This window comes from Corythoichthys intestinalis, chromosome 2, assembly GCF_030265065.1.
Source record: "Corythoichthys intestinalis isolate RoL2023-P3 chromosome 2, ASM3026506v1, whole genome shotgun sequence".
Taxonomy (NCBI): Eukaryota; Metazoa; Chordata; class Actinopteri; order Syngnathiformes; family Syngnathidae; genus Corythoichthys; species Corythoichthys intestinalis.
Genome location: NC_080396.1, coordinates 50,827,344 through 50,899,432, shown reverse-complemented (window position 1 = coordinate 50,899,432; position 72,089 = coordinate 50,827,344). Strand labels below are relative to the sequence as shown.

General features: G+C 40.4%; 1 protein-coding gene across 1 annotated transcript; it reads left to right on the top strand.

Annotated features, from left to right (window-relative positions):
- Window positions 1-61,819: 61,819 nt before the first annotated feature.
- Window positions 61,820-64,600, top strand: bhlhe23 (basic helix-loop-helix family, member e23). Its single transcript, XM_057829543.1, has one exon. The coding sequence runs from the start codon at window positions 62,150-62,152 to the stop codon at window positions 62,834-62,836; it is 687 nt and encodes a 228-aa protein (XP_057685526.1). The 5' UTR covers window positions 61,820-62,149; the 3' UTR covers window positions 62,837-64,600.
- The last annotated feature ends 7,489 nt before the right edge of the window (window positions 64,601-72,089 follow it).

Below are 72,089 nucleotides of genomic sequence, written 5' to 3'. Positions count from 1 at the left end.
AGGTGCAATGAGGCAATAGGAATGGCAGCACTGCGGACTTAATGAGTCAATGTTTTCAGGCGGCTGAAACACTCAAGCGCTTGCACATAAATATGGGTCAATCTTACTCAGATAGAGAACCCACAGTGGAAACTCTTGTTGAGGGAGGGCAACAATTTTGATGTCATTGAGTCAGTTATTGTTATCCACTTACTGCTGTATGACTGTTTCATAATGCTGACATGATGGTGAGCGTCAGAAAGCGGAGGAGGGACAAAGAGCAGAGCTGCTGTAGAACATGTTGCAAAAACTACGGTAATCAACTGCTCTGGTCTCAGTCAGCAAAAGGCAACAACGGATCCAAATTCATTTTTAGTCAGGTGACGCTGGGAGGAAGTGTGACATGGCGGTAATAGGTTGCTACTCTGTTTGCATGTGTGAACGGGCATGTTTGATGACTTGGTTAATTGAGCTGCTCCTTTTGTTTGGGGACCTCCCTCATGCGACTCGCCTCCCCCTTCCTGGTTGCGTTATTGCTGTGATGTTTTTTGTCTCCTCCATCCCAGAAGTAATTTGGCTTGTGAAATTGCACCTTTTTCCTCAATACCCACCACCCACCAGCCCCCCCCAAAAGTCAACTGCACATACACACACACACCTCTCGGAGTGCTTCTCTTCGATTTCCTGTCTTGGTGGCTGCAATCACTCTCACCATGTCCTTGGTCTCCGACCTTGGGCGGCCGACACCCCCTGCAATCCATCGTCATGGTGATGACCCCCTCATCTATCACCATGGAGACGCCCTTTCCATGGCTGTGTGCCACACCCATCATTCACACATGCATTCATAAACTCCTGAAAACCTATTCTCGGCCTGAGAGAAGAACAGGTCTCCCTGCAAGACAACTGGCTCGTTACCTGACCGAGATTCTTGCCTTCATTGAGATCAGACTGGCTGAAGAAGAAGTATTAGGGGCTCAGCTAAAATGTGGCTTCACCTTCTTCTGGAAAGATAAAGGCAAAATAGAAGAGAGAATCCACTGTGAAAGACTGAGGATCGAAACATTGCCCCTCAAGCGACTTCCTGAATTCACCCGTACTCCCAATAGCAGTGATGAATTGGAGGAAGACTTTTATGAAGAGCTCAGCATCCTTGTGAAGGACAGCCCCCTCCAATGACAAACTCTTTCTGCCTGGTGATTTCAGTGCCATAGTCCTAAAAGAGAGCAAAAACGGGAAAGGCAAGTTTAGCAATGTGATTTTAATGTAAGAGAGCTGATAATATTTTTCCTGAAAATCTTTGAATCCTAGCGTTGTGGTTTTAAGATGTACTTATTCTATTTTTCCTGGAAGAGCAATTCTGTGTAATAGTCTGATATAAACAGAAGAAAGAAATACTGTAACTGCAACAACTACAGTGGTATGAAAAAATATCTGAACCTTTTGGAATTTCTCATATTTCTGCATAAAACCATCAAATGTGATCTGATCTTTGTCAAAATCACACAGATGCAAAAACAGTGTCTGCTTCAACTACAACCGCCCAAACATGTCTAGGTTTTCATATTTTAATGAGGATAGCATGCAAACAAACACAGAAGGGGGAAAAACAAGTAAGTGAACCCTCTGCCTAAGAGACTAAAAGGGCAATTGAAACCAATTTTTACCAAACAATTTAAGTCGGTTGTGTGCCCAATCACTGATGAGTGGTATAAAGCTGCCCTGCCCACTATAAAACACACACCTGGTATGAATTGTCTTGATGTGAAGCATTGTCGGTTGTGCATCATGGCTCGGTTAAAAGAGCTGTCTGAAGACCTGCAATCAAGGATTGTTGATTTGTATAAAACTGGGGAAGGATACAAAACCACCTCTAAAAGTCCGGATGTTCATCAATCGAGAGTCAAGGAAGTTGTCTACAAATGGAGAGAGTTTTGCACTGTTGCTTCTCTCCCAAGGAATGGCCGTCCACCAAAGATTACGACAAGAGTTCAGCGCAGAATACTCAGAGAGTTAAAAAACAACCCTAGGGTATCTGCTAAAGACTTACAGAAATCACTGGCACAGTCCAATATCTCTGTGCACACATCAACTATATCTAAAACTATGGCAAAGAATGGTTTTCATGGGAGGACTCCAAGAAGGAAGCCACTGCTGTCTAAAAAAAACCATTGTTGCTTGTTTAATTTTCGCAAAAAGGCACTTGGACACTCCACGGACATTTTGGCAAAATATTTTGTGGACTGATGAAACCAATTTTGAATTGTTGGAGAGGATGGATGCTGCAACGAGACAATGATCCAAAAAAACAGAACTAAATCAGTTTCAGAAAGGTTTCAGAAGAACAAAATACACATTCTGGAGTGACCGGGTCAAAGTCCAGACTAGAACCCCATTGAGATGCTGTGGCAAGACATAAAGACAGTGATTCATGCCAGACATCCCAGCAACTACTGAACTACAGCTATTTTGTCGAGAAGAATGGGCCAAAATTGGTCCTGATAGATGTGCCAGACTGATCTGCAGCTACAGGAAGTATCTGGTTGGACTTACTGCTGCCAAAAAGGGGGGGCACAAAATATTTAATGTGATGGTTCACTTACTTACTTTCCCCCTTCTGTCATTGTTTGCATATTGTCCTTATTAAAATATCAAAACCTGTAAATGTTTGGGTGGTTTAAGTTATAGCAGACACTGTTTTTTCATCTGTGTGAGTTTGACAAAGATCAGACCACATTTGATGGGGATTTTATGCAGAAAATGTGAGAAATTCCAAAAGGTTCAGATACTTTTTCATACCACCGTAAAATAAACCAAAGCATATATGTGTGTGTGTGTGTGTGTGTTGGGGGGGGGGAGGGCTAACGTTTTTGTCAAGTAAATAATAAGAGCGTGATGCTGCTGGTGTGATTAATTCCCTCTTCCTTCAATGGAAAGATTCATATACTATCAAATACTGTATATTGACTTGGAGTAATTGGAAAACAAGTTTTATTGAAACCTTCATGAAATGCAAGCAAAGTTGAATTTGAAAAGACACACTGCATCTGAAAAGGTAAAGCAAAAACTGGTGGCTATGCTTGAGGAAAGGTTCTGTGAAATTACATGCTCTATAAGTAAGGCTGTTTTTGTTCAACATTATTCTTAATTTTTGATAGGTTTAGCCATTGGGTCGCACAATGTTTACCCATCAACCAAAAAAAAAAAAGAACTCGACATAGCGATGGTGACATCATTGATAGCGTTCACTAACTTCAATTAGAATCTTGCTTTTTACTGGTCCGGCACTCGCATAACACCCGCCATGTTTTCCTCTTAGTGTTCTTGAAGCCCATATTTGGGATTTGGGTGTCATGCATTCTCTGCGACAGATTCCGAGAGATCCTGGAAATGCTAGTGGCGCGCTCTCCCTTTTTAAAAATTTTTAGAGATAGATTACGACTTAACATTTGTGGCACTAATAATACACCCTGCTCGGAATTGGACAATTGTCATGAGCATTTATGTTCCCATAAAGTCCAAATTAAAAGTACCAGGCTTTAAGAAGGTTTATTTTGATGGTGAAATCAGCTAGTTTAGAATGGAGCGTCAATGTAAACTGCTCCTTTCTGAAACCAGAGGAACCAGACCCAGTGGCCAACGTCCAGTACTGCGGGCTTTGTCCAACACTTCCAGGACATTTTGATGGGCTTGCTTTTTCTTCACTGCAGATTAAAAAAAACAAACAAACAAACAAACAAACATTGAAACAACAAACAAATCTATATGTTAAACGTTTTTCATTGTAATTTGCATGTATCCATACATAGATAAACTCCCCTTTATTTTATTCTCAGATAATGCCCATATAAATTATTTTCAAAATTCTCACTTTAACCCACAGTAGACATACACTAGAAACTCTGAAGACATTCATTATATTTCACCCCTTTGGCATTCTATGCATGAGCTCTGGCCCTTAAGTTCATTTTTGACTGCTCCCAGAGAACACTATTGTCTTGCTTGTGTTTCAAACTCCTGCCAAAGACTTCTCCCTTGCTGTTCCTGAATGCCCCACCCGTGTAGTGGCATGTGTGAATCTTTCATTAATCAGGAGAGAAAAGACAAGTTGGCAGTTGGAGGAAGGCAAGAACAGGATGAAAGGCTCCTCCGCTGCCCTCTGACAGAAATCAAGGGAACCATCTCCAGGCCACCCGTCCGTCCCACTCTTGCTCGTGCTGATGCTTATGTTTCTGCATCAACAATGGTTACAGTGCTGCAAGGCCCTCCTGAATGCCACTTTTTTTTTCTTTAAAGCCATCCGCACAAAAGCCAGGGGAGCGAGAGACAAATGATTGGTGAAATATGCTGGTGTGGGACCACTGCAGTAGAATAATGATTGCGGCATTACTGGGTGTGCGCCTGCCAGGGGCTGTGTGGCCATTTCATGCCAGCGCTGAGTGAATGTAAGGGATGTTTATTCATGAGAGCAAGGGGGTAATAAAAGATGTCAGGGAGGTGGGGAGGTAGTGATATTACTCCTTTGCTTGCTGTTGGTGTCGGTGCAGTTTGAGGAGACACACAGCACGTGTACTAGTGCAGTAAATGACTGCTCTGTCACTGGATTTCAAAACAGAGTTTACAGGCACCATACTGGTGAAAAGCACAAGTTTAAATTCTTTGCCAATTGTGAAAGTATAATGTGGGAAAAAGTTTAGGACTTTTTTATTTTTATCATTAGACTTACACACACAGGCCACAACAAAAGGTATACACACCTGCACAAATTATAATGTGACCTTGCTTGTTAAGGACTTGAACATCTTCATTCTAATCAGTGGTTATCCAGCAGAATTGTGAGTGACTTTGAACAACATTTTAACAAGTCTTGTTTTCCGGGTTTTGTCATGTGATGTTTGCATCATTTGGGGCTTGTTTCATTTTGGTTGCTATCAGAGTGTAATGGTGCCTAAAATGGGGACCTCCTGAGACTGAAGTAGATTGATTCATTATTCTTTTCAATTCTTGCTGAATCAAGTACTGCCAACCATCCCAGCTCAAATGGATTTGACGACTATCGACCTTCAGTGGCAGCCACTGAGGTAACCAGAATACTGTGATTTGATTAGAGGTGACATGTACAGTGTATTCTTGCAAACAGAAAAAAACAGTGGATGCACATACAGTGCTCTACATAGGAAGTTAATTTGTTCCAGGACCTTGTTTGTAAGTGGAAATGGTCATATGTCGAGCGGGATTTTCCAATAAGAATACATTATAATTCGATTAATTCGTTCCACAGCCCAAGAACCTACACTAAATCCTTAATAAATACTGCTGTTACTATGTCAAATAGCAATTACAAAGAGCAAAACAAATAAATTATGAGTAAAAATCAGAATAATAGTATTATATAAATAGTAATAATAATAATATGGACCTGGAATAATGTAACGAATCGGGTTCTAATGTGGCGAACTTTTTTTGCTGTACCTGAATGCACCACGGGGCTGACGTGACAGTGAGCAAGAGAGCTGAGTTGTATTTTAGTTTTTGTTTTGATGCCGGCGTCGTGTCAGCAGACACTAGGCGTGTTGTGTTGAACAAGTTGATGGAATAAATGATTAGAAACCTGACGAAGCTTGCGATTTCCTTGGCGATGTTACCACAATAAGAATTGTCACCTTAACTTATAAAGACTGGCGAACGAAGGAAGACTGCCGGCCGAGATCGACATTCTACGGCCTTATTGTCAACCCAGTTCCTGGATGCACACACCATGCTTATATTTTGCTATCATTTACATCTTCATTTCAATGGTAAGCGTCACATTTTTTTTTCTCCACCTGCACTAATCTTTTTGGATGCAGTGTTGATATCTCTCAAAAGAAAATCCGCCGTGCGTCCGTCTTTCGGCAAAACAAAGAAACTGCGGCGCTGTCAAAAATCCTCATATTTCGATCATGTCGTCGGATGTAGAAACAAGTGGGGAGTCAAATTTTATGTCGGATGTCAAAAAGATCGTGTGTCGAAGCGATCGTATGTCGAGGTCCCACTGTATTTCATGGTACAATAGTAGGAACGTAAAGTCATAATACAGAATATATATATTTTCCCACAATTTTTCTTTTCCTTCACGCCAGGGACCAATAACTGACAATAACCCTTTTACCCAACAATTCAAACAATGGGAATAATGACATTTTTTAATCGACAAAAGAGGCCCATATTTTACTTTAAGTCAATTTGTGGGTTAGTCGAGACAAGATTATCTTTATTTCAGTATGTTTTTGGGGACATTTTGTTTTCTAGTGCGCTATGAAATTTGTCCCCCATTAATAATATTGAGAAAGCTCTTACATTGGATTGAATTGCATCCCTAATGTTGTGGTTATGTGTACTACATGGTTATTGTAACCACATGTTTATTGTCTTCATTTGTTCAGAATGCGCTGTCCTCCCGAGGTCATTAAAAATGTCGTCCCGAAACCAGAGGTGCGAGTCAATAGTTGCTTCCGCAGACGGTGGCTTGCTTGTTTTCTCCCCATCTTCTGATCATCACTTGGCTTCACTGCTTGAGCTCTCTTTTCTCACATATTCAGCACCAATCTAATTAGAACACGGAGCAAAGAGTCTCAGTCAGACGATCTGCAGACACAGGGTTGTGTAGGTGTTCGTTTTGGGAAATGTTACCCAGAAAGTAAACACCCACAACATATATGTAGCAGGGCTTAATTAGCGGCCTGTTGTGTCAGGAGAAGCATGCGCAGAAAGCTCAGAAAGATCAGTCAACCTGATGAATGATAAGACACATTTTACACTTCCCTTTTTTGTGTTCTGTCTCTGCTTTTTCCTCCGTCTTTTCTCCACCTCACATTCCCACCTTATTATTAGCCTCACTATTGATAATGTTGCCTGTATATTTTTTGTAAATATTTTTCACCTGCGCCCGCTTGCAAAACCAGGCGCTACTGCGTGACCTCAAGTGTTTGAAACATCGAAAGTGCTGCAAATACAAACAATCATCCACCTGAAATATGCAATTACAGATGTTGGCAGCAGCAACCACACGGCTCCAAATTGTCCCGAAAGTGCTCTATTTGACATACTGCTGTCAGCACGGCAAGGGAGCTATATACTGTATATCAGAATGGCACTGGTCAAAGCACGATGAGAGTGACATAGCATCAAAGCAATATAAAAGCGAGATAAACAAGTAGTGATTTTTGCGACAGGCATACGAAAAAAGATTGCATGCATTTTGTCCCCATTGGAGAGAGCCTCTCTGTAGCTGGATACTTGTAGCTTAGCGTCTTCCTAACATAGTGATTTGTAATTTGCAGATCAATTAAATGGCACTGCTAAATGTTATACTGTTTGGGAATTTAGTACATAAACTTGCTGTTGTATAAGAAACAAGTTCAATATATTATATCATCAAACACTTATGTATACCGAATTTTTCGCAGAGGATAGAAAATGTATCCCTGTGACTACATTTACTTTATTTTCCACCTACATGAGGTCATGGACCATTTGTATTCAAATATTGGTTGCTTAAAGTGGCACCAAACTGTTGTTATTATAATTTGTACATTATTTTTGAAAGCCTTCGATGGCGTTTTAACAGGTTTGCATGACAATTTGCATTGAAAGAGCTCAGAATGTTTTGTGTTTGTTTTGTGGGGGGCTTTCTCTAGCATCCCAACGCTGATCAATAGCCACCTGATTCAATCCAATTTGAAAATTCAGAACAGGTAGTCCCGGGTTACGGCATACTTGATGGTCGCGATTTTGCCGGAGTCTCGTCTGCCATTTTGTGTCCAGTCTTCTTTTTTTTTTTTTTTTCTTAGTCGCACAAACAGTACGTAATTGGACCACACGGTATAGTCACACAAACAGTACGTAATTGTACCTCACAGTATGTTATTTTTTACTTTACTTTATTAACATGAATTGTTCTGTCCTCACTAAATGTGAAGCTGTTCAGCTTGACAGAAAACAATGCAATTGTGCTTTTTAATTTTTTTTTTTACTTTCTTCACTTTTTACAATTTATAAAACTGTAACACACATACAGTATGTACACGTCTGTTCAAAACGACACACATTTTAACAATAAAACACTTGGAACAACACGATATGTGTCCAAACGTCCATCTAGTCTGATCAATATGTACATTTAGTAGATTAAATTAGCCTAATTTGCATCACAAAAATCCGCGAGCTTAAATGGTACGAATGCTAACTTGTTTACAATTCTCATTGCAAATTGCTCACCCTTAACGCCACAAACTGTAGCTTAAAACTTAGTTACAAATGCAAACACAAACATATATTAGCTGAAGCAAGTTACAGCCTTATGCGGGCCAAAACAGAGCACAGCTATCCTTTATCCTTTATATGTGAGTCGTCTGAGTGCTCCTGTATGGAAGCATTATTGAGCGACAATCCAGCCAGACCCAACACTGACACCAGAGGACAGTGTATCCTCCACCATTAAACAAAATACAATACTTCTGGACTTTTTGGATTGTTATTTTGAAATTTACTTAAAGGGTTCATTCTGATTTACGTGGAAATTCGGGTTATGTCGCCAACGTAGGAACAGAACTTGTTCGTAACCCGGGGGCTACCTGTATTTAAATTTCAATTTTTTTTTACAGTGACTGGCTGTTGGTGGAGTGGGTGTGGAACTGGGAAGCTTGTGTGTGTTAGCATATGTTTAGTGACTTTGACACCCCTTGCGGTGACACGGACTACAATCTTTCTAAATTACGCCAAGCTTCGCTATTTCCTGATTATACAAAATTAAAATATTTATTCACTCGACACTCCAGCTTGCCGTGTGCGCATATGTTAGAGAGGCATATTTCAGTCAGGAGGCAAGCTTTCGCTGGGACTCCTGGATCTAAAATACTTAGATATTCCTTTTTTCTACTTAAATAAATCATTCACTCAGTGCCAACATACTCCCGCGGGGGTTTAAGGTTGGAGGTCATCATCACCATATTGCAGACGTCCAGAGGCAGCGCACAGGAGACAGAAAAAACAAAAACGTTGATTGAAAATCAGGCGAGTAGGCCAATTTTTGCCAGTGAGCAAGCTGAGCAAAGTGCCTCTCACTTGACTATAAAGCAAACAGCGACGGGGGGTGGATGTTACGGGAAAAACACGCCGATTGAGAACCAGGTAAGGAGGCGACTTTTGCCAGCGAGCAAAGTACCTCTCAGCCAGCTAGATGCGGACAGCGGCGGGTGATTGCGCTTGTGGAGAAAAAAAGGGACAAAGTAGGAACTGTCTATGCAACAAAAGTAATGTACTAAATCATAGCAAATGTACATGTGCAGTATATATTTAAATACTGCAACATTCATATTCTGTAGTCTGGGTACAGCTTAGTTTAGATACAGGAAGTGGCCGAATTGGGACGAGCTTGTCTGCCTCCACAGCAATGAAAGGGCAAGTACATAATGGCGTAACAAGACACATTGTTTTTCATCTAAAAATACAAGCAAAAAACATCGGCGAAATGACAGCCTGAATCGTGAAAAACGTCAATTCACTCATATCTCATATAAAAAATTGCTTGTTCTTGAAAAAGTTATTAATTTATTGATTAATCCCATTTACAATATATTTGTGTTAATAACGAGAGCCAGAAATATTCAGTTAATTCCGTTTTCCACGGCCCTTTGAATAGGGTTCGTCACTCAGCATTACACAGTACACGTGTACAGCAGTATGTTTGATTTGTGTGTTACTTTGCGTGTTATGTGCTATGCACACTACAAACACATTGGTTACACTCATTGGCAGAGTTGGACTTTTGTGGGTAGGGGGGCAAAACATGTTGATGACCCCGAAATGCTGTGTCAGCAATAAAATTAACTAACAAGATATTTGCTCGGTTAGTCGCCTAACCCATGGTCATAAATACAATGTTCCCTGCTGTGTGTGTGTGTGTGTGTGTTTTTCTGTCTTACGGTAGGCACAAAAATGCATGCACACACAAATTTATTTATATTTATAGATTAAAAATGATCATTTTTTGAGGGGAATTCTAATAAAACAGGCTGCGAAGAACAGTTATGCTTTTGGCCAAGATTGTTGTTGTCCATTGAATATAGTAGGTTATATGCAGGGGTGCACATAATTTTTTTGCCTAGGTTCTCAGAGGAGGACCTGGAGATGTGACTTGGTCCTCATTGAGCTTGAGAGCCGACCCGCCTGATGCGATAAATTTATGACAAGCTTTACTTAGAGCCAATTGACTTAAATTATATTAACAATTAATGCTTGATTAACATCAACTGGCACAACAAAATTGCCATTTCTTTGAAGTGAAATGTAAAGAAATAAAAAGCACCAATTCAAAATAAAGGGCATTATGCGGCTCCCACATTAACTCCAAGCCTTTTTAAAAGTGGGATGTCCTCCTCATAAGACCTCATTGAACGTGCATGTTTAGCTTTGTAAAATGCGAGCAAAAACACGTTTGTAAGTGCATGTCGCTGTTCATTACCTTTATTCCGCCACTTGTCCATAGGGCGAGTGGGGTCCTGTTTGACATCGATAGTTTGCTTAATTGCCACATGCTCTCTGTTTTTTTCGTGCTTTTCAAAGTTTGGATGGCTGAAATTCTTTGATCCTACATAAAATGCACTGCTCTTATCGGCGACATTGGGATTCTCACGGCACATTTTGTACCGCATTTCCGTGCGAGCATCATTTGCTTCTAGCCATGATACCTCCTGTAGCCACTTTTCAGCAAAAGTCCTGTTTTTTCGGTAGCTCCGGTGACGTCTCTGTCGTCTGTCTGTCTTTTGACGGGGGTGGGGGAACACGGAAGTAATTACTCAGTGTGGCCTGCCTCTTCGACATTTTGAGAAGTTATTTTCTCGTGTCCTCCGCAAATACAGTGGTCAGCCATCGGTACGCAAAAGCGTATGGAAACCGTTGAGGGCCAGCGCGTTTGTCTACGTTCAGTACGCATGCGCGCATGCGGACCACTTATGTGCACCCCTGGTTATATGGTTGTTTTATTGTATAGTTAACGTCTTTGGTGGAGCAAAATGAAACTCCGTCACCATCCCGGCACTAATTTCTGGTGTTTCATAGTCCACATTTAGACACTGTTTGTGTTCAGTCCTCATTTTAAGCTCAGTTGTTTTTGAAAGTTTTGAAAGCTTAGGTTTATAGAAATTCTGAATATCCGTCTTGCCTCCTCTTGTGTAGTTTTGGCTAAGCAAAACAAAGGACTGGCTCTATGGTGCTTGTCACATGATCTGTCCTAAAAATAATTTTGACCCATCATGAAAGGCTTTGTAGGATTCTTGATCATTTCATTCATTTTTGTTGTTTGTTTTATTGCTTTACAACTTTTATAGGCAACATTTTACCGGTCAGGCCTTTTATTTAAATTCACATATAGACAAGTTTCCTGAGCGAAATATGGGCGGCACCATCTTTGACATTTTCTGCTACGGACTTCCGGTTTAGGCAGAACACCATGAATTGCGTTTGAAATAGACAAAGTTTGAAACTGCCAAATCAAACCAGAGGAACCCACTGACTCTCCCAAAATTGATTCGGCACGACGTAGATGATACTCCGGGACTTTCTGTTCTGTGCTTGGTTGTGTGAACTCCTGGAAGCACCTATATATATATATATATATATATATATATATATATATATATATGTTTGGAAGTGGAATGTTTTGAATAGTGTCCAGCTTAAAATCACCAATGTGGATATACTACCTCGCCATATGCCCTAAATCGAAACCAGCAGCAGATCAAGGATTTGGCTCTAAAAGATCCACTTAAAAGATTGCATGTTTGTTCTTATCACTTCGTTGATTGTTCGTGGACATAATTCTAACAATCTGTGCAGCCTGTGTTAACATGGGGTGTAGATGAATACGCCGGCCGAAATGAGGCGAAATTATAAATATTACAGTTGCCGAATGCAGAAGGGCTGACATGGATTTTGTTGTTACAAGGAAATACTATAGGGTAATTTGCATCTAGTTAGGTTACAGTTATTGTATTATAAGGTCATTGCACATGTACATATAAACACAAATAGTATTTCATTGTTTTTTATTGCAAAGACTCATCGCAATAAAACTTTTGGACAACATGATTCCTTTTCTTGTTTTATTTAAAAAATATATATAAATGAAATAAAAACGAAACATTAATGAAGGTGGAGAATAAATCGAGCCTTCCATCATCAAGGTGCAACACACGTAGTCTTGATATATGTCCATCAACGTAAGTATTGTTGTGAGGCACATCAAGTTGTCTTCCCTTGCCTAACAGCATTTGCCCCCTGTAAACAAATGAACAAAAAATGTATAAGACTTGAATTTATGCATTTAAAGTAAAAATCCCGTATATGAGTTGTAATAGATGAGTGTTTGTTTTCCATTCCTTGTTGTAAATGCAAAGCTAATGATGTCTCAGCTGTGACGCAACACAGAATTGTAGTCAAATTGAACATAACTGTACCTGTTATTGCTTTGTGGTGGCACTATCTTGGTTCCAAATCTGCCTTCATGAACACAAAATTCCCATATTCATGTATTAGTACACATTCGATTGGATGCTTTGGAGCTTTTCAGGTCCCTGATTGCGTTTCTATCCACTGCCATTAAATCAATTAAATACAAAACTATTTTGGTTGTGGCAACTCTTAGCCATTTCTTCAAGTTGTCCTCCCATGTCGTGATGATGGGAGATGGATGCGGCTAGGGATGGGAATTGAAATCCAATTCCAATTCCGAACCGGTTACTAGTGTTTTGAGGCCTCGACATCAAAATGAAAAAGCCTCAACGATCCCTTTAACGATTCCTCAAGACGCATATTGCGTCGTGACGTGACTTGTTGTCCAGACGCATCAAACTAGCATGGCGCCAAGAACCACTCGCTCCAAAGTTTGGCTACACTTCACCAGGAAAGAGGGTGAAAATGAAAGGTTACGATGGTTTAGCACGAGCATTGCAGCCGTAAACATAACAATGACAGCACGTAGGTTCAAACGCTCGAAAGCGTCTTCACTTCACGAGGAACAATTACAACAAAGCGACTTGCAGTCATTGGAGATAACTGTATGGGGAGGGAATACGACTGCACTGTCCTCACCGAGATGCTAAGGCTCAGTCCTGGCTATACAGCCAGCTAAACTCCCAAATGACGACGCAGAAGACGTTGGTATGATTTTCTGACTTTATTCAACCATCACTTGAAGAGTGAAACTAAAAATAGAAATGAAACAAATCAATTTCGTCCCCAATAACAAACAGGTTTGCATGCGTTCGCTAGCATTAGCACATCTTTCAAACCACTACACAACTGGATTTAAGCGTCCGATTGCGAGTGGAAACACACAACAACAACACAAAAGATGATACATCCGGGCGTTGCCTCTGTAGATATTTTACAAATATTAACAAAGAACGTAGGCTCGTGGCAGTGTTTCCCTCTCTCACTACCTCGCTCACTCGCTTGGATGCGGGACTTCTTCTTCGCGTGTAAGCGCGCTCTTCTTCACGTGAGCACCATAAAAACTAAAAGGCATGCATTTCAATATGATGGTAAATAATACACACGTATTGCCAAAGGCAGAACAACGACCTATATGCCAATATATACCAATATTTTTTATTTCTATTAGAAAAATGTTTCAGTAAAAGGTTACACATTCTTGTGCATTTGCCACTAATTGCCACAGTTAACAGTGAGGCTTTGGGCCTCTTTTGACCTCGTTGTGAGTTTGTAAGGTTGTGACTTCTGATTAAACAAACTTGATGCCAATCAAAACGTTTGTTCTTCTTTTTCCCCAAATTAGAATCGATAACAGAATCGATAAAGAATCGAATCGTTAAGCAATATCGATAATGGAATCGGGATCGTAAAAATCGTATCAATTCTCATCACTAGATGTGGCATTTCAAAATTGTCTTTTTTCTGGGATTTTAATGAGTAATGCCACTCCATCTCCACTGTTGTTTTAGATAGAGAAAGTGTAAAACAGTCCAGAGCAGAAATGCGGAAGTAAAGTGGAAGTACCTCGGAAACTAGGAAAGTCAGTTTCATGCAATGACATTTTTTGGCCGCTAGGCGGGTAGTGCCCCTCCTGCCTCCACTCAATCTCAGCATGTGGTTACACTACGTTACTAAATTATTCTTACAACACAACACAGCTCAAAGTAGCATTGTTAACAAAAATCCTACAAGATTTTAAAACGGGAATGGACTCTAGGCAAACAAACAACGCAAACCACATGGCACAAAAATGCACAGTGAAGTTGGAAAATATTTTATTCACAGTGGCACATTCTGAATGTAAAAAATGATAGTGTAACTATAGGCCGAAATAAATGTGTAAATGTTGAAAAAGACACTGTGCAAAATTGTAACTATAATATGAGAAAAATGCTTTATGGATTGTGATACACCAGTTTCTTTTTATGGGCACTTGGATGAGTTATAATGGTCCTTTATCCCGTCTACGAAGGGTCCTAAAACATCTGCCTGTAAAAGAAGTATTTTTTTGAAGAGCTCAAGATGTGTTTTGCTAGGTTCCGCACTAGAACAACGTAAAACCCACATTGCAGAGGTCACCCCATTGCATGTGTGTGTGGTGCGCCTCCTCGTTGCTGTTCACCCCTCAGCAATCATCTTCAGGCCTGTGTGGCACATTTAACCAGCCAGGTGTGAAACATGCAGAGGGCCAGATGAGGATGAGGAGGGCTGTGTTTAAGTAGAGCAGAAATAATGCTGTGCTTCCTCTTCTGTGAAGCCAACCAGCGTCATCCTTCCCTCACAACTCTATGGTGGGTGCTATTCCTGTTCTCCCACTTTGATGTTGGAAGGTTGTGCGCAGCCCTACTCCACGTGGGGAACAAAAGCCGATGCTGACGACGCAAAGCTTGAATGCATAAGAGAGTAGCCTCCGCGGAGTAATCCGCTAATCATTGTCCGCAAGTCGGCACAAGAGCCGCAGGATGAGAGAACGTGTGTTTGTGTCTTTAGACTAAGAGTGTGTGTTAATTTTTCTGGTGTTTCTTTGTTTGGTCTTGAACACGTGCTTGTTGTGGGTGTGTGTGTATTTCTGAGTGAATATGTGTCAAAGCTTATGCTCCATGATAATTCAAATGAGAGGCCTCAGTAGTTATCGCCTTTGAACACGCGTCGCTGTCTTGTGCATTAGCCTTTGTGTGTGTACGTGTGTGTATGGAGGGGGACATGGTGGTAGTGTGTGGGGGCTGGTTTAGCAAAAAGAGGGACTTTGTCGCCTCCGTGTGAGCTACAGAGGGAAAGGAGGAAGGAGCCACATACACACTCACACACCAACAAAATTACATATACTGTACATATGGTACTAAACAATTGAAGGTCAACAGAAGTTACTATTCAAATAGAATATTCAACTCATTCACTGCCAACCCAGGTTTATGAACAGTAATTATAGAGTTTGTATGTGGAAGTTAGCAAAATTTTTTTTTTTTTTTAATAAAATGTTATAATCACCAATTACGGCAATTTATACATGGATCAAATGGATTGAATTCATTGAAGACACTAAACTGTCCATTGAATGTGAGCAAATGTTGAATCTGCTCTGCAATGGCTGACGATCGCTTCAAAATGTGCATTGCCGTCTCAGTGAACTGGGATAGGTTTGAGTCATACATTCATCTTCTGTTCTGCTTATCCTCAAAAGGGATGCTGGGGTGCTGGAGCATATCGCTGATAACTATGGGAAGTGAGTGCGATACAATTTGGAGTTTCCAATCAGTCTTGCATGCATGTTTTTGGGATGTGGGAGGAAGTAATACCTGGAAAGAATACTTGGAGAAAACCCAAACAGGGATGGGAAATACACTCAAACTCCACACAGGAAGGTCAGAGCCCAGGATTAAACCCTTGAGAGATCGGTTTCACTCCTCCAAACTGAATGAATGAATGTTTTCTCATTGCCTTATTGTCGTGTACGCTCTGTACGTTTCAAAGTGCGGGAGCCATTTTTTTCTTCATGCCCACTGGGACTTAGGCATGGGAATAGAAATCCGATTCCAATTCCGAACCGGTTCCTAGTGTTTCGAGGCCTCGACATCACAATGAAAAAGCCTTAACTATCCTTTTAACGTTTCCTAAAGACGCGTATTGCGTCATCAATACGCGTCTTTAGGAACGTGTCACGTCACGTGATGACTCATCATGCGATGTGTCTTGTCCAGTTGCATCAAACTAGCATGGCACCAAGAGCCACTCGCTCCAAAGTTTGGCTACAGTTCACCAGGGAAGAGGGTGAAAATGAAAGAGCAACTAGCAATATTTGCAAAGTGTTGATATCATCTAAGGGTGGGAATACCAGTAATATGATTAAACGTTTGCAAACACAGCATGGCATCCGCATCACCGAGTGTCGTGCTTTCGACTCATTTCGGATACAAAGTGACTCAAGTAGTGGAGACAGCGGCAGCACCATGGATACTCCAGATACGTAATCCCGAAACTAACAGCACACACAACATGCCCTTTGCTTCACATCGACATGTAACATTAAGCAAATGCTATACCTCGTTGCTTCTTTTACACTTAGATAGAAACGATGAGGATAGACAGAGCCTGACTTGGCCGAGAGAGTGGATCAGGGTTCCAGTTATATAAAAGTCTGCCCTCCATTCCTAGCAAAGACCATCCTTTGGTGGGGGAACAAAAGAGAGACTCTGCCGTTGCTGTCAGCACTAACTAAAGGCTTCTTGTGCGTGCAGGCATCCTCCACTCCAGGGGTCCCCAAACTTTTTCCTGTGAGGGCCACATAACCTTTCCCTTCTCTGATGAGGGGCCGTGGTCAGTTTGTAACAGAAAAAGTGTGACGATTGCAGGAGTGCCTAAATGTAAAAAAAAATATTGTTTTTCAGAAAGCCACAATCAAATGACCCTTTCTGAATTCTTTACGGAACAAAAGTAAATAAAATAAAAATAATAATATAATATATAATATAATAATAATAAATAATAATAACACTATTAATTAAATAGATGATAACTAAATAACCCTCTCTGAGTTATTCACAGAAAAAGGCCAGGAAATAAATAACACTATTGAGAGGGGAAAAAAACAAAACAAAACAAAAAAAAAAACATTCAAAATGCTCTCTGGTGTTGTTCAGGGGGCTGGATCAAATGTGGAGGTGGGCCGTATCTGGCCTGCCGGCTGTAGTTTGGGGACCCCTGCTCCACTGCATCTGAAAGGGTGTTCTCCACAGCTGGAGATACTATAAGCCCAGAAAGAGCCTTCCCACAAAAGCAGATATGCTTGTTTTTCTGCATAAGAATTGCTAATTGAGTGTTCAGTACGGTCAGCAAAATTGCACTTACTGTAGCAGTACACAAATAGTTCTATTGAAACTAAGAGTACTTGATTTGTCAATGGCTGATAGGCAGCTTTATTTTTCTTTGTTTGAATCATTTTAAAACCCTAACCTTGCATTTTAAATTTTGAGAATTTGGTAAATTTATTTATTGGAGGTGTGCCATGTGACAGTTTATTGATGTTTTATGTTGTTGCACTGTTTTAAGCAGGTCCTCAGGTTGAGGAGCACAGGACATTGGACACCAAGACTTTACTGTTTGATTTGTGAAGTATTTCCAAATGAAACGAAGTGGATGCAGATTGACTGGTTTGGTGTTTTGTGTCCTTTGTTTTAAAAGTGAGAATCCATAAAGAATTGGATCGTTAAACAGAATCGAAAATGGAATCGGAATAATTGTATCAATTCCCATGCCCACTAAGACTAATATTTTTGCTTTAAAAATCTTTCTGTAACAAGGCTGATGGTTCTAAACAATCTCCAATGCATAGTCAGAAAATCAAATATTGTGAACTTCTTTCTTTTATTCTTGACTTACTCACAACTACGTAATACTGTTTGTGTTGATTCTGAAACCCACGTGAAATGTCCTAAAACAGCATTTACTCTGTACACTCAGATTGCTATTAGTTTTGAGTAAGATTTTTTTTTCCAATTCTCCTTGCAAATGTTCTTGTTATGCATTGGTGTGTTTGACTGTGTTTCCCGTCCAATAATTGTATAAAAGTGCAACTGTTTGGTGATTTTAGGTCTTGATTCAAATTTTTGTTTGCAACACAACGCAAAAGATCTAGGGGCAACTGTATGAATGTTTTTCACATGGTCTATTTAGATCAAAGATTTGTGGCTGGATTAAATAAAGGCACAGTGTTGGGTTCAAATACATCTTTACCAACAAATGGATGAAAAAGAAACTAAAAGCATGGAAGTCAGACTCTCTTAACCTGCCCCAAACTCCTGGGTGAGAACATGGTCCTAGTGTCCAGTATAGTGTTAAAATAAAAGATGAAGTGCATCATAATATGTGTAGAGATATTGATGGAATGTTGTTAACTTGCTGTTGTGTCGTGTTTGTGTTACTGCCTGTGATTCACTCCATCTAGGACACAGAAGCAAGAGAGTATAGGACTTCTAGAAAACTAAAATAGTAGGGTATTTACTAATCAACCCACCAACCCACCAACCCACCAAACCAACCAACCAACCCACCAAACCAACCAACCAACCCACCAAACCAACCAACCAACCAACCAACCAACCAACCAACCAACCAACCAACCAACCAACCAACCAACCAACCAACCAACCAACCAACCAACCAACCAACCAACCAACCAACCAATAATGTCATGTTTGAAGTTGTCAACTACAACAGTTGCTTTTAAATGATTGACTATTTCGTGTTCTATGCTCTACCATTTATAAACAAACACAATAAAGATATAATAAACAATAACAATAAAGAAGTAATTGCTCGTTAATACCAGTGGGGGGGGGGGGGGGGACTAGCCTTGCAATAGGAACAATTTGGACTTTTAATCATTATCTCGGATCTTTTCAATGGCTCTAATAGAATTAAATTAGATATTGCATCATTTACAGAAAAAATCCTATAATAATAAGATTGTGCTGCAGGGCTGGTAAATACAAGTTGACAATAATGTCAAGAATTTTTTGTTTGTTTGTTTTGTTTTAAACTCTTTGAAATGATTTAAAATGCCACACATTTTATATGTCACATGTTTTGATTAAAGAAAAAAAAAAAAGAACAGTAATGCATAAAGACATAATGGCCTGAAAAGTGATATCAAGTCCTGTAGTCTTTTGACAGGAACTTAATATCTTCACAATTTTCTTGTTGTTATATTTGATATGTAATTTTTTTTGTTCTGAATAAAAACATGAGCTCACACCTTCAGAGTGAACAGACGGCATGTTTCTTCACTGGTAGTCAGAAAGAATGCGAGCAGTATTTAAGCAACACTTAGAGCTGACCTTGTAATCAAAGAGTTTGAAAGCAATTAACAGGCGGCAAGCTGAGGCGGGTGGTCAGCTTAGTTAGTAAAGCAAGTGTGTCTTTGAATCATGATCACTTGATGGGTATAGTAATTCAGGGTCCCTGTTTGGCCCCTAGATGGTAAAGATGTTTTTTTTTTAACTGTATGAAAGAAAGGATGCTTGTTAAGCGATCACCCAGTTCTAATTTAGCAGATTGAGATGTTAAATGTGAAGCCTTATATCTTAAAGCAGAACTTGTCTGGATTTGCATTAAACTAGTAAATGCAAGAAGAATGAACATTTTCTGTCAAAGTGTGAAGTTGATTAAGAGTTGAGTCTGGTTAAACACAGCACAGATTACATCACAGGAACAATAATGAAATGCCTGCTGATGAATTACTTCATCTGAATCACTTCCTTTTTCATATTTTAAAAAAAAAAAAGGATCATTATGTACTCGGTCAAGAGGATACCATCTGGCTCGTCTGGCACGTACGAGTTCTCCGCAGTCACCATGGAACGCCTCAGTACTCCTCCACACTCTGACACAACAATCCGCACAGCATGCATCACACATGAATAATCAAATTTTATCACCACGTTCAAATACAATTGAGCACTGTCAGTGGCCCTCCCCCGGCTAGCTTTGCTTGAATTTGCAGCCCATCTCTCAATAATTCACCAAGTGACAAGATGTTGCAAAGTAACTGAGCTTGTTTGCTCCTCACGACTGGACAGTTAGTCTAATAATGAGGGGAAGCAACAATTTCCCTTGTTTTTGGATTTATTCATGTGTTTATGTGTGTTTTCAATAAATAAAAGACTTCAGGGTTTAACAAAAAGTTTTCGTTATCAATGAAGGTACAGCTACAGTGTAGCACAAAAGTGAGTACACCCCTCGCATTTCTGCAGATATTTAACTATATCTTTTCATGGGACAACACTGACAAAATGACACTTTGACACAATGAAAAGTAGTCTGTGTGCAGCTTATATAATAGAGTTAATTTATTTTCCCCTCAAAACAACTCAAAACATAGCCATTAATGTCTAAACCCCTGGCAACAAAAGTGAGTACACTCCTTAGTAAATACGTGCATCCCTAAATGTCCAAATTGAGTACTGCTTGTCATTTTCCCTCCAAAATGTCATGTGACTCCTTACAGGAGTGCTGTCAGCATTGCTGCAGAGATTGAAGAGGTGGGGGGTCAGCCCGTTCGTGCTCAGACCATACGCCGCACTCTACATCAAATTGGTGTGCATGGCTGTCACCCCAGGAGGAGCCTCTTCTGAAGACGGTACACAAGAAAGCCCGCCCGTCTCATCAGACCATAGGACATGGTTCCAGTAATGCAAGTGCTTTGTTGACATCTTCAGCAAACTGTTTGCGGACTTTCTTGACAAAATCCGACAACTTGATCTTCATTCAACCAAATTGTAGTAACACACCCCTTCACATCCTCAGTAATAGTAACGACGTTGCCAAGATGGGAAAAGTAATTAACTAAATTACTCACTACTGAAAAAAAAAAACATTCAGTTAGAAACTGTGACGCCGTTATTAACAACAATGGCCGCATTATTCAACAAATATATGGAAATGAATAACAATAATTATATTTTTTGGGTACCCTGGCCATGATGTCCACATGTTATGTTACGGCACACGAGATTAAGCCATATTTCTCAATGATTAGAAAAACATGCGTCTTATACTAATAACAACAATTGTATTCAGTTAAACTTGGTCCGTATTTTGAAACTGGTTTCTATATTTTGGTACATTGAATTACATCTTCAAGTGAAGCCATTTTTTGCACAAGGTTGATTGAGGGCCGCTGTCACTGTGCTGACACAAATATCAATGATATCATAGTCTACAAAAATAATGAATCTTTCAATTCCTAATATCAATTCATGCTGCCTCCCGACTTATTTTTATTTACATTTGTATCAATTATGTTGACTTATCACTCCAGTCATCTCAAATGGGCTAATCAACCTTCTGAAACCAATGATTGAGGCTTCAACAAAAACCTGGAGGTAAAAGACGCATGTGCACGTGTGTGTGACTGATCCCTTCCCAGATACACCAAAAGGACAAGCGCTGTTTCATATCATTAACATAAACAAATTAGAGCATTGCTCCCTTGTTAGGCCGAATTTGTCTCATTAGCAGCGGAGTTGAATAAGCTGATTAGGCCTCACTGCCTCCCTTTGAAGCCTGTAAAAATGAGAATCAGTTTTTTTCCCAATTTATTTTTAATTAAGCACATTTACAAATCAGAAGTTAATTAATTAGACTTGGTTTCTGGAGCTTTTCTTGTTTGGCAGGAAACATGCAGAAAAGCCCCTACCTGCACGCACAGCAAAACCACAACAACAACAAATCGTGAAAAAGTCAATAATAGCACTAATTGTATTTGGGAAAGCTCTACAGAAATAATTGTTTAGCTTGCATGCTTGAAATTCATAGTTATAAGTAAGGGTGTAATGGTACATGTATTCGTATTGAACAGTTTCGATACTTGGTGCTCGGTTCGGAATGGAGTCGTACCGAACGAGTTCCTGACGTAATGTAACCCTTACTTTTCGAGGCTGTGAGTCGATTGGGTTACAATTTCTTTGTGTTGATTATATTTACTCCGTCTTCTCTACTATAATGAGGACCAACACGGTAGGACAGTAAGAAACGTCAACGGCGCGACAACGTGGCCGCCGCGAGAACGCAGTGAAATGCGGCCGTTAAAGTCAATCAGCCAATGCACACAAGTCGCAGTGCGGTCGCGTGTAAGACGCGTCCCAGAAGCGGCTCAACGCGATACACGCGAAAATAACGGCAGAGTTTATTATTTGACGCGAGACGCGGCCCTCCTGCGTCAATACTACTAGCTAGCAGACCGGGCAGACCGGAAGTCACTCGTGTAAAAATATGGTGGATCCGGTCGATTTTCAAACTAATATGCAATCGTAACCCACTTTTTGAGTCCATCTCTTGAGTGGTAGATCGGGGCAAAGTTGACTTGTCTTTGTTGATTTACAGTTGTCTTCTCTGCTATAATAATAACCAACACGGCCCCGTGTTCAATACAAAACCCTCCTACCACAACAAAACAAGTAGGAACTAATATTCACATAGGAACTAAAGGTATACAACATGAAATATACAATATAAATGATTACTACACACACATTTATAAAATACAAACACATAATAAAATAAATAATAGCCCATTTAAATAAAATAAATTGAAATGAGCTAAATTACACCTGTAATTAAATGATAAGAATAATACACAGATCTTCCTTACACAATTAAATTTATTAATTTCTGTGTAGCGCTTAACCTTGAGAAAATCCACCAATAAAGCTTTTGAAAACCGTTCATAAGAAAAAAAAAATCATTGAGGCATTTCATTAGTAAAATACATGTTAAACTCTTTGTCATTGGGATTGCTTTTCTCTTTAGCACAGGACTTCTTTTTTCTTCTTTCTTGCAGAAAGAAAGCTGACCAATACTCGGGGTCTGAAAGGCAAACTGTTGTTGGATTATTATCTTTAAATACCCGCTACTTTTTGAGCAGAATTTTAGCTTTGTATACGTAGGCTACTGTTCCTATTGTTGAAAGCACAAAAGTGTGTAATAAACAACTAGCACATTTATATTTTGCATTTTGTTTTCTTACTTTACTGAAAATGAACCGAACCGTGATCTCAAAACCGAGGTACGTAGCGAACCGAGATTTTTGTGTACCGTTACACCCCGAGTTATAAGCAATGCATTTTTGGGTGCTTCATCAAATAAATAAATACACATGGTTAGTCTTTTCAACATCTTGATTTTTTTCATTTCAAAGAAAAGCCTCCAAGTGACAGTTAACATTTGATGAGCCATTCTCAGGAACTTAATTTTTTGCTCTGGGTTCACACGAGGTCCTGGCATTGCAAAGCCCGTCGGGAGTGAAAGGAAGGTAGGACAGAGACGCGTGGGTGGTACGTCACGCAAGGAAAAGGAGGTGGCAGGGCAAATACGACATGTGCTACTGTTGAGGGAAAAGAAAGAGGGGAATGGTGTGACATCATCAATTAAATAATCCTCCCACATAGCATCTGATGCGCACTTTCGCACTGTCTGCTTATTTCCCAAACATTGCAAGCTAATTTCCATTGGTCTCCTTCCTAATTCATATGCTTTGTCTTTGCTAAGACACCATCCTCCTTTTTTCTCTGCTTGTACATGTGAGCAAATGTCAAGCATAGGCTACATTGTCTCATCCCCTACCCTTTTTGATCATGTTATGTACAATATTCACAGGTTAGCTTTATTGTGGCAGTAAATGAAACGGTAACAGAAGAGCACATGAATGCTTTGTCTAGTCAGCAACCTGTTATTAGAATGTATGAGGTTAGTCAGAAAAGTCCCAATATTGGTGGGTAGGTGGGTAGGTAGGTAGGTAGGTAGGTAGGTAGGTAGGTAGGTAGGTAGGTAGGTAGGTAGGTAGGTAGGTAGGTAGGTAGGTAGGTAGGTAGGTAGGTAGGTAGGTAGGTCGGTCGGTCGGTCGGTCGGTCGGTCGGTCGGTCGGTCGGTCGGTCGGTCGGTCGGTCGGTCGGTCGGTCGGTCGGTCGGTCGGTCGGTCGGTCGGTCGGTAGGTGGGTCGGTAGGTAGGTACGTTGGTAGGTAGGTACGTAGGTAGTATTGAAATTATTGTCCATACAGTTAACATTTCTGCTTTTCTTATTATAGTTAGTCACCAGATAGAACAACCTCTGTCTAGTCAGCCTATCCTTTGTCCTGAGCCATGTGGCCCCCATGTAGTTTATGTATTCTATTCTATGTTCTATGTTGCTTTCCTGCCCCTCCCATCCTATTGTTTTCCCCTGAATAAAGAGGGTTGCCTTTACATCAACTGCTCTAAAAAAATGCACATGCAAGATTTTAACTTTTAAATCTGTGTTTTTCATCGTATGTACACATTAACTTTGTGTTTTTTCACAATAATAATCCATTGTTGTATTCATTACTTTAGAGAGCCGATTAAAAACACTTACGGAAAAGCATTGCTTAATATATAGTGCTGGCCAAAAGTTTTAGCACCCCTGCAATTCTGTCAGATAATGTTCAATTTCTCCCAGAAAATGATTGCGATTACAAATGCTTTCGTAGTCATACTTCATTCATTTTGTTTGCAATGAAAAAACACAAAAGAGAATTAAAAAAAAAATATATATATATAACTCTACACAAAACTCCAAAAATGGGCCACACAAAAGTATTGGCACCCTCAGCCTAATACTTGGTAGCATAACCTTTAGACAAAATAACTGCGAACAACCGCTTCGGTATCCAATAATGAGTTTCTTACAATGCTCTGCTGGAATTTTAGACCATTCTTGTTTGGCCAACTGCTCCACGTCTCTGAGATTTGAAGGGTGCCATTTTCAAACTGCCATTTTTAAAACTCTCCACAGGTGTTCTATGGGTTTCAGGTCTGGACTCACAGCTGGCCACTTTAGAAGTCTGCAGTGCTTTCTCTCAAATCATTTTCTAGTGGTTTTTGAACTGTGTTTTGGGTCACTGTCCTGCTGGAAGACCAATGACCTCTGAGGGAGACCCAGCTTTCTCACACTGGGCCCTACATTATGTTGCAAAATTTGTTGGTAGTCTTCAGACATCATAATGCCATGCACACGGTCAAGCAGTTCAGTGCCAGAGGCAGCAAAGCAATCCCAAAACATCGTGGAACCTCTGCCATGTTTGACTGTGGGGACCGTGTTCTTCTCTTTGAAGGCCTTGTTTTTTTCCCTGTAAACTCTATGTTGAAGCCTTTTCTCAAAAAGCTCTACTTTTGTCTCATCTGATCAGAGAACATTCTTCCAAAACGTTTTTGGCTTTCTCAGGTAACTTTTGGCAAACTCCAGCCTGGCTTTTTCATGTCTCTGGGTCAGAGGTGGGATCTTCCCGGTATCCTACCATAGAGTCCCTTTTCATTCAGACGCCGACGGATAGTACGAGTTGACACTGTTGTACCCTCGGACTGCAGGACAGCTTGAACTTGTTTGGATGTTAGTTGAGGTTCTTTATCCACCATCCACACAATCTTTCGTTGAAATTTCTCGTCAATTTTTTTTCCCGTCCAGATCTAATCATCTTAGCCACAGTTCCATGGGCTTTACACTTATTGATGACACTGCGCACAGTAGACACAGGAACATTCAGGTCTTTGGAGATGGACTTGTAGCCTTGAGATTGTCAATGCTTCCTCAGAATTTTGCTTCTCAAGTCCTCAGACAGTTCTTTGGTCTTCTTTCTTTTTTCCATGCTCAACGTGATGCACAAAAGGACACAGGACAGAGGTTGAGTCAGATTTAATCCATTTTAACAGACTGCAAGTGTGATTTAGGTATTGCCACCACCTGTTATGTGCCACAGGTAAGTCACAGGTGCTGTTAATTACACAAATAAGAGAAGCATCACATGATTTTTCAAAGGGTGCCAATACCTTTGTCCGGCCCATTTTTGGTGTTTTGTGTAAAATGATAATGATTTTAAAAAATTTCCCATGCTCTTTTGTGTTTTTTCATTGCAAGCAAAATAAATGAAGATATTACTACTAAAGCATTTATATTAGCAATCATTTTCTGGGAGAAATTGAGCATTATCTGACAGATTTGCAGGGGTATAAATACTTTTGGCCAGCACTGCATGTAACTTGATTAAATCAAATAAAATTACATTTTAAATGGGTGTTTTTCATTGTATATACATATTAGCGTTGTGTTTCTACAAATTACTGAACCCATCGTTGTATTTATCATGGAAGAGAGTCAATTAAAACACTTATTAAAAAGCATTGCTTAGGAATTGCTTGAATGGGAATTGCTTAACTCTTTCAAGTAATTTATTAAGTCTTAAATCGTTTAGGCGTTTTTCATTTAACTACATAACTTATTAGTTACTTAAAGCAGTTGTGTGAAACCACTTGAAATAAGCATACCTGTCAAGTTGTACGGTTTCGGCGTAATTTGTACAAGTGAGCACTGATTTTTAAATGTGTACGCCGTATGTTCAAAATCTGTACATTTTTCGTGCTTTACATTTTTTTTCTCCGTTCTGATTTTGTCATCATTTCGGCAACGAGACAATGTGCATTACTAGTTGGTTGAATGACGCGAGAAAAGTCAGAGACACTGAGATCGAAGTGTTTGTTGTGACGCTGTTGCAAACGCAAAACTAGGCTAGGTGGCTCCAATATTTCCTGACTGTAGCCGACAGCCTACAATCTACGCCTAGATTAGTTAGTTAGTTAGTTAGTTAGTTAGTTAGTTAGTTAGTTAGTTAGTTAGTTAGTTAGTTAGTTAGTTTGGTCGGTCTGTCGGTGGGTGGACGGACGGGTGGGCATACGGGCGGGCGGGCAGGTAGGTTTGTAGGTGGGTACTTTTTTTTTATATGTATAGGTAACACTTTATTTGACAGTGGCGTCATAAGAGTCATAAGGCAAGGCAAGGCAAATTTATTTATATAGCACAATTCAACACAAGGCAATTCAAAGTGCTTTACATCACATGAAGACCATAAAAATCACATTTAAATCAACACAACGTAAAAACCAAGACAAAAGATCGCATTTAATCACAGAATAAAAATAAATAAATAAAAATAAAACAAAAATAAAAATAAAGCAAAAACTACTACTAATAATAATCATTGAAATCAGCAATGGAGATAAGCACAAGAGGAATAGAAGACAGGTAGGTTGAAATATATAGACAGTTATGGATATGCAGTGCCAAACAAAAGCGTTTGTAGCCCTGATTTAAAGGAGCTAACAGTTTGAGCATACTTCAGACGTTCGGGTAACTTGTTCCAGAGGTGAGGAGCATAATAACTAAATGCTGCCTCACCCTGCTTGGTTCTTGTTCTTGGAACATGCAGAAGACCCGTTCCAGACGACCTTAGGGGTCTAGATGTCTCATAGGAATCTAACAAGTCAAGCATGTATTTTGGTCCAAGGCCATTAAGTGTTTCGTAGACGAGCAGTAGTATTTTATAGTCTATCCTTTGACTCACTGGAAGCCAGTGTAGCGATTTCAAAACCGGTGTAATGTGGTCCAGCTTCCTTGTATTTGTGAGGACTCTGCCTGCAGCATTCTGTACTAGCTGCAGCTTCCTGACTGATTTTTTATCAAGACCTGTAAATATACCGTTGCAGTAGTCCAATCTGCTGAAAATGAATGCATGCATAAGTTTTTCCATGTCTTGTTGAGTCAGAAGCCCCTTAATTCTGGTTATATTTTTTAGGTGGTAATAAGCGGATTTAGTGACGGACTTTAGATGGGTATCAAATTTTAGGTCTGAGTCAATAATTACGCCAAGGTTTCTGACTTGATTTGTAGCTGTAAGTGACATTGTGCTAAGACCGACGTAATCATGACATGACACTATCATGAGTATTAATTAATGCTTACGACAGATGTCATCACATGTCATCTTAACTCAATTTACATTCAGTCCACATCACTAACTGCATTTATTTCAGTCCGCATCTTTTACATCCGTTCAAAACTGACATAATTTCCCCAATGACACTTAACGACATCTGTCATAAGCATTCATTAATGCTCATGACAGTGTCATGTTACAATTGTGACAGACCTATGACGCCACTGTCAAATAAATATATATATAACCGGATTGATCGAATTTTTTGCAATTTATTTGTGAATTTGTGTGAAAATAGTGTGAAATTGCTACCCAATCACTAAACAGGCAATCTTTTATTGGAAACCCTTGAAATCCAATTGGTTCAAGTCTGATTAATTCTATTTCTGTATCTTCTGAGGGAGAAAAATAATTGGAACAAATCAAAGGTCAAAGAGCCTCTAGGGAGACAGTGTGTTGAGTCCACAGAACTTTCTCAGAAAAGTAATGATTTGGCATGAATTCATGGCTCGGACTCTACCAAGTGTTCAATTGAATCGTCCAGATGTCACCACAACCTTGTTAATGCCTGAAGGTGTGGATCTTTCCATCTATTGCTGTGATCATTATAGTGTTAATAGGCATTGCTAGTAGATTCAATATGATTTCAGATGAAGAGACAATTATTGCAGAAGAAGCTTCATATAAAATGTCTGCCACATGACATCTGGACTATAATATTTTGGTTATAACTTGATCCGATCTCAATTCTGCCATCTTAAACCTCGCCTTCTCTTCTTGTTCCACGCCTCTTTTAAAATGAGAGAGAAAAGACGAGTAGCAGGCCAATATACGAGGATGAGGATAGCCATTATATTAATAGCTAAAAACCAATTATAAGTTTGTGAGAACTGAAGTGACTGGGAAAACTCATTTACATTTTAACAGTTCAGTTTGATGTGCGAGTACAAGATGAGAGAAGGAGGGAAATCTATCAAATTGGTAAGAAAAGAGGAATTACAGATGCGAATGTGTGATTTACTGTGAATCGATCTGAGTGAATCTTCCGAGGCAAGCAATAATGTCTGGTAGAGACGAGACTGATTGTGTTTTTGTCTTCAATTTTGAGCGGGTGTCGCTTTCTTTTCATGTTCAGGAATCTAGGTCATTGTGGTGAATTAACAATATGCTTCTCTGCGTGGCTAAAGTGAAACACTGAGGAACCATGTACTGACAGCCCATTCCACCACACACACATGCACGCACGCACCCCCTAACCCCCTACACATGCACATTTTTAACAAATGCAGTCCAATTTTAGATGCAAGCATTAATATCTTCTAAAATTCTCAAAGATTTGAGGGAGGATTTTTGCGTTTGACAAATGAGGGGGTTTATTTTATTTTTCATCACACAGCTTTTCAGTGCCTGGGAACGATGAGTTTGACACCAGTGGATGTGTGTGGGAATGGCTGCGATTTGATGGAGTCTGCCCTTTGTTGTTGAAACACTCTTGGTTAATGATACATCTCTCTCACCTCGCGCAATTCCCCCCCTTTCTGTGAGCGAGGAGTGATAACGAGGGAGCAGACAGCCCCGAACTTCACACAAAGAAAAGAGGAACCAGCACAACGTGCAATCTTGCAGAAACTTTCTGCTTTTCCCTCTGCCTCGGTGGCGACACACTTGAGATGCTTGTTCAAACTTGTTCATAAAAGAGGACTGATCAAGTAGGGGACAGCTGTAGCAGTGCAAGTCAAACACTGGCGGGCTCTTTTGGAGAAGACGTCTAAAATGAATGCACCATGTACAAAGAAAGTGAATTTCAGTGCTGCCCAGGGCGACAGAGAAGACATTCTTCAAGTGTGTGACTCATAAGTGTTGAATTTTCCATCTTGTACGTTTTGCTTATTTGGATATGTGGGTGTGCGTGAGTTGGCCCAAGCTCTCATATATTCGTGCATGTACTCTATGTTGGGACTCAGTGGGACTGAAGCTCGTCGCCCTCTCGAGCATCACGCTCTGATGGATGTTAATGTGGACTGACGCAGCAGTGTCCCCCGAGGGACGCAACACGGCCAGCTAGGGAGAGGGAAGAAGCTTGTGGATGGGGAGGGGGATTCAACGCTCTAATCCTCTCCCTTTTTCATGGAGCCAAAGTGGGGAAGAGGCAGTGAACCGCCCAATGAATAAATAAAAGCCACTCCCCTCAGGCCCAGAGCTCTGCACAGGAGCACTTAAAACCATTTTAACAAGAGAGCCACTTCATTAAATATGGACTTCCTCACTGCAAAAAAAAAAAAAAAAAAAAACCTGCAAGGAATCTCTCAGCTCATAGAATGTGTGCACACAGCCGCGATATTGTGTTGCCAAACGTTCCTGAAAGTGTTTCAAATGAAGGTTTGGAGTTGAGGATGGTTGCATAACCTGCCAGCCTGACTCAGTCAAATTCACCAATATCATTGTTTAGACATGGCTTGAGCAGACGTATCATTTAGACCAGGGATGTCCAAACTTTTTGCAAGGGGAGCCAAATTTGGTGCGGTAAATATGTGGGGGGCCGATCTTGGCTGACGTCCTTTATGTACAACAATATATTTAAGCAAATTTTAGCAAGCCATTCTGAGTCTCAAATTCGCTTTATTATTATTTTTAATTTTTATTTATTTAATTAATAATTTCAACAATCTCGCAACTAGCCTTTGTGGCGTTCTCTTTCGACTCTCGGGCTCTTGCGAAATACCGCTGCTATGAAATTAAACTAGCTTCAAGTTGCTTCAATTTCTCGCTGCGTATCTTCCCTGTAATCTTGTCGTACATGTCAGCGTGTCTTGTTTGGTGATATCGCCTCACATTGAACTCTTTAAAAACAATGAGTGTCACTGCAAATGAGGCAGACGCAGTTGTTGCGTATTTTAGTGAAGAAATAGTCCAATTTCCACCTATCCTTGAAGCGTCGGCCATCACAGTAAACTTTCTTTTTTTCTTGCTAGATTGTCGATTGTTGTGTTTTTAGAAAATTGGAAGTAAAGGGTTTCATGTTGCTTAGAGTGCTGCTGCCTTTTAGTGGGTAAATTTAGTGTGTAAGCTACTTCATATGCTGGTATCAGTACTGCTGATCAATTTATTAAGTGTGTGCGGGCCAGACGTTATTGATTTCATGACAATGGCTGGGGGCCGGATGAAATTTGACCACGGGCCGCATTTGGCCCCCGGGCCGGACTTTGGACATGTCTGATTTAGACCGTCTCCCTACAATCAAATTGCTAACTGCCAGGTGTAACTTCAAAGACATACCCTCGCTATGTCAGAATCCACCCCCCCCCGGACTCTCTGCCAAATTCCCAAACAAGTGCAGTGAGGATAATAAACGCCTACATTTCTACCTACGTCATTAACAGAAATCTTTTGTTATACATTTTTTTATCAGCAGAAAATGCTTATGAATTCTCTCAGCTGCCTTTTTCCCTACACTGTAAAAAATTGCTGTAAATTTACGGCCAATTTTGAACACTAAAATACCATTTTTGTGTTAAACAGCTTATTACTGTAGTTAGCAATGCATTGTGGGTTACCAGCATTAAAGCAACAAGACAAATGCTGTAAACGGAATGTTAATGTTTCAATTACATGACACTACCGTACTTTTTGGAAACTGAGTTTTGACTGGAAATTTGGAGCATGGTCAAAAATTTGACATCTTTTACATTGTGGCAATATAGACTATGTTTTTTGCCAATTTAAATTAAAATAACTAGACACCACAAATAATTTGCCATCAAATCCTGGAGGACATAATTAGCCATAATTTGGATGTTGGAGACTCTTCAGAGGATGACTTTAGATGACATTTGCTGCTCTTCAGTGCTTGTTCTTTAACTTATATTGGGATTTATGTGTACCAATTTATGAACGGTGAGTTAATTAAGTCTTACTCATATTACCTAAATTATTGTATATTAAACAAAAGTTCTGAGGATTGCTGGATAGCGATATATAATATTGATGTTAATTCCTCTGGAGTGCCAGTAGAGGGCAGTTTTCTATTGTTCTGCGAAAGATGCAGCTGAGTGAATTTTTTTGGGAAATAAATAAAAGGTGTTTGCCGGTGAGTGGTTAAAAAGGCAAAATCCGAGTGTGTCATATGTATCCAACAGTGGAGTTAAAATACGATAAAATTTATTTTTAATTATTCCTCTATTTATATCATTATTTATTTAAAAAATTTATTGTGTTTATGTTTTGATTGTTAGTAGTTTTAAATTTTGATGTTGCAAATGTTAGCTAACTGCATTAGCGTTAGCTGTAGCGGATGATGTATGGGTTGAGCCTCAGACTACAACACAATCACATCGACGCAAACACCAGACTGGATGTTCTGTTGGCCTATAGGCTATATTATTATATTATTTGACGTCGCCTCCATTCTATTCTACTCATATGTTATATGTTTCTTGTTGTATCCCCACTCTGATCTAAACTGGCCCTTCTCCAAAAATTGAAGTATTCCTTCACCCTGAAGGCTGATTTATGCTTCTGTGTAGCGGTGACGGTGGACCTACGCCATTAACGCAGACCCGATTATGACCCTATGCCATAGCCTGACGTGCACCTCCATAAAGTCCTGACTACACATCACGTCAACGCGCTTTTTTTTTTTTTTCCGGTTCAGCACAACAACAACACCATTTTCAAACATTCGCAAACGACTTCTGTGTCGCCTACGCTTCAACATTTGTATTGACAACATTTGTTGTTTAATATTAATCAGCTGCAGCTGCAAATGCACACATTTCATCTCCATTGCCATTGCTGTCAATGACTGGTGGAAAATAAAGGAATTCGACAAGAGTCCCCCAAAACCACACAAAAACAAAGCCACACCAATCTAGTGGTATGGCCGTGAATTACTGTAGAAACGTCACTGGCTGCGACAAAGTTTGTGACCACATCACACATGAGACCAATGTTTACATTTGGAGTAAATTAAACAGGTGCTTTTTTGCTTCAATTTCTTTTTCTTTTTACAAACTCTTACTTCTTCATATTGAAGAACCCATGCAAAGAATGGGAGTATTATGGACAATGATTTTTCATGCATTGTAAAGTCAAACCCTGATAAGCATCAACAAAAAAGCATTGAGCAGACAACCAGGGCGTGAACTGGAAAATTACTGCCATGCAAGCACTATGGAAATGATGCACAGCTGGAAGAGAGTGGCCAATCAACCCATGAGTAACCCAGAGCTATAAAAGCAGGAAAGGAAGATGGCAGCCTGGTTTGGCTATTGACACTTGCAGTCCTGTGCAGCAGGAGACGTTGGCAAAAGATAACCAGAGAGGCAGCTGGTAAGCAGCAGAATTAAAAGATGAAATGTGCCAGCAGTGGCCATTAGCACATGGCTTGACTCACCGGTGGAAAAGTTTGGACAATTGTAGTATATTGTTTAGGGGTAATTTGGGATTTGTCCTTGACCGATCACCATTTCTGACCCAGCCTGTCCTGCCTGACCCGACTACGTCAGAGTTCCAGCCCAATCAACTTGCTCAGCCTGTCCTGCTTGACCAGACTATGCCAGCACTACATTGAGCTCAACCTGTCCCGCTTGACCCGATTACGGCAGATCTCCAGCCTGCTCAGCCTGACCTACACGACCCGACTGCACCATCTCTCTAGTTCCTGTCCGTTTTCACTGCCTGTCAACACGATGAAATAAAACCTGTACTGTTTCGCGCCTGACATCAGCATTTTTTTCTGTACTAGACGGAAATATATGCATTCATAGACTATAAAGTCATTTTACCAAATACCGTTAAAACACAGTTTAACGTTAAAAACACAGCATACTGCAGCTCCTCAGTTGCCTGCTCTTTACTGTGAATTCTGGTAATACAGGAATATACAGTTTTTCCTGGATTAGACTACTACTGTTAAATATTTTTACATTACCAAGACTGTAAAATAAGTCTGGTAATGGCAATCCTGCTGACAGACTTTTACTGTATTTTCTATGATTACAGAAATCAACAGTTTTTCTGGATAACGGACTATTACTGTGAAGCATTTTTGCATTACCAAGACTGTAAAATAACGGTATATAAATGGCAACCCTGCTGCCAGCTCTTTACTGTTATTTTACACTGAAAGTTTTTACAGTGTACTTCTGCTTCATCATCTTATGCCAGGTCGATGGCAAAGTGTTTTTTTCCCCCTATTTTTTAAAATCTATTATTCATTGTAATTTATTGTTTCTTTGCAGCTGCACCACCACCAATAATACCAGAAAGCACACAGAACTACAGTAGACCTTGGGGGTAAACGTGTCCCCAGCGGCATAGCTTGCAGGCTAGTTGAACTTTTTCCTTCCGTTCTTGCTGCGACTTTTGTTACTCTCTAAAATTCGTATGTTCCACGTTGCACTATTGGCAGCCTTTTTGGCAGTGGAACGCTGAAAAAGCTGAACACACTGTGTTGTCAGCATCAATGTTGTCAGCAGGTGATATTTCTTCCAGGCAGAATGTTCCAGTGCACATTATGTTCTGTCCTTGAAAATTATCAGTAAAATGGAGATTATCTCCACTGTTGCTAATTGTACTCTATGTATGCGTTGACTTCTAGTTATTTTCACCATTGTTTTTAAATGGCTGTTAAAGTGGGATGGACAATATCATCATGTGTAAACCTATGTTGCATATTATTATTGTTGGGGTAACCGAGACTAGTGATGGTCATGATGTGAACTAGACAAAAAAATATTGCAGCAACAATCAAGGCCATCCTGTTATGATTTAAAACAGGCTGTGGCACCTTTAAGGGGGAGAAAAGCACTCCAAAGTGGGTCACGGTAAAAATATCTTCAACAATTATTCATGGGACCCCGCCTTTCTCTCGAATACCTCCGCCTTGCAGAAAAAAAAGATTCTGCATTGCACTGCAGCATAAAGACGACATGGAAAGCAAGAGATAAGAAGAGACGGGCAACATGAAGGAGGGAGATTTGGGGGTAAAAAAGGCAGAGAAGTACAGTACAGTGTGCCATTTGTTGACTTCTTTTTCCTTGGCTCATGATGAAACGTGGGTGCAATGTGCAAAAGTACAATGTGCAACGTGTGCCAGGAAAACACTTTCTTTGATGCTTAACGCTCAGTTTTGCATAGGCGTCGTCAGCAAGCCTCCCACCAAACACCAACAATGTGCGCACCATTGCAGCGACTGCCAAGAGGCTCATTTAAACGCATAGCAATCCCAATCTGCTGTGAAAAAAGGATTTATGAATTTTGTATATTTCAGACAGAAGTGGAATTTCACATCTTTGGGTTTTTCCTCCGATGTCAGATAAGTTTGTTTTAGTCTTTTGTAAAGAGTCTCTATGATTAGAGCTGAACACCATAAATTAGATATTTTGATTGGCCAAGAGGGAGACTGGATTCCAGTGCAGCATAGGGGAGAGACATGACTGGCAGGTCCCTGTAGGACTTTACTGTAAATCCAAACCTTAATCAGACTTGGCAGCGGAAGATCAAAGCGGTCTGCTCCATCTTTACTCCTAGTGGTACTTTGATGTGCATGCGTGTGTGGGGGGAGCATGAATGCAAAATTGAGGATACATAAAAGTCTAAACAAAATAAATACATCAGTGTTTTTGTGTGCCATGAGAGATCCTCAGACATGCCACAAGTTATTTAGTTTCACTTAATTGGCCCAGAAAAATGGGGACTAAAAATAATGTATCTTTTTACAAGTATGCATGCTACTGTCAATTAGTGACCATGAGGGCAATTATGTTCTCCCAACAGATGGCAAAAAGTACATGATTAACCTTTGTATCCGCTTTTTTGTGACGCATGAATTTAATGCCTTCCTATACAGGTTTAGTTGGAATCAAAAATAATTCATTCCTACCATTATACTGACTTTATTCAGTAGAATGTAATGAATTAAACTCTTATAGCCACATTTTCCCTTGAGTTCCATTATCATGTGCTGTTCTTTCTATTGTACATGCCTTGGCCACCTTGGAGCAGTTTAATCCTTGAATCATCTTTACTGCTTGTCCTCAAAAGGGTAGTGCTGGAGCCAATCTCAGCTTCCTATGGACAGGATACTCCTTGAAGTGGTTGCCAGCCAATTGCAGTGTAAAGGTAGGCAAAGACATCTTCACACTCACATTCCCACCTATGAGCAATTAAAATGTTTAATCAACCTAACCTGCAGTTTTATGGAATTTGAGGGGAAGCCAGTGTACCTGGAGAAAACCCTCGCAGACACGGGGAGAACATGAAAACTCCACACAGCGAGGATGGAGCCTGGGTTTGCGTCGGTATTATTTGTCCATTTTCTTTTTTTTTCTGTGTTTTATCAAAGACAAATCATTGGAAAAATTACACTAGGGATCTAATATTTCCCCAGGACAGTAAAAAACATGCAAAGAAATGCTAAATTCTTGTAATATTGCCACGTTCTGGCTCATTGACTCCCATTATACATCATAGTTTTTGATATGCTGTAAACCTGATGTGTTATAATGCATTTTCCGTGATTAGTAATGCAATCGCTTCTTTGGCGAAAAACATTGAAATAGAGAAATTTGTGTCTTGAGAGGCTTAACACCCAAAAGTCACTAGGGGGCGCAAAAGGCTAATACATGAATTTGCTTGCAAAGAAAGCTTGTTGTTATGACCTATGGACTTATTTGGGCCTCTAACTATGTCATATGAAATATTCAAACTTCTTCTAACAAGGTCTAACGGGGCTCCACTCGTTACCCATATTAATGGCACCTGTTTTAACTCATTATCGGTATAAAAGACACCTGTCCACAATCTTAGTCAGTCACACTCCAAACTCCACCATGGCCAAGACCAAAGAGCTGTCGAAGGACACCAGAGACAAAATTGTAGACCTGCACCAGGCTGGGACGACTGTGTAAAGGAAAGAATGAATGGGGCCATGTATCTACAGATTTGGAGTGAAAATCTCCTTCCATCAGCAAGGGCATTGAATATGAGACGTGGCTGGGTCTTTCAGCATGACAATGATCCCAAACACACAGCCAGGGCAACAAACAAGTGGCTTCGTAAGAAGCATTTCAAGGTCCTGGAGTGGCCTAGCCAGTCTCCAGATCTCAACCCCATAGAAAATCTGTGGAGGGAGTTGAAAATTCGTGTTGCCCAACGACAGCCCTAAAACATCACTGCTCTAGAGGAGATCTGCATGGAGGAATGGGCCAAAATACCAGCAACAGTATGTGAAAAGCTTGTGAAGAGTTACAGAAAACGTTTGGCCTCCGTTATTGCCAACAAAGGGTACATAACAAAGTATTGAGATGAACTTTTGGTATTGACCAAATACTTATTTTCCACCATGATTTGCAAATAAATTCTTTAAAAATCAAACAATGTGATTTTCTGTTTTTTTCCCCCACATTCTGCCTCTCATTGTTGAGGTGTACCCATGTTGACTATTACAGGCCTCTCTAATATTTTCAAGATGGAGAACTTGCACAATTAGTGGTTGGCTAAATACTTATTTGCCCCGCTGTATGTGTAGATAGGTCTGATGCCAATGAACATTTTTGAGTGGTTGAAAGTGAAAAAATATTCATAAATGACTTAGTTATCACACTTCAAAGGAAAAGCCATACATACAGTACATAAAAGAAAATAACGCCCACGGGTTCACAGATGTGCATGAGGGGCATTGCAAACCAGTCATCAGTCATCCAACACAGCGCCTAGTACGATATAGACACACAGACTATCATGGAGCTGGTCAGAACTGCCCAGTAAACCACTATAATAACTTAACATAACTTTTATGATCCAAAACAATCTTTTTGACTCATTTCAGTCTGGATTTCGGCCACAACACAGCACCGAGACCGTGCTTATCAAAGTCCTAAATGATATTCGTCGGAATACCGATGCAGGCAAATCATCTGTTCTGCTACTATTGGATCTCAGCGCCGCATTTGACACGGTTGATCACAACATACTACTCAGCAGATTGGAACAGTGGGTAGGGCTTACTGACACTATTCTTCAGTGGTTCACATCCTATTTACATGATAGGGATTTCTTTGTGTCAATCGGAAATTATCAGTCAGAACGAACCAAATTCACGTGTGGAGTCCCTCAAGGGTCAATTCTTGGACCACTCTTATTTAACATCTATATGCTTCCGTTAGCTCAGATAATGGAACAGTATGACATCTCCTATCACGCCTATGCAGATGACACACAACTGTACATTTCTGTGTCCCCACATGATTATAGTCCCTTAGTCTCCCTGAGTAAATGCATTCATCAAATCAATGAATGGATGTGCCAGAATTTTCTCCAGTTAAATGTGGAGAAAACAGAGGTGATCATTTTTGGGCCAAAAAAGGAAAGGTCAAAGATAAGCAGCCAACTTAGCACAATGTCACTTACAGCTACAAATCAAGTCAGAAACCTTGGCGTAATTATTGACTCAGACCTAAAATTTGATAGCCATCTAAAGTCCGTCACTAAATCCGCTTATTACCACCTAAAAAATATAACCAGAATTAAGGGGCTTCTGACTCAACAAGACATGGAAAAACTTATGCATGCATTCGTTTTCAGCAGATTGGACTACTGCAACGGTATATTTACAGGTCTTGATAAAAAATCAGTCAGGAAGCTGCAGCTAGTACAGAATGCTGCAGCCAGAGTCCTCACAAATACAAGGAAGCTGGACCACATTACACCGGTTTTGAAATCGCTACACTGGCTTCCAGTGAGTCAAAGGATAGACTATAAAATACTACTGCTCGTCTACAAAACACTTAATGGCCTTGGACCAAAATACATGCTTGACTTGTTAGATTCCTATGAGACATCTAGACCCTTAAGGTCGTCTGGAACGGGTCTTCTGCATGTTCCAAGAACAAGAACCAAGCAGGGTGAGGCAGCATTTAGTTATTATGCTCCTCACCTCTGGAACAAGTTACCCGAAGGTCTGAAGTATGCTCAAACCGTTAGCTCATTTAAATCAGGGCTAAAAACGCTTTTGTTTAGCACTGCATATCCATAACTGTCTATATATTTCAATCTACCTGCCTTCTATTCCTCTTGTGCTTATCTCCATTGCTGATTTCAATGATTATTATTAGTAGTAGTTTTTGCTTTATTTCTATTTTTGTTTTATTTTTATTTATTTATTTTTATTCTGTGATTAAATGCGATCTTCTGTCTTGGTTTTTACGTTGTGTTGATTTAAATGTGATTTTTATGGTTTTCATGTGATGTAAAGCACTTTGAATTGCCTTGTGTTGAATTGTGCTATATAAATAAATTTGCCTTGCCTTGCCTTGCCTATAAAATTGGGCTGTTTTTTGTGGCCTGAAGCTCACGCGATATGATAAAATATGGTAAAGGCATATTGCTATTCACATGGCAACATTTTGGACAATACTTGTCAAACTTCTTTTTATGTTTGCAGATGAACGGAAAACAGAAAACAATGTTTAACTAATTCTATTTATTACATGCATGGTATTATAGCTAGCTAACTGTAGCTAAGCCTACATATTTGAGATTTAGAACGCGTGAAAATAAGGGGAAAAAAAACTAAGCTAAACATAAAAACGATCTTGAGATACCGATGATTGTAGTTGAATCTGGCACACCAAAATCTATAAGGACTCTAGTATGTATGGTTGCAGCTCACTTCAAACGAGAATCACACATGCTCATGACCTTGACCCGCAAAGTCACATGGTGAGATGGAATCTGTGAGAAAAATGGGCGGAGAAAATAAATGGATAATTCTGAAGTATGTCAAAAAGATATTTATGCAATATTTTGGAAACCGAACTTCGTACTGCAATACATTATTGTTTTACTTCCTATACTGATATACAGTACCATTAATATTGCCCAGCTCTCCATAAACCATAAAATGAAATGAAATTTGCCAAAGAATGCATTCTTTTGTGTTGCGCCACCATTTTGGTACAATAATATTTTGCTTGAAATGTTATAACACCACGAAAGCAATGCTATTTTTTAAGTTTTAAATACACAATGATTAAGTCTCTTTGTTTATTTCAACATGGTGCTGGGCAATACGTCAAAAACAATCAACGTGATCATTACAGCCGTACAGTGGCTGACTGGTTAGCATGGTGGCCTCACAGTCCTGTAAAGGGTTCTACCCCAGGCCTTCCTGTGTGGAGTTTCTATGTTCCCCCTCGTGGCTATGTGGGTACTCTGGTTTCCTTCCTCCCACATCCCAAACACATGTATGTTAGATTGATTGAACACTCTCCACTGTCTGTAGGTGTGATTTGTGAGAGGGTGTTTGACTATATACACCCTGTGATTTGCTGTTAACCATTTTAAGGCATATGCCTCTTCCTTTCAATAGGCTCCAGCACCCCCACCATCCTCATGAGGTTAGCGATGTGGAAGCTGAATGAATGAATGTGATAATCTGGTTAAAACAAAATGTAATAACCATGTAGATAAATGCGCTATATAAATACTCTCCATTTACCATTTAATATGGAATGTTCCATAGCAAAACAAATTGTAGGAAAACCCCAATTCCAAACTGCAAGGCTTTACATGTAGGCAGAGGTTACTTTATAACGTTACGTTTGTGCCATAATTACAAGCATGTGATAGGAAATTTTGAGCACAAACACTGATTTTGAATGCCAAGAAATGCCCAAGAAGAGTTTTGTTTCTTTGTCTGCCGACTCAAATTAAAATCACAAAAACAATCAAGATAACCTTACACTTACAAGCACGATTTATTCCCCTAAGAATTCATTTCTTAATTCTATTTCAGAGTAAATCCATTTCAATGTGTTTGGCTAGTTTAATATTCGTAATTTGAATTTCATTCCACACTCAAATTTCATTCCATACTCAATGCAGAAATAGTGAAAAATTAATACAGAAATAGCAATGAAAATTAATCCGGTTTAAGGTTGACAATGCAGGTCGCTGCACAACAACTGTAAATCCGCAAAATGTTCCTGTGAAATACGACGCCAATTTCAGAAATGTTCTCCTGCCACTTGGTGGACTTTGAGTAGCACTGCACTGCATTTAAGATATTCAGCAATGTGCTCAAACATTGGACAGCAGGCAAACCTACTGTAGCAGCTGAGGTTGCAGTTGCCATGGTGACACTGAGTCGTATTGAACGAGTTTCAAAGCATCATGTATTTTTAGTTGGTATGCTGACACTTTTGAAGAGCTTTTAACCCTTGTGTTCTGTTAGAAATCATCTGCCCACGTTTTTGCTCCTGGATTAAATTTGATCTGTGATTTAATTCAGCCGGAAAACACTAAACCTTTGTAATATATTATTTTCGGATCAAGATTGACCTGTTTTCAAGTTTGGATATGAAAGAAGTTCTAAATTTGAAATACGTTCATTTTTGACGAAACACAAGGGTTAAGTACTCAGTCCGGAATAAAGGGCAACTGAAGTTCCTTTTACAAATTCTCATGTGGCAAAATTTAAGTTCAATAACTTGGTAGTTAACAGTATGTACATCAGTGGTGGATGAAGTACTTCCTTTTTTTACTTAAGTAAAAGTACAGATACTAGTGCAAAAAATGGATTCAATGGCAGGTGAAGATTTCATGAGTGTTTTACTCAGTTAAATTGTATTGAATCCATCATTCACTGTTTCACTGTCTTTTTTTTTTTTTTTTTAATTGATCGCTTAGTTTTTGAGTTACAGCTATAGCAACACCTTGGCAACGAGGTCATTAGGGCACCTACCTGATGACATCATTTCCCGAAGACCTTGCCAGCACTCTAATACAAAAGTCATAGACATCAAATTTACTTGACACATTTGGCATTCACTGCGCTCCGCCTGCCCGTAGGGGGCTGTGTGACTCAGCTTCATTTATTAGAAGTCGGTGGGAGTGAAAGGCGGTTTACATTTGAAACGTACGAAAGCGGCACAGCAAACTAACAAGAAAGATTGTCTCAGGAGTGATTTGTTCGCGGATTCAAGGTAATTATTTTTTTTTTGTACCATGCATGAATTTTGAAATGTTGTGGAAAAAAAACAATGGGAGAAGTGAGCAGCCACAGCGTTGGCTTTAAACCTCACAATATTTACGTAAAATAACTGCCAATTGCCCGTTTTTATGCTTTTAACCAAGAATCGGGACTGTTTTACGTCCATATCTATAAAGAATTCAGGGATTTAAGCATTTATTCACAAGAATTTCAATGTAAAAACCTAATTGTTTTGCTACAGTGGCCATGTTGGATTTTCTATCTCTAGATTTTATTTTAGACATTTCTGCATGCGTATTAAAAAACAATCAGCTTTTACGTGTTTTATTTTATGTAATATTTCAATCTAGCGACTTTTATTATATTGGGTGAGTAATATAAACAGTCAAACAGTAAATGCAGAAAAAGACAAGATGAAAACAAAACTATCAATTCCCAATGAGAAAAAAAAAAGAAAACAAACAAAAGTAACGTGTAACGCAGGCAACAATTTGAAAAGTGGTGTAAAAAGCACAGATACTTGCTGTAAAATGGAGTGAAGTAAAACTAAAAAGTACCACTTCATATTTTTACTCAAGTACAAATACACAGAAATGTACTTAGGTACAGTTATGAACTACTTTTACTTTGTTACATTCCACCACTGATGTACATTATATAAAAGGCGGGAGGTTTTGCTACCCTGTCACGATAAAGGACATATTCAAATGACCTACCCTAATTTTCGGACTATAAACCGCTACTTTTTTCCCTCATTTTGAATCCTGTGGCTTATAGTCCAGTGCGGCTTATTTGTTGATTCATTTGGGTTAATAGGTAACACTTTATTTGACAGCGGCATCAAAAGGCTGTCATAAGGACATCATAATTATGACATGACACTATCATGGGCAGTACTGAATGCTTTTGACAGATGTCAATATGTGTCATGTGGCATATTATGTCACTAACTCCATTTATGTCCAGCTCAGATCTTTTACGTCCATTCAAAAGTAGGATAATTTGCTGGATGACACTAACCGACATCTATTATAAGCATTCATTAATGCTTATGACAGTGTCATGTAATAATTATGACTGTCTTATGACATTATTATGGCACCACTATCCAAGAAAATTTTACCAAATACCATAACTAGCAATTAACGAAACAACTGGAACAGTAACTGAAGAAATAATGAGCACAGAACATGATTGTTATTTACATCTTTAGCGCCGCAATGCATGCTAGGAGGAATGTTGGATGACAACAGTGTTGACAGCAGGTGGCAGCAAAGGTTGACTGTCTCCTCCAAGGGAGCAGTGATGGCCAAATATATGTATGATCTTTATTCCGGAATCTCACAGTGGGTCCATAGCACACACACACCAACAAAGAGAGAAAAAAAAAAAGAATACCGTACATACGGAGACATAATAATAGAGTGACTTGAAAGAAAAGAAAAAAAAAAATGAAGCTTTTAGAAACAATAAGGCTTTGCAGCCAATTGGTTCAACGCTTAATGGTGATTCATTTGGTCTCATGACAGTCTTATGATACCATTGTCAAATGAAGTGTTACTAGTTAATATCTTTTGGTGTAAATATCCCATAATACAATGAGGACAACTGCGGCTTATAATCCAGTACATCTTATCTACGAACAAATGCCGTTTTCATGTCAAATTTGGTGGATGGCGGCTTATAGCCAGGTGCGCCTTATAGTCCAGAAATTACGGTAATAATGGGAAGACTGATATATAGAGATATAGACCCTACCCACGTGACGTCACAACTCCGCTCTCCTGAATGGTACCGCCCAATTGTCCGTCAAAACAAAGTGTTAACCTGTTACGGCTATGTACATTCCTCCTATTTACGGCGTGTTTTTCTGCTCCTTAACATTAATAATCAAAATGGTGAAGGCGTGTGTGGCTGTTGGTTGCACTAACAGAGAAGATGGAAGGAGAGACTTGAAGTTTTACCGTATTCCGAGGGATCCAAAGAGGAGAGCGAAATGGACGGCTGCAATTCGACGTGAAAACTGGGCACCAAAAAAATCACCACAGAGTATGTAGTAGTCATTATATATCCGGTAAGATGCATTTAAGATATACTTAGAGGGTTTTGGGCTGACAGATAACCACAATTAAGATCATTGCTAGGCTAATCGCCGACAACATACACGTATGTATGTAGTGAGAGTGCTATCGCTAAACCATATAAACATTAAAAGCCTTAACTCCATTGACAAACGACATGAAATACATTAGACTTGACAGTGGATGTTAGCAATAACAAAAGATTTTGAATTGAAAATTTCGTAACTCACCTTTCCAAGCACAAGATAGATTCCTGCCAAATTTTCGTGGACGAGGACCTGTTTCACCCAACCAGCAACGAAGTATTTATAAGCCTCCAAGCTCTTGAAGTTTTTCAAATTTTCGTGAGAATAGGCTGATTTTGTGTGGACAAGATAATTGTAAATATCAGCGTAGCAGATGTCAGGCAGACAGGGTGAAGACAGTGGGTCGAAAAACATCGATTTGGGCATCAAATATGGATCTGGCGACTGTATAGAACGAAGCTTTTCCACATAACGCCTTTTATGCAACACATCCAGTGAGTTTACGGCATCAGAAAGCACCGGGTCTTCCATGAAATGCATTTTAAATTCCTCGATCTATTGAAACCAATGCTAATACAGAGACAAAATGACGGACAAGTGGGCGGAACCATACAGCGAGCATGTGGTTTTGTGACGTCGGTGGGTAGGGTCTATAGCAAAATTCAAGTGCCGCACCTTTATTTCCATGTAATCATGCCGATAATGCCTTGTTATTAAGGCAACAGATGCCGATCACAGGGCTGAGATGTTGAGATGGACAGACCATTCAAATTGACACGTTTGTACTATTAAATCTTTTAGTAAACCCATCATACTAATTTTATGAATGTGAGAGGAATCTTAAATATGTGGAAAGAATCCACTCAGGAAGGATAGCCAAGAAGAAAAAGCAATACTATACTACCATAATATTACTAAAATCCCTATGTTGTCCACTGACAACTCACCATTTTATTCAGCGCCGAAAAGACAATTTTGCCACCTAGTGGCCAGAAAAAAAGGTTCACATACTCACTACTCATCATTGCCAAGGTTGTTTTTTTCCCCTTTTCCATGTCAGCCCTTCTGCATTCGGCAAATGTAATATAATTTGTAATTTCACCTCATTTTGGTCACTCAAGTTTCCGGCGTATCAATCTAATACCATCAACACAGGCTGACAAGTTGTTATAATTTTGTTCACGAATGATCAACGAAGTGATAAGAACAATGATATCGAGGAACGTCATCGTCGTGCTGAATTCATTTTTGGAGAATACGTGCGTTCCTCTGGCTTGATTTTGCAGATTTAACTTTGTCAACACACTGCTTACTTCAACTGCAATTAATATTGTTCTTTCTAAACCGGACGTCCGGAGCAGACATTTTCTAAGATGGTGCCGCCCATATTTCGCTTAGGAAACTTTTTCTATTGGTGAGGGTTTGTTACCTCCACCAGTAGGTAAAACCTACGACAGGTGTAGGTTATGTATTCGGTTCCCTATGTCTGTTTGTTTGTTTGTTTGTTTGTACGTTTGTGTTCAAAATAACTATAAAAAAAAAATAAAAGGATTGTAGTGACCACTACTTTATAACAGAATTCACCTATGGAATTTATGTGGAGCATGTTGTGTTCCGGGGGAAAACTTTGTTGTCGCGTGTTTCCGGCACACACACTTCAGTTTTAAGAGAGTCTCGAGCGGCCGGACACGGCAACACGTCTACTCAAGGAACTTTCGAGACTCAACAACATCATCCGCTACACTGGTGACCCCGTCTTGCCTCGTTGACGTCTCAGAGGCATTTTATGAACACTTTAAGCGATGGCGGACGCTGGCTTTCTCGAGCTAGCGATGTTTAACGAGTCTTCTGCGGTCGCGTGGTTCGCGTGCACAGAGGCGCAGTTCACCATCCACGGTATAGACCCTACCCACAGACGTCACAAAATCACGTGATCGCTGTATTGTTCCGCCCCATTGTCCGTCATTTTGTGTCTGTATTATCAATGGTCTCAATTGATCGAGCAATTTATAATGCATTTCATGGAAGACCCGGTGCTTTCGGATGCCGCAAACTCACTGGATGCGTTGCATAAAAGGCGTTATGTGGAAAAGCTTCAGTTTATCCATTCGCCAGATCCATATTTGATGCCTAGATCGATGTTTTTCGACCCGCTGTCTTCGCCGTCTTTGCCTGACATCTGCTAGCTACCCTGATATTTACAACTATCTTGTCCACACAAAATCAGCCTATTCTCACGAAAGTTTGAAAAACTTTAAGAGCTTGGAGGCTTATAAATACTTCGTTGCTGGTTGCGTGAAACAGGTCCTCGTCCACGAAAATTCGGCAGGAATCTATCTTGTGCTTGGAAAGGTGAGTTACGAAATTTTCAATTCAAAATCTTTTGGTCTTGCTAACATCCACTGTCAAGTCTAATGTATTTCATGTCATTTGTCAATGGAGCTAGGGCTTTTAATGTTTATATGGTTTAGCGATAGCACTCTCACTACATACATACGTGTATGTTGTCGGCGATTAGCCTAGCAATGATCTTAATTGTGGTTGTCAGCCCAAACCCCTCTAAATATATATTAAATTCATCTTACCAGATATAAAATGACTACTACATAATCTGTGGTAATCGTTTGGAGTCCAGTTTTCTCGTCGAAGTGCAGCAGCCCATCTCGCTCTCCTCACCGGGTCTCTCGGAATCCGGTAGAACTTCAAGTCTCTCCGTCTATCTTCTCTGTTATTGCAACCGACCGCCACACATGCCTTCACCATTTTGATTATTAATGTTAAGGAGCAGAAAAACACGCCGTAAATAGGAGGAATGTACGTAGCCGTAACAGGTAAACACGATGTGTTGACGGACAATTGGGCGGCACCAGTCAGGAAGGCGGAGTTGTGACGTCACGTGGGTAGGGTCTATAGCCGATGATACCACGTGCTTCTACCACGTGGTGGCCGCACTCGGGTACTCAACGGTGGTCAGAGCTCAGCGAATCGTTGCTTTTCCGCCAAAAGTGGACAAATATGGGGCGCTCAAGGCGGACCTTCTCTGGTGTCTTGAACCGTCGCATGCTTTATCGACTTCAAATACGCCCGTAGTGCCCGCCACGAGTGCCGTACTGCCCGAGGTTCCCGCCAACGATGGCGGTGCTTCCGCCCTGGTTCCTCGCAGTCGTACTTCTGTCCCAGAACCCGCGCTACTACAGCACGCTCCCGCTCTGGTGCTTCCCGACGCCGACGTTGCTGTCTCGCCTCTGGCGCCACTCTCGCTCGCCTCGTCTCCGGTGCTGCTCTACGTCGACGCCGCTGCGTCCGTCCCCGGCCTTCTCGGCAATGGCATCCATTCGGTCGTCTTCCACCGGCTCCCCGGCCGTGCAACCCGACCGTTCCGTTATATCGGGTTGCGCCTGGCGTCCTGTCCAGCTGAATTCTGGGGGGGACCTGTGTAGGCACCACTACCTTATAACAGAATTCACCTATGGAACTTATGCGTAGCATGTTGTGTTCCGAGGGGAAAACTTTGTTGTCGCGTGCGTTTCCGGCACAGACACTTCAGAGTTAATAGAGTCACGAGTGGCCGGACACGGCAACACTTCTACTCAAGGAGCTATTGAGACTCAACAACATCATCCGCTACAGAAATATCATTAAACTCGCAGGATATGTTTGGAATATCAAACGAAAGAGGGTTTGGGACAGAGAAGTCAAAGGTCACAGAGGTGAAAAACTAATTACGTAATATCTTGATAACAGATTAGCCTATTCAACTCGAATTTGCAAGGTAGATGATATGATGAGGAGAGAAGACTGACGACATTTTGGGGCATGAGCAAAAGGCTTGGCCAGAAGTCTGCTCTTTCAGAGTGCTCCTCTAGTTCCCTTATGTGCTGCTGTGCTATCTATCAGCTTGAGGCTTCTATGAGAAGTTATTGTTTTGTTTTTGTTGGCCAGTAATGCTGCAATGAAACACTACTGTATGTAGTGTTCTAATGCACAAGTCAAATGAAGTTGGACTTGTTAAACATAAATTAAAACCAAATGCAATGATTAGCAAATCCTATTACACTTATATTTAATTCAATACCTTACAAACATTTAATTTATGTTCAAACGAATAAACCTTATTGTTTTTAGAAAATAGCAATTAACTTAAATTTTGACTGTACCAAAGTTCCAAAAGAGCTGTGATAGGGTCATGTTTACCTCTGTGTTACCTTAAATTATGCCATGGCACTAACACAGCTCCACACCATCCCAGATGCTGGCTTTTGAACTTTGCGTCCATTAGAATCCAGATAAATCTTTTTTCTCTTTGGCCCAGAGGACAAAAAAGTCCACAATTTTCCAAAATGATTTGAAATGTATTGTATGTATTGTATTGTATTGTATTTAATTGAATTGTATTGTATAGTATTTGCTGGAATTGGTTTTCTGAACTGTTCCTGAGCCCATGTGGAAGATGTCATTTAAACAATGGTGTCGGTTTTAGATGCAGTGCCGCCTGAGGGATCAAAGGTAGGTAATGTGGGCATGTAATGTTAGTTTTGTGGCCTTGCTGCTTACATTTAGTGATTTCTCCAGATTCTCTGAACCTTTGAATGATATTACAGAACATAGATGATGAAATCCCTAGATTCCTTGCAATTGAAGAACATTGCCCTTAAATTGGTTGACTAGTTTTCATGCACTTGTTCACAAAGCGGTTAACTTCGCCCCATTTTTCCTTGTTAATGACTGAGCCATGGGCGTAGGTTTGCATAGGGACGGTAGGGACATAACACTACCAACTTTTCAGGATGCTCAAATTATCCCCACCAACTTTTAAGCAACCTTATTTGCATTATATAATGACTTCAGTTATATAGGTCATTTAGATTATTGTCCTATGTGTTGTAAGGATAGAATTGATCCTACCATTATTAAGTGAATTACAGTACTTTCATTATGTTCAGACTTACACTGACCCCTTTTCACTCGTTGAATGTGCCAGTCCATTTTTTCCCCACAAACACACGTTTGATGGGCTGATGACTTGACCCCCCCACACCCATTCACAGCCCGACAGAAATACAACATGCCACCTTCCCCGCCCCCTTCAAAGACGAGGGATATTAGAAGTTTTTTTTCAGCCAGCAGCAGCCACTGTAAGTAATGTAAAAAGACGTCAATGCTGTGGAGGTGGGGAATACTCTGCTAATTTTGCTACTGCTACAGTGCTTCAGATTTCTTGAAGAGATTTCTTGAAATAAGCTTATTTTCAGCCAGCTGTTTCTTAACAGACTTATTATAAGCAAAAGTTTGTATATTTAATCTTAAAAGAAAAACGTGTTTGTCAGAGATGTTCTTAATTCAAGATTATTGTTCAAAACATTATTTGAATTTTTTTTTTCTTCATTTATGTGAAAAATAACCAATTTTAGATGTATGGGCTCAATACAAACAAATAGTAATATTAAAGTGGAAGAATCTGACGCATTAATCTGTTGACTAGCCTATAACACACAAAAAAAGATGGAGAAAATTATTTGACTAGATTTTTTAAAAAAATATATCAGATTTTAAGACTTTATAAATTTGCAGTGTGAAAGTTAGTATTGGTCAATACAGATTTATTTTGCATTCATCATTTAGCCTATCAATTAATTAGGTCCATATTCGGAAGAAATGTAACCCTGACCCCCATTCACCAAATATGTTTGGTCTTATTAATGACCCGTCCCCAGCAAAAAGTGTACATGCAGGTTTTGCTGTTATATCGTCCGTACCAATATAAAGACCAAACCTATGCCCTTGGACTGAGCCATTCACTTTCCCAATTAGCCTGCTCACCTTGATAAAGAAAAGGTTTTAAATGATGTTTTACTTCGTTGATGAGCATTCCTCAACCTTCACTATCTTTTTTTAGCCACCTGCCTAAGCTCTTTTGGAAGCTATTGAAGCCATAACATTCTAAGTTAATGATTATTTGCTAAAAACAATCAAGTTTATCAGTTTCACATTAGTTATGTATTCAATAGAGTGAACATGATTTCCAAATCATGTTATTATATTTTAATATTTAACACAATGTTCCAACTTCTTTTAAATATGGTATGTCATGCACCTCTAGGAAGTGAAAATGGTTGATCCAATATCCCAATATAGTTGATCCACCTTCTGCAGCTTTTTTTTTTTTTTTTTTTCTGAACAAGTCCGAAATTTCCTATTCTGTACTGTCACTAAAAATAGGTCTAACTTTCTTGTAACCCAGCACATGATCGTACACGCTTTGTTGTTGTTATGTTTTTCATACGGAGAGAGAGAGAGAGAGAGAGAGCGAGAGAGAGAGAGTTAATATATATATCGCCTCTAGATAGCGCTAAACCCTAAAGGTTGGCTATGCATGCATTACACAGAAGTGAAGTTAAATTATTTTCTTTGTCTCAACCATATTAGCAGTGCAACGATTCTAGCTGTTTTCTGTGGAATTGAGGAATTACGAATCCCCAAACATACTGTCCTGTACTACAGACTTCTAATACAGCCACATTTCTGATGTATAGCGATCAGTTCCATAACTACCAAAGAAAAAAAATATTAAATTCTTTTAATATATAGTCCACTCCTTTACTCTTCGGTCTTTGATTTCATAGTAGTCACACACAATCACAGAGAGAGCTGGAGAGGACCTTGGAGCATTCGTACTCCGGTTGTCAAACTTGTCACTATCGAATATACAGTCATGTGAAAAACTTGGGACACCCCATTAAATATTCAGTTATTTGTTAAGAAATGTTCACATATAAATGTATCATCTTGTTTTTCTTTATCTCTGGATAAGAGAGATGTAATTGCAGACATTAACATTGTTTTACTCATTAAACCGAATTTATCAACAACAATGCATATTCGAGCTGAGGAAAAAATTAGGACACCATCCATCCATCCATTTTCTCCCGCTTATCCGAGGTCGGGTCACGGGGGCAGCAGGGAAGGGAAGCCCAGACTTCCCTCTCCCCAGCAACTTCAGCCAGCTCTTCTTGGGGGATCCCAAGGCATTCCCAGACCAGCAGGGAGACATAGTCTCCCCAGCGTGTCATTGGTCGGCCGTGGCCTCCTCCCTGTGGGACGTGCCCGGATCACCTCACCAGGGAGGCGCCCCGGAGGCATCCTAATCAGATGCCTGAGCCACCTCATCTGGCTCCTTTCGATGTGGAGGAGCAGAGGCTCTACTCCGAGCCCCTCCCAGATGATCGAGCTTCTCACCTTATGTCTAAGGGAGAGCTCGGATACCCTACGGAGGAAAATCATTTCGGCCGCTTGTATCCGGGATCTTATTCTTTCGGTCACGACCCACAGCTCGTGACCGTAGGTGAGGGTATGAACGAAAATCGACTGGTAAATAGAGAGCTTCGCCTCAGCTCCCTCTTCACCACGTCGGACTGATGCAGAGTTCGCATCACTGCAGACGCGACACCGATCCGCCTGTCGATCTCCCGTTCCATTTTTCCGTCACTAGTGAACAAGACCCCGAGATACTTGAGCTCCTCCACTTGGGGAAGGACCTCATCCCTGACCTGGAGAGGGCATTCCACCTTTTCCTGACTGAGGATCATACTCTCGGATTTAGAGGGGCTGATTCTCATCCCGACCGCTTCACACTCGGCTGCGAACCGCTCCAGTGAGAGCTGAAGGTCACGGCTCTATAAATCCAACAACACCACATCATCCGCAAAAAGCAGAGATACATTATTGAGGCCACCAAACCGGACCCCCTCACTGCCTCGGCTGCACTTAGATATTCTGTCCATAAAGGTGATGAACAGAACCGGTGGCATAGGGCAGCCTTGGCGGACTCAAACTCTCACTGGAAACGGATCCGACTTACAACCGGCTACACGGACCAAACTCTGACACCGGTCATACAGGGACTGGATCCCCCGTAGCAGGAATTCCGATACCCAATACTCCCAGAGAACCCCTCACAGGACTCTCCGGGGGACACGGTTGAACGCCTTCTCCAAGTCCCCAAAACACATGTGGACTGGTTGGGCGAACTCCCATGACCCCTGAGAATCCTGCTGAGGGTATAGAGCTGATTCACTGTTCCGCGGCCCGGACGAAACCACACTGCTCCTCTTGAATCCGAGATTCGACTTCCCAACAGACCCTCCTCTCCAGTACCCCTGAGTAGACCTTCTCAGGGAGGCTGAGGAGTGTGATCCCCCTATAGTTGGAACTAGGGTCGTTCCGATTATGTTTTTTTGCTCCCGACCCGATCCCCATCGTTTTAGTTTGAGTATCTGCCGATCCCAATATTTCCCGATCCGATCGCTTTTTTTTTGCTCCCGATTCAATTCTAATCATTCCCGATAATTTTTCCCGATCATATACATTTTGGCAATGCATTAAGAAAAAAATGAATAAAACTCGGACGAATATATACATTCAACATACAGTACATAAGTACTGTATTGTTTATTATGACAATAAATCCTCAAGATAGCATTTACATTATTAACATTCTTTCTGTGAGAGGGATCCACGGATAGAAAGACTTGTGACTTTGTATATTGTGACTAAATATTGCCATCTAGTGTATTTGTTGAGCTTTCAGTAAATGATATTGCAGCCATGCCCCAATGCATGATGGGAAGTGGAACCATGATGGGAAGTGGAACCATGACTGTGCGTCGCCTTCAGAAAGAAGATTGTAGACGCTTATGAGTCTGGTAAAGGATTTCAAAAGATCTCAAAAGAACACTGTCCGGAAAATAGTCTACAAATTCAACATTCAAGACAACTGCCAATATGCCCAGGTTTCGCCATCCAAGCAAGTTCAACCCAATAGCGGACTGCAAGAACCCTAAATGAAAAAACCCTAAAATGAAATCACAGGACCTACAGCAGGCTCTTGCTACTGTTGACATGAAAGTGCATGCCTCTATAATCAGAAAGAGACCTCACAACTTTAACCTTCATGGGAGGTGTGCAAGGAGAAAACCTTTGCTCTCCAAGAAGAACATGAAGGCAAGACTGAAGTTTGCCAGAGTGAATGTAGACAAAGACCAGGACTTCTGGAATTATGATCTTTGGACAGATGAATTTGAAATTTAATTATTTTGATTCTGGAATAATGTTCTTTGAACAGATGAACCTAAAATTGAATTATTTTAACACCAGAACAGAAGATATGTTTGGAATAAAACCTGATACAGGATTCCAGGAAAGGAACCTCATACCAACTGTGAAGCATGTAGGGGGAAGTGTCATGGTTTAGGGATGCTTTGCTGCAGCACCACCTGGCCAGCTCACCATCATAGAATCCACCATGAACTCTATTGTGTATCAGACGATGCTTGAGGAACATGTGAGATCATCTGTGAAAAAATGAAAGCTGAAGAGAAACTGGACCCTGCAACATGACAATGACCCAAAGCATACCAGTAAATCCACCAAGGACTGGCTGAAAAGGAAGAAATGATTCTTGGAATGACAGAGTCAAAGCCCAGATCTTAATCCCATTGAGAAGCTGTGGGGTGACTTGAAATGGGCTGTACATGCAAGAAACCCCTCAAACATCTCACAGCTGAAAGTATTCTGCGTTAAGGAGTAGGCCAAACTTTCTTCAGACCGATGTCAAAGACTGCAGCCAAAGGGGGTAACACTAGCTATAATGTGGTAGGGTGTCCTCACTTTTTCCTCAGTTAGAATATTCATTTTTGTTGATAAATTTGGTTTAATGAGTAAAACAATGTTAATTTTTGTTGTTCACCTGCTATTAAATCACTTTCTTTTCCTGAGATAAAGAAAAACAAGATCAGACATTGGTAGGTGAACATTTCTTGATGAAGAATTGAATATTTAATGGGGTGTCCTAATTTTTTCACATTACTGTATATACTGTTTATTTATATAATCGAATATCCTATTGAATAATATAAAGATCAGGTAAAAAAAAAAAAAAAAGTATTTTGATTTTGTTAAAAAATTAAAATTAAAATTAAAAAAAAAAACATTTCACTGTTTATCATGTTTATCAATCCACTATTGGTTATTTGCTATTGTTTAATGGGTAAACAAAGTCAAGATAATACCACACAAAAGGAAGTGATTTTGTTGCGAAACTGAAAGCTACTTTTGGATCCCAAAATGAGAGGTGTACTAACTACAAAGTAGTTTGATTTACAGACTTGAGGCTGGTTACGGTTTAACATACAAATTACAAGTTAAGTACTGTACAGCTGCAAATTATTAATTTCACAAGACAGAAAACTAATGTTGTTTTTCCCTCAAAAATGGAGTATCATCTATTTACAGGTTTTTTTCATAACGTGACAGATATTGATCAACGTTTATGCAGATGTCAATAATTTTCTTATTTGATTAAGGAGCAAATAAAAGTCTGACTTCACCAAGGGCCACAGAAATTAGAGAATATTGACTGTCTGAAATTTCATGGATTTGGACTATTCTAAAATAAAATCTCAAAATGATTTAACAGATGTTTAAATAAATTGATTTATTTCATAACCAATTTGTTGAATAATCAATTACCTATGACACCTCTAATACACACACAACATCCCTCGCACCTGCGGCCATGGTGTCCTTGAACATGATACCAAAACCCTATTTCTGGAAAGGCTGTTGATTCTGTGACAAATCTAACTGTAGCAGTGTTTGATTTGTGCTAAATAGTCAGCAGGAGTGAATGGATAAGATAGAAGGGTCCATGTTTTCTTAGCACATTACATTTTATCAGATTAGACCTAAATACAACATCAAAATTTTCCAACAGCTCATTAGAAATCTCTAAACCTTTCAGTTAGTTTGTGGTGTCACTGTTTGGATCCAGAGTGTTTGGGTCAATACCAATGACAAAATTGGTATCCATTGTAAAGATATCAGCAGTGGACTTTCCTACAAGGTCTTTTCCTAAGAGTCGCCTCATGGATTTTATTAAGTGTTTTTTTTTAAAGCCGCCTTTACAATCATTAATGAGGAAATATGTTGCATTCCGAAAACCACATAATTTTTTTCCTATTATTATATGGTGTATGTAGAATAGAAATGTTGGTTAGCCAAAACCACCAGAGGACCGAAGAGGCAAGATGGATATTTGTAATTTTGTCAAACCTAAGCTTTTAAAAGCGACAACAACTTCTGAGCAAGAACCAAGGATCAAAAATGTGGACCATGAAAGGCCAGAGAGCACCGCCAGATCAAGGGAGATTATCAGTGGTCTTGTATGTCTTCCATTTTCTAATAATTGCTCCCACAGTTGATTTCTTTACACGAAGCGTTTTACCTATTGCGGATTCAGTTTTCCTAGCCTCGTGCAGGAGTACAATTTTGTCTCTGGTGTACTTCGACAGCTATTTGGTCTTGGCCATGGTGGAGTGTCTTTTATACCGATAATGAGTAAAAACAGGTGCCATTAATACAGGTAACGAGTGGTGCCTCGTTAGAAGAAGTTAGACCTCTTTGACAACCAGAAATCTTGCTTGTTTGTAGGCGACCAAATACTTATTTTCCACTCTAATTTGGAAATAAATTCTTTAAAAATCAAACAATGTGATTTTCTGTTTTTTTTTCTCCACATTCTGTCTCTCATGGTTGAGGTTTACCTATGTTGACAATTAAAGGCCTCTCTAATCTCTTCAAGTAGGAGAACTTGCACAATTGGTGGTTGAATAAATACTTATTTGCCCCACTGTAATATAATGTATAATACCTCTTGGCAATGACAAAGACTATTATATTCTATTCAGGTAGTTTATGAGAGAATACAAATGAGTCAGATTAAAGGGAAGATCTTGCATGAAACCAAAAGGTAAAACATTTTCTGTGTTATTATAGACGATATTTCACATGATATTCAAAGATAAAAATATATATATTTACAAAATTTACAGAAACAAAAGGTCCACAATATGCATTGATTTTTTACAAAGCATGCATTCATATTTGCAAAACATACAGAAACATACATGATATTCCCAAAACAGAAACACTGATATTGACAAAATATACAGCAACATTTACAACATTTGGTTCATGACAACAACTAACTTTCATGACTTTTACGAGTTTTAGAAAGAATCCTCAAACATGGAAGTGTCTCAAATGTGGCACATTTAACATGGATTTCTAATAGGAAATTCTTATTTTGTCTGGAACACTTATTTGAATGGGGATGTCTATCGTCTAACACAGCCCATCTGGTGCCGGAAGAGGTCTGCTATTCAACATTGGAAGTCGAGAAACCTACTTACACATTACATACAGTCCTGATTCCTGTCTATTTTCTAGGATAGCCCCACAAGGGATTTCGAAGCACACTGCACTTTTCTAAGTACTCCTCAAATGTCGTGAACACACGACACCCCTGGTCCAGGTTCTCGAAAATCATTCCAGGTTTGCTGCACAAATCTCACTTAGTTTCACTCGCATACTCGTTTGGAAATTTATATGTGGACATCACTGAATCTTAATTTGCAACTCTTACATCCACTGACAATGCAATAGTTTGGCATTTTGCGGCGGAAAGCTCGACCAGTGACACATACACAAGTCGCAGACTTTCTACATCCAGCTCCCGCTCGTGACGTAATCTCCGAAAATTGCCGAGAATACCTGATCGGGACATTTGAATTTTCATTTGTAAGTGACAACCAGAGGTGGGTACAGTAGCCAAAAATTTTACCCAAGTAATGTAATGTATGTAATGTAACTGTAATCTGATTACTTTCTTTCAGTAACGAGTAATCTAACGTGTTCATTTTTACAAACCACTTATCTGATTAAAGTTAGTTTTCATAGTGTCTGTGCGTTACCATTTTGTTAGTGCCTCATAATGTATTTAGAATGAAGAATATTGTAGTCATATACGGAGAGTGTTTTGAGTAGAAAATGTTAGAAAGGTTCCCGCTATGTGTTTGTTTCCATGGTAACCGTTCATAGGTCTTTCTGTTTTGATCTTGAGTCACACAAGTTAAGTGTTTTGGGACTGACTTGTGCCAGCGCGGGTGCACATTCGAGTAGATTGCAGCCACCTGTTGAGATGTACAGTACGAGGGAGTATTGATCTGTGTGCGTCCATGAATGGACGTGAGTATTTTTCCTTCATTCTGGAGGGTTCCAGCGATGGGTTTGAGCCGGTACATACGCGACCATTAGTTTTGCCGTTGTAATGGTGGGTAGTTGTCACTCCCGCTCATCCTCGCGAAGTTGTCGACCATGTTTTATATCATATTTACAGTATGTTGCACATTTATGCCGTGAGGTGAAGTGCTCGTCTAGCATCTTTGGGATGTGTTGTAAGTCTGATTGAGTATAAAGTGCTTAGTTGCCACCATGTTTTGTGGCCAAATTGACCTTGTGTGTGTATGGCGTATTTCTGGGTTGCACTGATATGCTGTCAACCCTAAACCCTAACCTGAAATTCAGAATTTTTGACATCAGGCTTAATCTTCAAGTTAGCGGGGTTTAGTCGGTGGACTTTATTTCAACAAATTCCATGCAGTTTGTCAGTTATTAGTTATTTTCAGGGGCTCTGGAGTGGCTAAGCTAGCACGAGTCAAAGGTGTTTGAAATCAATTCCTTCGACTAATTAAACCCCCGCTAACTCGAAGATTAAACCATATGTGAAAAATTCTGATCCTTCCCTTTATATTCAATTATCGGAAAGTCATTTACATGCGCTGACATTTCTCTGTTGTCATTCTTATGTTGAGGCAGCAATGGGAGAAAAATTGGTAAAACGTAACTCATAAATGACTTTTGAAGTAACTTAGTTACTTTGATAATAAATTAATCAGTAAAGTAAGTAGATTACCTTTTTGAGGCGTAATCAGTAATGAAATTGCTTTTTCAAGTAATCTGTGACAACACTATTAGTAACTATTATTAAATTTCCGAGATCAATCGGTGCCAAATAAAAACTGGGAGAGAGACTTAAATCCGCGCTTTCGATTCATGTTAAGGGCAGCGATCTATGTCAAATACTTCATTTTTTACAGTGCTTTAGAGATGCCACATGATTGAACAGGCTGGCGTGATCATAGAATGTCAGGCTTCCGTCAGATTGGTGTAATGGAGTCATGTGATTATTGTAGTGCTGTGTTTTCACTGGCAAAAAAATAATATATATAACACGTAGAATGAAGAGGAAAAAGGTAACGACTCTTGTGTAGCCCAAAGTAGCGGAGTAAGAGTAGCGTTTTTTTCTTCACAAATCTACACAACTAAAAGTAAGGCTTAGTAAACTTACTCTTAGAAGCACTCTCTCCATCTGCTTCCTGATCTCACTTTGGTCTGCATCGGCTTCGCCTACCCCGCCTTGACAAGTTAACCTTTATTTGTCCCACAGAGGGTAATTTTTCAATAAATTTTTTTCAGAAATTTGTAGTACATCTTCAATGGGTGCTTTGCGGCTGTATGTTCACCGAAACGTGTTTTTAACAGTTAAATCATCGTTTAAAGAAATATTTTAATACAATTAAAGTGTTTAGCATCATACGGTAGTTTGTACTGGGTTTAAGCTCATAGGTAGCTCTACCCACTTTTAGGTGATATTCAATTATTCATGGAAATTCAACATTTGTGGTCCAGCTATAGACAAGTTTCCGAGGTACTTCCGCTTTACTTCCACATGTCTGCTAGCAACTTCTGTTTTAGAATTTATCCATCCAAAACAACAGTGGAGCTGTAGTAACATTACTCATTAAAATCCCTTAAAAAAGACAATTTTGAAATATCCCATCCATCTTCTATCATTACGACAGGGGCGGACAACATGTTCATGAAGGCAGATGTGGAACCAAGCTCATGCCGCTACAAAGACCGGGTGTTTTGTAGCCATGTTGCCGCTATTTTATGGAGGGTATGTTCTTCCTATCCTTGCATTTTCATGTGTCCGTCGCTCAAAAAATACTAAAGCTAAAATCTTGCACATTAAACGACTTGTTTCCTTTAATGTTGTTATTATGAGGGTGATTGCAATTTTAATAATCTTTAATAGTATCAACCAACCAGGAGCGGCCGAAAGGCTGGGACAGATGGTGGATAACCTCATGGCGGACCGTCAACTTGATCCCGAGATCCAACTACGAGCTTTTTAACTGCAGCAACTATAAGATACACTAAATCCTAACCCAGGAATTACCAAGGACAGTGGGAGAAAGCCAGTTTGTGAGCCGCTGAGGATCTGCGTAATGTCAGGTCAAAGTTTGGCAAGGCTCTCAAGCCGGTCAGGAGCACCGCTGTCTGATATCATATTTTGTATTGTATTTTTTCTAATAATTTTATAATTGTGATTTATTGACCTTTTTTGCAGAAGCACCAATCGTTTTAAATAAAACAAGAAATGGAATCATGTTTCCAAATGTTTTATTGTGATCGATATCTGCAATAAGAAATAATGACACACCATTTTTGTTTATATGTACATACCTTGTAGTATTTCCTTGTAACAACAAAATCCGTGTCAACCGCTCTGCATTCGGCAAATGTAATATAATTTGTAATTTCACTTTATTTTGGTCACTCAAGTGGTGGCATATCAATCTATACCTCACGTCAACACAGGCTGACAGGTTGTTATAATTTTGTCCACGAATGATCAACGAAGTGAGAAGAACAATCATACAATCTCATCAACGTCTCATCTACGTCGTGCTGAATCCATTTTTGGAGATTCTTTGGGTTCCTCTGGCTTGATTTTGGACTTTTAACTTTGTCAACACACTGCTTACTTCAACCACAATTTATGTTGTTCTTTCTAAACCGGAAGTTCAGAGCAGACATTTTCCGAGATGGCGCCGCCCATATTTCGCTCAGGAAACTTGTCTATTGTAGATGTTCATAAATGTGTCCGAAAGGGGGGACATATTCATAGTCTAATTATGTACTGATGTTGAAAAAGAAATAGTTGAACTCTTTTACTTGAATTAATGTAAAAAGTACAGCCTTTTAAATGTACAGAGGTAAATAAAAACATATTATCATTTGGGGTGCAAAAGTGGTTAGCACGTCCGCCTGACAGCTCTGAGATTGAGGGTTCGATCCCGGCTCCATCCTCCCTGTGTGGAGCTTGCATGATCTCCTCGTGCCTGCATAGGTTTTCTCCGGGTACTCGGGCTTTCTCCCACACACCCCGAAAAATGCATGGTCGGCTGATTGAACCCTCCAAATTTTCCGTAGGTGAGTGGGTGCGTGAATAGTTGGTTGTGTGTGCTCTGCGACTGGCTGGCAACCAGTTCAGGGTGTGCCCTGCCTTCTGTCCATTGTTAGCTTGGATAGGCTCCAGTGCTCCCGCGACCTTTGTGAGGATAAGTGATTCAGAAACTTTATGAATGTATTTATATTTCCATTGACAGAAAATAGCACATAGCATACTTTTGGACCCCACCATTCCTCAACTCATCCAATTTTGAATGGCTGGTTGAGCTTCAGTGGCATTGCTAATGCTGAAAAACTGACGAGTTCAGTTGTCACATGTTACTTGTACGTACAGTATAAGAAGTTGTTGATTTAATTATGATCTTGACTAGGGGTGTGACAATATATCGAAATAGTGATATATCGTGATACTTTGTATCCCAAAAGGTTATCGATATGCTTCTGCCAAGGATCGAGATATCGTTTTAAAAAGGTGTCACTGTTTAAAAAATAAAATAAAAAATAAAATAAACAAGTTGCTACCAAAATTTTCCACCATAATAATGTCTCAGTTAACTATAAGGCTGCATTGATGGTGCTTGACGCCCAATCATTTAGACTGGGAACGTTTGTTCATTGGAAACCAGAACATTTACAGTGATTCTGTCCGGTTTTCAGGGCATTTACAGGTCACTTGCTGTTCATTTTGGGGCATTTACAGGTCATTTCCTGTTGAGTTTGAGTCACTGCCTATTGATTTGGGTGATTCCCAGGTCACTTCCCGTTCTATAACTCAAAATAAACAGGAAGTGACCAATAAAATACCCCAAAATCTAAAGGAAGTAACTGAAAATCAACAGGTGAATGACCTTAAATGGCCCAAAATTACCTCATTGGCTAGCATTGGCTGTCACTGACGGCCATAAACGTTCAATCCATTTGATGTGGGAGGGATGGCAGCGAATGAATGAATGTTCATTCACTGTCACCCTTCCACTTCAAACGGATTGGACGTCTACACGTGATAAACTCATTCCAATTCACAGCAGAAGCTTGTTTTTCTGTTCATTAGTTGTTTGTAGAATATCCTAGAATGATTTCCTGACCAATGTATCGATAATCGTTGTATCGCCATACCGTCAGATCATCATTATCGTGAGCTCTCTATCGCAAATCGCATCGTATCGTGAGGTACCAAGAGGTTCCCACTCTTAATCTTGACAGAATGCGAAGGCCAGAATCTGATGGTAAAATGTGATCGTGGCTAAACGGTCTTGAGGCTAATCACATTAAACAAATCAAAAGATGAAACCATTCATGTTTAATACAGTATCTTTCTCCTTAATTGGAATCTGGTGCATCATCAATATTGAGGCTCCTGATATTGCTGCTATTCAACGTCTAACTCTATCCAATCCATGAAGACCCAAATTTTCATATCCCTATTTTGCACACCCCATCATGTTATCATCTATAGAGGTTGAAAAAGCAACAGATTTTGACCAAAAAAAAAGAGGTTTTCAGTATAAGGGAAAAGTCAGAAAATACGCTTATTGAGTATGGACCAGATGTCTGATGAATCTACTTAAGTGCTGAAGCGTACTTTGTCACTTCCCACAACTGTATGTGTTCAAGTATCACAAAGTGGACAGTGGAGTGGGCTATGTGTCACTTTGCGTTACAATGACCACGCAGCGAGTGAAAGACTGGAGAGCAGGCGCCCCATTTAATGAAACACTGGCCCTGATTGGACGAGCGAGTAATCCCGACGGGCCTGGCGCGCCTACTAACGCGCGCGCGGGGCAGGACGCGAGCCTCACTTTGCCCAAGGCGAGGGAGGGCGCGAGTGCACGCCATCATCAGCCGAGCACACTTTGACGGACAAGTTTTGAGCCCAAGTTGTCGCTGTTGTAGGTTGCGGCGGAGGTGGTGGCGGTGGTGGTGAGTTACGCGCGCGGCAGCAACGAGGAACGTCGCGCACATGTAGACGCTTCACACTCCTCACAGCCTCTTTCTTGAAGAGTCTCCACTACAGAGGAAAGCAGAGGAGCAAGGAGGGACGCCGTGATTCCAGTACCAAAAAGAAACGGAAAGTAGTCGATTTGTTTTTCTTTTTGGGAAAGAAGATGAACGCCAGCGATGAGAACCTGCTCAAGTCCATCAGCAACGACGCGCTCCTCGACCTGACGCAGCGCTACGGCCAGTCCGCTTTCGGCTTCGGGGCCGGCCACGGTCCCGGAACCCCCGGCCGCTTCCCGCTGACGCCGGCCGCCGACTTCCTCGCGGGACAGACGGCCAAGTCCAACGAGAGCGGCGGGGAGCACACCAGCGACGACGAGGACGGCTTTGACTCGCTGGAGTCCCGGAAAAGAAGCGCGCCCTTCGGGGACGACAAGCCCGGGGGTCCCCTGGCCAAGAAGTCCAAAGAGCAGCGATCTTTGCGGCTCAGTATTAACGCCCGAGAGAGGAGGAGGATGCACGACCTGAACGACGCTCTGGACGGCCTGAGAGCCGTCATCCCTTACGCCCACAGCCCGTCGGTGAGAAAACTCTCCAAAATAGCAACTCTCCTCCTGGCCAAGAACTACATCCTCATGCAGGCTCAGGCTCTGGAGGAGATGCGGCGGCTGGTGGCCTATCTCAACCAGGGACAGAGCCTCACGTCACCCATCCCCACTGCCCTGGCGCCCTTTGGTCAGGCCGCTGCCGTCTACCCTTTCTCGGGCTCGGCTCTGGCCGGCTGCGCCGAAAAGTGCTCCAACTTCTCGGGGACACCGTCGACTCTCTTCAAACATTGTAACGACAAGCCTTGATTTGCTCCGTGCATGCACGCTCTTTGCCGAACTTTTTCAATGCATCGGCGTCGCTTTCTCTAGAGTTATTTTTGAAATCATTTTGTGAGAAAATTGTGCATAATTCTGATGAAGTGATACTGCGATGTGATTTAACGAACAAAGTATTTAGGCCTCACTTTTTTACTCGCCCCTAATACAGCCCATTAGGCCGCATGTTATGACAAAAGTGATTTATGAATTTGATCCATTCCTCGCCCATTTGTAATCTATGCCCAACTCGACAAAAATCCAGCAAAGTATAATGCCGTTTAACTTGGACTATTACCGTTGAAAAATGTTTTTAAAAGAAGAAAACTATTTAAATTCAATTACTGACGCTTTGATGTTCTGATCATTTTCCTCAGAATAATGTAACGACGACTTGTTATTTTTCGAAGTCTTGCACATGTCACATGATTGTATTGTACAACTGTGGGGGAAAAGTCGGACGATACTAAAAAGGCTTCTGTTCATGGCCTGTAATGAAAAGGGTTTTGGTTGTGTCGCTACATAAATTTCATAAAATGTTTACATGTGTTTATAATTAAAATCATATCTATATGCTCGGACTCGCTTTCATTCATTTTTAGCCATCCTTTCAGCTCTTTTTTCTCCAGTAATAAATGCAATCTTGAAATGTCTGCATTAACGAGTCAAAAATTATTTTTGATTTCAAAATAATAATAAAAACGATTCTGTAATTAATTGACTGTCATGTAAATAATTTCCCCGCGTCTCACTGTACTAGTGACTTGGCAACTTTGCTTTCTTGCATGAGAAGCCCCGTGACATGAAGAGATCGGTCCAAACGAGCTCGGTGTGGCTGGTGGGGCCACTTTGGCACTCCGAGGGTCGGTGGCACTAAGGGGGGGAGAACACAAGAGACGCCCGGGGCCACCCAGGACCTGTCTCTGGGTATTTGGCTGATCGCAGGCTCCGATGGCGGGCTCTTACACCCCGGACAGCATATTAACACGATTTCAGCTCCTGTCTGCTTGCCCCACTTAATGGGGACAAGGCCGGTACTCTCTTGCTCTTCTGAATGGGGAGGGGGTTTGGTGAAAACACCTACACGGTATAAAGACTCATTGAAACACATTTTCTGTGTTGTTCAGTCTCAAATAGCACTTAATGAAACCTGGAAGTGATAGTTTTACATATATGTAATTCTTTATTTTTGAACATTTGAGCTCTAAATTAAATATATTTATGATATAGTCTTTGCGACTGTTTTCCAGGCAATTATAATTTAATCCATTGGACTATTGTGATTCAATACAAGACATTCAGTCAGAGTCAGTCTCCGTTTCTGCAATTTAGCTGCATGTCACAACAACAAGCCCCCCCATGGCATTTTAAGTTCCCCCTACTGATGACACGTGTCTTGTCAGGGATGTGATGTGACAAACATTGCCAATGATGCCCCGGCCCTGCATGTCCACGTTCTACACAGATTTATTGTCATATTAGATGGTTGCTTTTTATTTTTTTAATAATTATTTTTTAATCATAAAAGGGACCATATGTGAAATACAAAATATTGTTTCCTAACTTATAGAGCCTGGTAATTTCATTTTCATTTTAGCTGGGCACGGGTTTGATCACATAATAATGAGATCAAACATTACATTGGTATTTTTTTCCAAGTTAATTTAACGTAATTTAACGTGTTGCATTTGCTTGATGAGTATTAACAAACAATTCCAGTCAAAAAAATTAACTTCAATTTTATTTACAGGCATCTTCATATATATATATTTATTTATTTATTTATTTTCTTTTTCTTTTTTGCGAATGGCTCATTGATGCAAATGTCTTTGTCAACTTGCCGTGAAAATGCAAACAAATAAACACGGTGGTAACATTATAATCCCCCACAAAATGATTTGCCAATAAATTCAAATTCCCACTAATAAAGCTGAATGACCAAATGAAAAGTCCATTCATGTTTTGACCACGTTGATGCATTTCACAACACACCAAACAACTTTTATTGTTTTAATACTCATAATTGCATATAGTTCATATTAATCAAAGTTTTGTGCTGGCAGAATAGGTGAGAGCGCAAATAATATTTCAAATTAACAGGACGCTTTATGCAGACTAGACCATCACTGCACTTGCCTTCTGCCGACAGCCCAGCGTGGTGCAGGAGTATACGGACAGACTGTGTGATGTCTGTAAACATTTGTGTTTGCTCTCAGTAGGATGGAAAGAGAGTGATTTCATTAGCATGGCTTCAAGCTTTGAGGTATGTTTGTGTGCTTTTCTCCAACCCGATGCTATAGTACTAAAACCATATGCCCTTAAGTGCGTACCTCTCCCTAATGCTTCTGACAGGGCTGTTTTCTCTAATTAAGTTCTCTTCATGTGCGAGCTTATGTGTCTGATGCACATTGTTGCACTCTATTCACACACTGTGCACACACACATACTGTACTAACAACAACTGTGGGCCTCCAAGGAAAATGAGCATGCTTCAGCTCTTATTATTCTTACAGTGGACGACCAAAGGGGGTTTTAAACATTCGTTTGTTTTTATTCAAATGAGCAAGCCTACTGGTGGCTTAATTATTGGGTTTTGTGCAGGTTGGGGGGGATTGCTCACATATAGGTGAGGTCAGCAGTGGAACCAATAGAATATGATGACCATCGCCCATAACATAGAGATGGACACAGCAAACTTCCTTCTGTGACGTCACCCTCATTCGTCCCTCCCAGTCCCACCTTGTCGAAGGGAATGAGCGGGTGAGTCAGTTGGTTCCGAGGAGCCATGTGATTCAGGGCGACATTGCTGCAAGTGCAGTGAAACAGGTCGGGGCCCTTCATTCGTTAATCTAAGTGCATGGGGGGATGTTGGGTTGCGTGTGTCTGTGTGCATTGTGTTTCTGTGTGTGTTAATATGGCCGCAGACCCTTTACACATGGCAGCTGGGCAAAGCGTTTTGCTTACCGCCACAAGGCACCTGACACCATGCATGGTAGACCCAGACAGTATGGAAGAGACTAAATTAGGCTTAGTAGGAGGGAGATGAGTACAGCACTGCTTTAGTGACCTATCTTGCCTTTGCTCAGTGTGACTGTCACTACATACATCAAGAGAGCCCATGAAAAGTCTACACACCCGTATTTAAACATTAAGTTTTTGTGAGACATACATACTCAATAAAAAAAAAAAAACTGTGAGATGAAAATCACGAATGTTAAATTGAAGTCAGCAATCCACTCCCACCATTTATTAGGCTTCTGATTAACCTTAAGTACATTTTAGATCTTCTCGTAGACTTTTCTAGACATTTTAGAATGCACCTTTTTGACTATTCATGGTGAGTAAAAAGCTTCCGCAACATCAGATGGCTCTCATTATTCAAAGGTATCAATGAGGAGAAGGTTGCAAAAGGATATCTAGTACATTATTTACTATTCACGAAATACAGTGAAGAAAGCCAAATCATCAGTGTTTATGTGTTTATGGCACATTAAGAACACTAGGAACTGGACTTTCATCCAAATGTGATGAAACGACATGAATAAAATGATCAGGGAGACTACCAACAACCAAACCATACAACTTTGAAGGAGCTTCAGGAATTTACAGCGGGTAATCGGTTTTCACTATGAATGTGACAACATCTCTCTCATATTTCTGGACTATATGGTAGGAAGCACGGTGGAAGCCTAATCTAACGTTGCGTTGACGGCGAAGCTACTACGGCGTCCATGAGCATTCGATAGTTCAGCAGCAAGGGAAATCTCTGTAATTCACCGCCAAGCCACTAGAGGGGTGTGGCGTTGTGTTTGGCCGGTTTAGGGGGACTCTTGTCGACTTCCTCTAGTTTTCTTCTTGTTACACAATAATCAACGGAGATGGAACGCTTGAATGTGGATCTTCAGCCCATCAACATTGAACCACAAATGTTGATCGTACTGTAATGTCCGTAACTAAGCGCGGGCCGTTTAAGAGGCGATCATACTGGGGTGCGTTGACGTAGCGGGAAGCGAGTGGAAGAATGAAAGAAAGAGAAAGTTAGCGGTCGCATGTTGTGGCAGCCCGCTATTATTTTGTTATATTTTTTTGTTGCCACAATAAAGTGGGGAAAGCCATTATCGACTCCTCTCCTTCTTCCTCCCACTCTCAATCAGTGATGATGTGTATGAACTGTTGTTGAAAATTAAAGATCAAAACAACTCTTTTGACACCAAACCTGTGCTTTATTCTTCATATACAGTGGGGCAAATAAGTATTTAGTCAACCACTAATTGTGCAAGTTCTCCCGCTTGAAAATATTAGAGCGGCCTGTAATTGTCAATATGGGTAAACCTCAACCATGAGAGACAGAATGTGGAAAAAAAACAAAACAGAAAATCACATTGTTTGATTTTTAAAGAATTTATTTGCAAATCATGGTGGAAAATAAGTACTGTATTTGGTCAATACCAAAAGTTCATATCAATACTTTGTTATGTACCCTTTGTTGGCAATAATGGAGGCCAAACGTTTTCTGTAACTCTTCACAAGCTTTTCACACACTGTTGCTGGTACTTTTGGCCCATTCCTACATGCAGATCTCCTCTAGAGCAGTGATGTTTTGGGGCTGTCGTTGGGCAACACAGACTTTCAACTCCCTCCACAGATTTTCGATGGGGTTGAGATCTGGAGACTGGCTAGGCCACTCCAGGACCACGAAATGCTTCTTACGAAAACCACTCCTTTGTTGCCCTGGCTGTGTGTTTGGGATCATTGTCATGCTGAAAGACCCAGACACATCTCATCTTCGATGCTCTTGCTGATGGAAGGAGATTTTCACTCAAAATCTCTCGATATATGGCCCCATTCATTCTTTCCTTTACAAAGATCAGTCGTCCTGGTCCTTTTGCAGAAAAACAGCCCCAAATCATGCTTCACAGTGGGTATGGTGTTCTTCAGATGCAATTCAATATTCTTTCTCCTCCAAATACGAGAACCTGTGTTTCTACCAAAAAGTTCTATTTTGGTTTCATCTGACCATAATACATTCTACCAGTCCTCTTCTGGACCATCCAAATGCTCTCTAGCGAACCACAGATGGGCCTTGACGTGTACTGGCTTCAGCAGGGGGACACGTCTGGCAGTGCAGGATTTGAGTCCCTGGCGGCGCATTGTGTTACTGATAGTAGCCTTTGTTACTGTGGTCCCAGCTCTCTGTAGGTCATTCACTAGGTCCCCCTGTGTGGTTCTGGGATTTTTGCTCACCATTCTTGTTATCATTTTGACGCCACGGGGTGAGATCTTGCATGGAGCCCCACATCGAGGGAGATTATCAGTGGTCTTGTATGTCTTCCATTTTCTAATAATTGCTCCCACATTTGATTTCTTTACACCAAGTGTTTTACCTATTGCAGATTCAGTCTTACCAGCCTGGCGCAGGTCTAAAATTTTGTCTCTGGTGTCCTTCGACAGCTCTTTGATCTTGGCCATAGTGGAGTTTGGAGTGTGACTGACTGAGATTGTGGACAGGTGTCTTTTATACCAATAATGAGTTAAAACAGGTGCCATTAATACAGGTAACGAGTGGAGCCTCGTTATACCTCGTTAGAAGAAGTTAGACCTCTTTGACAGCCAGAAATCTTGCTTGTTTTTAGGTGACCAAATACTTATTTTCCACTGTAATTTGGAAATAAATTCTTTAAAAATGTGATCAATGTGATTTTCAGTTTTTTTTTCACATTCTGTCTCTCATGGTTGAGGTTTACCCATGTTGACAATTACAGGCCTCTCTGATCTCTTCAAATAGGAGAACCTGCACAATTGGTTGTTGACTAAATACTTAATTGCCCCACTGTGATAGAAGTGTGAAATGTAAATAAGTCACAGACTCACAGCAAACATATGTACACAATAAATGATTAAGTGATCAACCAAAATACGACATAAAGTGATAAAAAGCTGGCAGTTTTTGGCCGACCGTGTCACCGCTTCGGGTGGCCATTCGCTTCCGAACACACACATACTTGTTTCGGTGGTTCTTCCATTTTTTTATGCAATCGCTGACCTTGCCATTTGGCAATCTATAATGTCTTGACGAGACACTGTAGAAGTTGTCATACTTTCTCTTCGATGATACTCTTGTTGGCTTGTTCCATTTTTGTGTGTAGCAAAACAATGTTTGGAAATGGCGGTGATTTCGCGCTGAACTGGAATTAACAGTCTGAGCAGACCAATCACAGTCCATTTGCGCCACGTCACCAAGCGTCGACCAGTCAGAAAATTGTGGAGATGCACATCAGGCTACGGCAAAGGGTCGTGAATCGGAAAAGGTCTGCCGCAGAAGCATAACTCAGCCTTAAGCGTGGCAGAATTTTTCAAAATCACACTTGAAATCTTCCAAAGACATGAAGGAGACAATGAATGTAACCAAGCTTAAACGTTTTTCCTGGAATTCTAAAAAATATGTATAGCTCAACCCAGTGATTGGCTGTATCCCGCCTCCTGCTCATAGTTAGCTGGGATAGACTCCACTCACATGACGTCACAACCACGCCTCCGCGCCATATTGTCCGTCATCTCGTCGTGTTTACGCATTACCGCTACGTAAATTCCTCCTATTATGGCGTGTTTTTCTGCTCGTTAACATTAATAATCAATATGGTGAAGGCGTGTGTGGCGGTTGGTTGCAGCAACAGAGAAGATAGACGGAGAGACCCGGAGAGGAGAGCGAGATGGACTGCTGCAATTCGACGAGATAACTGGGCACCAAACGATCACCACAGACTATATAGTAATCATTTTATACCTGGTAAGATGCATTTAATATATGTTTAGAGGGTTTTGGGCTGACAACCACAATTAAGATCATTGCGAGGCTAATCGCCGACAACATACAGTTTCAAATTCAAGATGTTTATTTCTTCCGCCATCATTATTTTTTGAATAATATTTAGCTGGTACCAAGTGAAAGAAGCTGGCCTCGTCTACGGATCATCAGTTAAACAGGGGTGTCCAAACTTTTTGCAAAGGGGGCCAGATTTGGTGTGGTAAAAATGTGGGGGGCTACCTTGGCTGATTTACGTAGAACAATACATTTAAACAATTTTTAGCAAGCCCATCTGTGTGTCACATTTTTTTTTTTTTTTTTTTTTAATTAATAATTTCAACAATATCGCCTTTGTGGCGCTCTTTCGACACTCGGGCTCTTGCGAAATACTGCTGCTGTGAAAGTAAACTAGCTTCAAGTTGCTTTAATTTCTCGCTGGGTATGGTAATATCGCGTCACATCGAACTCTTTGAAAACAGCGACTGTCTCTTTGCAAATGAGGCAGACACAGTTGCTGCGTATTGTATTGAAGAAATAGTCCAATATCCACCTATCCTTGAAGCGTCGGCCATCGCAGTCAACTTTTTTTTAATTGATTGTCGCCATTTTAGAAAATTGAAAGTAAAGGGTCACACGGGGTAATGTGGCTTAGAGTGCTGCTCTTAAAGTTTTTCAAAGTTTCGTGAGAATAGGCTGAGTTTCTGTGGACAAGATAGTTGTAGATATCAGGGTAGCAGATGTCAGGCAGAGACGGCGAAGACAGCGGGTCGAAAAATATCGATTTAGGCATCAAATATGGATCTGGCAAATGGATAGACTGACGCTTTTCCACATAACGCCTTATATGCAACGCATCCAATGAGTTTACAGCGTCTGAAAGCACCGGGGCTTCCATGAATTGCACTATAAATTGCACGACAAATTGAAACCATTGAGAATACGGATAAACAATAACGGACAATATGGTGGCCGGATACAGCGACACGTCATGTGACGTTGGTGAGTGGGGTCCATAGGCTCCAGGACCACTGCGACCGTCGTGAGGATAAGCGGTACAGAAGATAAATGAAGAAGAAGACGTTATAGCCTAGTCAAAACAATGCTGTTCACCAAAAACTAAACTAGGCGGCAACATTGGCTGATTTTCTTGAACTGGAACTGATAGAGGCACTTTTGAATGGTTATAAAGAGCATGCAAACCTTTGGTTTGCTGCAGAATTTTTTGGGGGGAAGGCCCAAAAGTTCAGCCAGCATTTGAACAGGACGTACTTTCTATATCCACTTTTGATGCTCTTCCTTACCGAAGGACCTTTTCACCACTTTAATGAACGCTCTCTCAGATGTGTTTCTGTGTTTTGTCCCGATTACTAGCTCCCCCCACCCCAAGTCCCACACACACACACACACATACGGTCTTCTATCGCTAGGCACATCACTCTTCCCCATTTAGCTTGTAGTTTTGAAAGAGAATCGGATCTGACAAACGGGGGCATCCGTTACTGTAGTGATGCCTAATCTCTGTAATGGCCTCACAGATACTGGACTGGTGGTGAGCCAACACACATAGAGACACGCGCACACCTCAACTAGCTGGACACGCGTACATGTAAAGCCCTGAGGTGGAATCTCAATTCTGCTCAGCGATTTGTACACACTGTCTCTCATAGACAGCTCTGTATCTCATTCTTTACCCCCTCCACCCACTCCCCCCGATGCACACAAATACACACACATACTGGGACCAGCACCCGTCTTCCTGTTCAGTACCAGCTGAGGATCACCCTGATTTTGTGGGGAGCAAGGGGAGCTCGTTATCCTCATTAATTAATGACAAAAGCGATGTAATTGGCCATCAATAATCCACCATGTGGAGACAGTGTGACAGGCAGAGACACTTCTAAACACACACACACCCCGACTCATACACATGCACAGGATGCTCATCCCCATTATATTTTTGTGCTTCTCTAATGGTGCACTTAAATAACTAGAACAGCATGGACTTATGTATGTACAAGTTAGGTATTAAATATTTTTTATGAATTGATGAAGTAAAAGTATGTAAGTACTGTTTGAATTCTTATCCAGTCAGAGCATTTTGAGGTTCCACTGTGCAACATGGTGCCAGCCCCACCCCCACACCCATGCCCAACTCCTTTCCCACATCTGAATGAAAAGACAAGATTAATAGCAGTTCCTGTCGCCGACTAGTCTAATTAAAAGCATCGGAACATGCACGTGGCCAAGGATCAGTGGCTTTTAATGAGGAGCTTGTTGGCTGATTTGGGCCTCATTTTCTGCTTAATAAGGCCAGTTTAAAAAGTAATTTTGGTGGGATGTGACTCCTTTAAACCTGCTCATTATCAATGAGAGTGCTTCACTTAAGTACTTCAGGAAACGCTGTGTTTAATTAATATTGTGCCGCGCACATGGATTAGC

Coding starts and splice junctions, on each gene's coding strand:
- bhlhe23 (XM_057829543.1), top strand. CDS start 62,150: ATGAACGCCAGCGATGAGAACCTGCTCAAGTCCATCAGCAACGACGCG.